General features: G+C 61.1%; 5 protein-coding genes across 7 annotated transcripts in view; 4 read left to right on the forward strand and 1 right to left on the reverse strand.

Annotated features, from left to right (window-relative positions):
- Positions 1–3,611: 3,611 nt before the first annotated feature.
- On the forward strand, positions 3,612–15,537 carry PLCD3 (phospholipase C delta 3). Its single transcript, XM_077788266.1, has 16 exons — positions 3,612–3,759; positions 5,741–5,902; positions 6,881–7,109; positions 7,194–7,323; positions 7,733–7,958; positions 9,408–9,609; positions 9,694–9,838; positions 9,920–10,072; positions 10,148–10,300; positions 10,470–10,505; positions 11,082–11,241; positions 11,982–12,098; positions 12,181–12,329; positions 12,969–13,104; positions 14,676–14,825; positions 14,904–15,537. Exons 1-16 carry the CDS (start codon positions 3,657–3,659, stop codon positions 14,990–14,992), a joined length of 2,340 nt encoding a protein of 779 aa, XP_077644392.1. The 5' UTR covers positions 3,612–3,656; the 3' UTR covers positions 14,993–15,537.
- NMT1 (N-myristoyltransferase 1) lies at positions 15,507–33,435 on the reverse strand. Its single transcript, XM_021539894.3, has 12 exons — positions 33,095–33,435; positions 27,257–27,371; positions 25,878–26,022; positions 23,691–23,809; positions 23,109–23,200; positions 22,391–22,507; positions 21,537–21,707; positions 21,099–21,207; positions 19,937–20,107; positions 19,526–19,693; positions 18,694–18,831; positions 15,507–16,975 (listed from the first exon to the last, which is right to left on the reverse strand). Exons 1-12 carry the CDS (start codon positions 33,295–33,297, stop codon positions 16,955–16,957), a joined length of 1,569 nt encoding a protein of 522 aa, XP_021395569.1. The 5' UTR covers positions 33,298–33,435; the 3' UTR covers positions 15,507–16,954.
- A 1,579-nt stretch (positions 33,436–35,014) lies between these two features.
- Positions 35,015–41,759, forward strand: DCAKD (dephospho-CoA kinase domain containing). Of its 3 annotated transcripts, none has more exons than XM_031507033.2 (5): positions 35,015–35,085; positions 36,633–36,750; positions 38,575–38,778; positions 40,566–40,653; positions 41,086–41,759. In XM_031507033.2, exons 2-5 carry the CDS (start codon positions 36,639–36,641, stop codon positions 41,369–41,371), a joined length of 690 nt encoding a protein of 229 aa, XP_031362893.1. In that variant the 5' UTR covers positions 35,015–35,085; positions 36,633–36,638; the 3' UTR covers positions 41,372–41,759. The 3 variants fall into 3 exon arrangements, with proteins under 3 accessions (XP_031362893.1, XP_021395552.1, XP_021395551.1); XM_021539877.3 differs by lacking the exon at positions 35,015–35,085 and having other exon boundaries at positions 36,435–36,750; positions 41,086–41,190; positions 41,389–41,759; XM_021539876.3 differs by lacking the exon at positions 35,015–35,085 and having other exon boundaries at positions 36,435–36,750.
- A 7,246-nt stretch (positions 41,760–49,005) lies between these two features.
- Positions 49,006–54,481, forward strand: C1QL1 (complement C1q like 1). Its single transcript, XM_021539875.2, has 2 exons — positions 49,006–49,640; positions 54,302–54,481. The coding sequence occupies exons 1-2, from the start codon at positions 49,080–49,082 to the stop codon at positions 54,479–54,481; spliced, it is 741 nt and encodes a 246-aa protein (XP_021395550.1). The 5' UTR covers positions 49,006–49,079.
- A 12,055-nt stretch (positions 54,482–66,536) lies between these two features.
- The window catches only part of FAM187A (family with sequence similarity 187 member A), a 1,245-nt gene continuing 440 nt past the window's right edge, over positions 66,537–67,341 (forward strand). The window contains exon 1 of the mRNA XM_021539864.2: positions 66,537–67,341. This exon is cut by the window's right edge and continues 440 nt beyond it. Coding sequence (XP_021395539.2) covers positions 66,537–67,341 — 805 coding nt within the window.

Consider the following 67,341-nt stretch of genomic DNA (forward strand, 5'->3'; position numbering starts at 1 on the left):
GGGCACCCTGGGACAGTGGGAGGTGTCACTGCCATGGCAGGGGTGTCACCGGGTGGGATTTAAGGTCCTTTCCAACCCAATCCATTCTGGGATTCTGTGATAATCATCCAGGATTCTGGGGCCACGCATGGGGACACTGGGGCCATGCGCTGTGGCACCAGGACAATGCAATGGGGACAGGGACAATGGAGCCAGGCACCAAAGGTGCCAGGGGAGGGAGCAGGAGGCTGGGACACTGCACTGGCAGGGCTGGGTACTGCCCTGGGGATCTGGGACACGGCACCGGGACAGTGCCACCGGGCCACCGGGCAGGAGCAGGGTCCCATTGCAGGGAGGGGACAGCTGGGTCAGGCACAGCAATTGTTAATTATTATCCAATTTTATCCACTGTTCTTTTATTCACTGCATACTCTTAACCACTGTTAATTATTATCCAACAATTAATTATGGTAGAAAGGAAGGGGCAGAATTTGGGGTCTCTGAGCCCCCCAAGTGAAGCCCCTCTGCTCCAAGGGCTTCCTTTGAGGGCAGGGAGCTGTGGGGACATGGGGACATGTGTGACCTGGCAGAACAAGGTGCCCTGGGGAGGTGGGAGGTTCTGGGGTGCTGTGGGGACCATCAGGATCCAGCCCGGCCCAGGGCTGGGTGCTGGGATTGGGATGCAGAGCACCTTTCACCATCCCTGTGCTGGCTTCATCCTTGCCTCACACTCCGTTTTTCCAACCTTAACCCCAAATCCAAGTGGGTCAACAGCCCCCTAACCCTTCTAAATCACATCCACATCGCCTGGGGAAACATTTTCTTTGCCGATTGAAGACAAATAAATAGAACAAAACAAATAATAATAATAAAATGAAATAAAAGCAGTAAACTCTTTTAAAGCTCCGGCCATTTCCGAGCTCTGACTCAGGATTCCTGCTCGGAACAGCCTCGGGCCTCGCTGGCTGCGCCTGGCGGCTCCCGGGCGCTGATTCACGGCACACGTGCTGTGCTATAAGCGGCCGGGAATGCGAGCTGCAGCTTCCCCGGGATCGCTTCCAGCCCCTGCCGGCCGGGAGAAAACAGCAGCGCCGCGGGAGGGGAGGGAGCAGCGGCGCGGGGATTCGCTGTTTTGCAGCCAGAGGCGTTTATCCTGCTCATCCCGGCGGGCCGAGGCATCTGCCGCCGAATTCCCGGGAATGCGCTCCAATGGGAGGAAGAGCACTTGGAGCAGAGCCCGGTTATGCGAGTTGCAAGCGCAGTTTTGGGGTGACTCTGGTGTCCCCCCATCCCCAGAGTACTCAGGAAGAGCTTTATCCCCCCAAACACAGCCCAGGGACTGCACAGATGTGTTCCCAGCTGTCCAGATGTTGCAGGAGTTGCCCAGGTCTTGAGCCACAGCACTAAAACACTGTCCCAGGCTGCTCAGATGCTGCCCAGTGTCTCCCTGCAGGTACAGATGTTGCTGTGGGATCAGCAGAGATTGTCCCAGGAGTTACCCAGATGTTGCTCAGGACACACAGACATCACCCACGATGCCCAGAGGTTGCCATGAGCGCCCCAATATTCCCTCAGTATATTCCAACATCCCCCAAGGTGCCCAGATGCTGCCCTCAGTGCCCAGATGTCACCCCAGGATACTCAGGTATCACGGTGCCCAGATGTTGCCCAGATGTTGCTCCAGTCTGCCCTGCTCTCACCCCAGGGGCTGGCAGCACCCCTGTGGCCCTGGCACTGGGGAAAGTCACCTCCTCTTCCTGTCCTGTAGCTCCTGGTCCCCACAGCCCAGCCAGGCTGGGATGGGCTCCCTGCTTCCCTGGACACTCTGGGTTTTTTGGAGAAACAGCCACCCACCCTTCCTGCCCCAGCACCCCCAGGGGTTGTGGGAGAATGTCAGCCAGGGCCAGAGGGAACAGCCCCAGGCTGGGCCAGGGAGGCTCAGGGTGGGCACCAGCAGGAATTTCCCCATGGAAAGGGGCTCAGGCCTTGGCAGGGGCTGCCCAGGGAGCTTTGGAGTGCCCATCCCTGGAGGTGCCCGAGGACAGTTGGATGGGGCACTCAGGGCTCTGCGCTGGTGACAAGGGGGGGTCAGGCCTGGACTTGGTGATCCTGGGGGCCTTTCCCACCCTAAACCCTTCTGGGGTCTGTGTGTGCGTGGCTGCACACTCACACACACTCACACTCACACTCACACTCACACTCACACTCACACTCACACACACATTCACACACACACACACATAGTCACACTCACATTCACACTCAAACTTATATTCACACACACAGAGATGCACACTCACACACTCACACTCACACTCACACACACACACACTCACACACACTCTCACACATTCACATTCACACACACCCACTCTCACTCACACACACTCTCACTCTCACTCTCAGTCACACTCACTCACACTCACACTCACACTCACACACACTCTCACACATTCATATTCACACACACCAACTCTCACTCACACTCACACATTCTCACTCACACTCACACTCACACACACTCACACACACCCACTCTCACTCACACACACTCTCACTCTCACTCTCAGTCACACTCACTCACACACTCACACACTCTCACTCACACTCACCCACTCTCACTCACACACTCACACACTCTCACTCACACTCTCACACTCACTCACACTCACACTCACACTCACACACACTCTCACACATTCATATTCACACACACCAACTCTCACTCACACTCACACATTCTCACTCACACTCACACTCACACACACTCACACACACCCACTCTCACTCACACACACTCTCACTCTCACTCTCAGTCACACTCACTCACACACTCACACACTCTCACTCACACTCACCCACTCTCACTCACACACTCACACTCACACACTCTCACTCACACTCTCACACTCACTCACACTCACACACTCTCACTCACACCCTCACACACGTGTTGCTCCAGTCCTGGCACCTCCCAGCTGCCGCTGCCGCCCCTCCCGGTGTCCCCCGGCGGGGACGGTCACCGGAGCTCACCCGGAGCTCACCCGGAGGTCCCGGCACCGGCCCGCGGCCCCTGCCCGGTGCCACCCAGCCCTGGGCCGGGCCAGGCTGGCACGGCGGGACTGTGACCCCACAGTCACAGGGGGTGCCCCGGGGTCCCTGCCGGTGCCCGGTGCGGTCCGGGGCCGGTGCCCGGTGCAGGCGGACCCGCGGGGGACAGCGGCGTGTCCGGGGTCGGGCCGGCCCATGGGCACAGAGCGAACACCGGGCGCACGTCGGGACCCGCCGGGTCCCGGTGCCGCGGTGCAGAGCGGGCCCCGCGTAGCTCGGCGCCATCCCGAGCGGCCCCGGTCAGCACCGGAGCCCGCTCGCCCCGGGCCGGCACAAACGGTTAACAGCGGCCGGGCTGCGGCGTGGCTCCTCCCGGTCCCTCCCGGCGGCCGGCCCCGGTCACGGCCCGGCCGCCCAGCCCCAGCCCGACCTCCGCCACCGCCCAGCCCGGTTACACCGGCCGGGGGCACCGGGCGTGCCGGGACAAACAGAACCACCGGGAGCACCGGGGGCACCTGCGGCACCCGCAGCACCACGAGCACCGCGGTCCCGGGAGCGCCGGGAGCGCCGGGAGCACCGGGAGCACCGGGAGCACCGGGAGCACCGGCGGTGCCGGGGTCCCCGTCATGATCTGCGGCAGGAGGGCGCGTCCCGCCGCCGAGCAGCTCCGCGCCCCGGCTGAAGGCGCCGGGGGCTCCCGCCGGCCCGGGAGAGCCCTGAAGAAAATGGGTGAGTCCCGGGGGAACCGGGCAGAAACTCCGTCCGGCCGGGCCAGAGGGGCCCGGAGCGATCTCCGTGCCCGGGGGGTCCCCGGGGCGGGGGGGGACCCTTGTGACGGGAATGGTCCCCAGGGCAGGGTGAGGGCCCCCAGGGCTGGGGTGGGTCCCCAGGGACGGCAGGGTCCCCCTGCTCGGGAGGGTCCCCGAGGTGGAGGGGTCCCCCCAGCAGGGAGGGCTCCCCCGGGACGGGAGGGGTCCCCGGGGCCACCCCAAAATAGCCGTGCGTGCCCCAGCCGATGGGGGACAGCGGGGTCGGGGTTTGGCCACATCACAGGTGACAGGAGCTCCCTTGCTCAGGGCTTTTACTGTCCCCAAGCTCACGTCCCATTCCCTGGGAGCCCGCCCAACACCCTGCCTCAGTTTCCCCAGCAGGGGTGCTGCCCATGGCACAGTGGGCACACGGGGCTCAGCAGTCCAGGCAGGGGCAGTGGGTGCCCGGCAAGGTCAGGGTGGGTCCCTGGGAGCGGCTGGTCCGGAGTGGGAGCGGCAGGAAGGGCACGGCTGCCCTTGTGCCCCCAGCTCTGGACACGGGGCCGTGTGCCTGGAGCTGCTGCAGCTCCGCGTGTCCGTGTGTCCCTGTGGCTGTGTGTCCTTGCACCCGTCTGTCCCTGCACCTCGACATCCACACATCCATGTGTCCATCTGTCCCTACCCCCCGGCTCCTGCATGTCCACGCCTCCCCTTGGCTGTGTCTGGGAGCACCCACCCGTGTCCACGCATGTCCATGTGTCTGACTGCCCATGCATCCCAGTGCTTGTGCACCCACGTGCCCCATGTCTGCGTGTCCTGGCAGCAGTGCATCCATGCACCTGTGGATCCATGCATCCCTGCATCCATCTGGCAGTGCATCCCCGTGTCCACGTGCCCCTGTGGCTCTGTGTGACCAAGCAGCTGTGTCCATGCACCCATATGTGCCTCATCCGTGCATCCATGCATCCATGCATCCATGCATCCATGCATCCACACACCTGTGCATGCACCTACCTGAATATCCGTGTGTTCCTCTGTCCTTGCATCAGCAGATCCATGCATCCCTGCAGCTCTATATCCATGCATCCACATCCTTGTGTCTGTGTACCACACACCACAGATCTGACATTCCATGTGCCCATCCCTGTGCCCATGGACCTATATCCACGTGTTCCTACATCCCTGCAGCCCCATGCTCGTGCAGCCATGTCCCCATGCCTGCACCCTGGGCAGGATGAGACCATGCAGGAGGTGCTGGTGGCTTCACCCCCGAGGCCACAGTGGCTCAGGATGTCCCCAGAGCCCCCAGCCACCCTTTCCCAGGCCAGGAGTGGAATCTCCATGCAGAGCAGGATGTGGCCACTGGAGATCTTAGGAATGGCTGCCAAAACATTAAAGGGAGGAAATAACCACTCCGTGAACAGATGGAAAAATCCTGGCTGAGGCGTGGGCCCGCGAGTCCCCCGAGTCCAGCCTGTCATTGTTGCAGCCTGAGCTCTGCTGCTGGCACCGTCCTGGCACTCTCCATGCAGGATCTGGGCAGCTTTGCTGGGATTTAGCAGCTGGGCTGTGTCAATGCTGTGCCCTGATCCCCTGAACATCTACACTGTGCTCCAAAGGGGGCCAGGGCAATGGCTTGTCCTGTCTGTCCTCTCCTGCCTGTCCTGTCCCATTCCAACCCATTCCTGTCCCATTCCAACCCATTCCTGTCCCATCCCGTCCTGTCCCATCCCGTCCCATCCCATCCCATCCCATCCCATCCCATCCCATCCCATCCCATCCCATCCCATCCCATCCCATCCCATCCCATCCCATCCCATCTGTCCTGTCCCATTTGTCCCGTGCCATCCGTCAGATACAGATGTGCACCCAGATGTGCACGGATCCCCCCCAGCCCGTGCCCCCCCCAGTACACCCTTGGAGCCCCCAGTGCCCCCGGTAGCCCAGGGCTGTCCCCGCAGGGCTGACGGAGGATGAGGATGTGCAGCGGATGCTGCAGGGGTCCCTGCTGTGGAAGGTGAAGGCCCGGGGGGGCTCCAGGGCGCGGCTGTTCCGCCTGCAGGAGGACGGGGTCACCGTCTGCTTCGAGGGACGCTTCCGGCGCGCCCGCTCCCCCCAGAGCTGTGAGTGCTGCGCTGCCCGTGGGGCTCGGGGACACCGAGACACAGCTGCACTGCCACAAGCTGCAGGGAGGGCAGGAGCTGGGCGGTGCCCCAGACCCACCCCTGGGCCCCCACCAGGGACCCAGACCCCAACCCAGGACCCCCACCTGGAATCCAGACCCTATCCCAGGATCTGGACCCCCACCCAGGACCCAGATCCATTCCCAGCATCCAGAAGCCCACCTGGATCCTGACCACAGCCCAGTTCCCAGACCCCCACCCAAGACCTGGATCCCCACTCAGACCCCAGACCCCACCTGAGTTCCAGACCCCAACCCAGGACCCAGATCCCCCAGCGAGAGCCAGACCCAATCCTGGGACATGGAATTCCACAATTCTGACCCTACCCAGATGGTAGGGTTTGGATTGTGCTCCAGATGCCCCCTGGGACCCAGATCCCTGCTGGATCCCCACCTGTGACTGGACCCTGATCCCCACCCAGCACCCAGACCCAATCCTGCATCCCAAGCCCTCACCTGAACTGTGAATCCAGTCCAGAACAAGGACCCCCACCCAATACCTGAACTCCAGCCCCCTTCACGCCGTGGCTCCCAGAGCCTTCCAGCCTTTCCCAGTGCCTCCCAGTACACCCCGTGCGGAGCTGTGAGAGCCCCCCCACCCCTCCCCATCCCATCAGGGTCAGCACAAGGTCCCGTCTCCATCCCGGCCAGACTCTGTCCCCCTCCCCGGCGTCACCCGGCTCTTTCCCCCCTCATCTGGGATGGGTGCCTGGAGCTGGCACCGCTCAGGGATGGCGGCTCCATCCCCTGGCAGCGTCCCCGCAGGGCCGGCGGCCGCGGCTCCCGTCTGGCCGGGGATTAGCGGCTGAGCCCGGCCCTGGGGCGCCCGTGGGCAGCCGGGGCGCCTCGCAGGATGCTGGCGGGTGGGTGCCCCGCCGAGGCAGCCCGTCCACGGTCCCCCACCCGGCGTGTCCCGCAGTCTCGGTGGCGCACATCGAGGGGCTGCGCCAGGGCCGGCAGTCGGAGGGGCTGCGCAAGCACGGAGCCGCCTTCCCCGAGCGCCACTGCTTCAGCCTGGCCCTCAAGGGCCGCCGCAAGAACCTGGACCTGGCCGCCCGCGCCGAGGAGGACGCCCGGCACTGGGTGCAGGGGCTCACCAAGCTGATGGCGCGGCTGCAGGCCATGAGCCAGATGGAGAAGCTCGACCAGTATCCTTTGAGGGCTCTGGGGGCTTGGGGACAGGGTGGGGACAGCTGCAGGTGATGCCAGGAGGTTTCCTTACCCCGCTGTAGCTGGATCCACGGGGTCCTGCAGCGAGCAGACAGGAACAAGGACAACAAGATGTCCTTCCGGGAGGTGAAGAGCATGCTGAGGATGCTCAACATCGACATGGACGATGTCTACGCCTCCAAGCTCTTCAAGGTACCCATCCTGTGCTGCACGGCTGGCCGTGCCCGCTGCCGGCTCCTTCTCTGCCCTCCCCAGCACAGAGAACTGCCAGGCTCCTCACACCAAAGCCACCAGAGGCTGGGTCCCACCAGGAGCACATGGTGGAGAGGGCTGAGGTGGGCTGAGCTGTCCCAGCCGCTGTTCCGTGTGTCCCCAAGGTGGGACAGCTGTTCCTCTGGGCATCCCTTTCCACCTAGGGAAACTGAGGCACGGAGCTCTGCTCTGCTCCATCCCAGAGCAGGGGGGTCAGAGGGTTCTGGCTGGGGGAGCAGAGGGGACAGCGGCTGAGCCCCCCAGGCTGATCCCACGCACACTGCCAGCTCCAGGGACGGGCAGAGCAGGCAGGGAGGGGACAGTCGCCGAGGCCGGGCTGTCCCCGCAGGAGTGCGACCGCTCGGGCAACGAGCGGCTGGAGGGCCGGGAGCTGGAGGAGTTCTGCCGGCGGCTGCTGCGGCGGCCCGAGCTGGAGGAGCTGTTCGGGCGGTACTCGGGCGAGGACCGGGTGCTGTCGGCCGAGGAGCTGCAGGACTTCCTGAGGGATCAGGGCGAGGAGTGCAGCCTGCGCCAGGCCCGCGCCATCATCCGCACCTACGAGCTCAACGAGAAGGGTAGGCTGAGGGTGTGACATCGTGGGGTGGGCACGGGAGCGCGTGGACGTAGGGATGGGGCTCTGATGGTGGCATCATCCCCATCAAACCAAAATGGGGCCCTCCAAGGCTTCTATCAGTGTCCTGATGATTTATTAAAAAAATATGGATATTGATCTAGTACTGATATCCAACTGTGATGGACAAAAACTCTCTAGCAGTTTAAAGTTAGAAAGTGTGTGTTTATTGTGTGTGGGATCGCTCCCAAATCCACACCACAGCTTCCAGGTGATTACAGAGCCCTTTTATCCATAGAAGTATTGAATACTCATAATAGAAATACATATTCATCATTTTGGTACATCTCATTCCCCACTTCACATGCTAATCACTCCAAAAGCCATTCAGCATGCGTAGAGTGCCCCTTGAAATGGGTCGGTGTCCCTTTCATGGGGAGGGGTCCCAAAATGAGGAAGTCAATGAAGTCTTCCTCGTTCTGACCTTTCTACCTTTTCAATGCAAATGTGACAAATGAACTCTTGGTAGAACTCCCATTCCTTGTCTTCAATTGGTTTCAGAACAGAGGAGGCCCACAACTGTCTTATGTTCCTAAAAGCAATTTGTCAGTTTGTGTATTCTTCATTATAAACCCAGCTAACTCAACATTGTGCTGACAAGCAATCAATTATTAGTTTACTACTAACTCCTAACTTCATCAAGGCCTACTTATTTATTATTATTTTAATTAACTCTAGTAAGGCTTATTTCTAACTAAAATCTTAGCTCCTTTAAAATCTCTAAATTCCTTAAAGTGTACGTTTCACTCATGCCCATTCCCAGTGTTTGCCACCCAAACATGGCCTGGCTGGCACCTGGTGGATGTGACAGGGATGTGAAGGTGGGGATGGGCAGCAGGTGGACTTCCACGTCTCATGGGTGGTGTGATGCCAGCTCTGCTATGAATGTGACACTGCCGAGGGACTTCTGTCTTCCTCAGGTCCCACCATGGCAGGTCCAGGCTGAGCACAGCGCTAGGACGGGGAACATCGTGGTGGGGATGAAGGACCTCCATGTCACAGTAGTACCCCTAAGGCAGATGTGGCACTAGGAGGATGGAGGACATCAGATGGGAGATGGGAGAAAAAAGGGACTCCCCTGAGTGCCACAGTGCCAGGTCTGGGGGGACATGGCACTGGGAGGACAGAGGGCATCAGGGTGGGGACAGGGAACCTCCACACTTCATGGGTGTCACCATGCCACATCCAGAGTGAATGTGGCACCAGCAGGATGAGTGACATCAGGGTGGAGATGGGACACTCGAGGGAACTTACACATCCCCTGGGTCCCACAGCGCCAGGTCAGGGGTGAGCATGGTGCTGCTGGGACCTCCAAGTGGGGGAAGTTCTCAGGGTGCCACCCTGCTGGCACCATGCCACCCCAGTGACACCTCTCTGCCACCGCGTCCCGCAGCCAAGCGGCAGGACCTGATGATGCTGGACGGCTTCATGATGTACCTGCTCTCGGCCGCCGGTGACATCCTCAACCAGGAGCACACCGAGGTGCACCAGGACATGAGCCAGCCCCTGAGCCACTACTTCATCTCCTCCTCCCACAACACCTACCTGACCCGCAACCAGATCGGCGGCGCCAGCAGCACCGAGGCCTATGCCAGGTGCGTGTCCCCGGTGCCGCGGAGCCCCAGAGGGTCCCGTGGCCCCAGGGTGGCAGGTACTGAGCTGGTGCCCTGTGGTGGCAGGGCGCTGAGGGCAGGGTGCCGCTGCGTGGAGCTGGACTGCTGGGAGGGCTCGGACGGGGAGCCCGTGGTGTACCACGGCCACACGCTCACCTCCAAAATCCTCTTCCGCGATGTCATCGAGAGCATCCGCGACTCCGCCTTCGAGGTGAGAGCGGCTGGCAGCCCCGGGGTGCCCGGTGCCGGTGTGGGGTGCCAGGTGCTGAGGGCTGCCCGTCCCCTTGCCCAGAAATCCCCCTACCCCGTCATCCTGTCCCTGGAGAACCACTGCGGGCTGGAGCAGCAGGCCACCATGGCCCGGCACATGAGGGCCATCCTGGGGGACAGGCTGCTGACACAGCCCCTGCAGGGGCAGGACCCCCACCACCTCCCCTCACCAGAGGTAAGGCCACCCGTGTGCCCACCGCAGCGTCCCCAGGTCCCCTCCAAACCCTGAGCTCGAACCTGCCTTCTGTAGCAGCTGAAGGAAAAGATCCTGGTGAAGGGCAAGAAGCTGCCAGAGCTGTGGCAGGAGTCACAGGCTGTCCCCTTCCTTCTGGACCCCGAGGAGGAGGAAGAGGAGGAGGAGGAAGAAGAGGAGGAGAAGGTGAAGGAGAGAAGCCCCCGGCGGGTAAGAGACTTCCCCAGGGATGTGGTTTTGGAGGACCATGGCATCCCTGTGGTCCTGATGGATCAGAGCATCCTGGTGGTGCCAGGGGCCCATGGCATCCTGGCACTGTCCCACCTGAGCACTGCCAGCTCTGCCACGGCCTCTGCAGCCCTGCTCTCGCCTCTTTCAGTCGCTGCAGTCGCTGCAGGAGATCAAACCTCTGCAGGTGGGTGATGGGCTGGAGCTGGGGGGGCTGTGGGAGCAGTGAGGGGCTGTCACTGCCTGGAAGAGGGGACAGAGCTTGGGGACCCCTCAGCTGTGCCTCCCTCTTCCTGTTGGGCTGGGTGGCCTGTGTCTGGGGTTTCCAATACTTTGATTTCTTGGCACCTCGAGTTCTCCATCGTGTTGGGCTTTCATCACATCCAGAGTGACCTGTTGCGGTCGGCATCACTTTGGGGTCTCTGTCCCCTCAAGTATTCCATCATCTCGGGGTGCCCATCACCTCAGGTTCTCCAGCACTTTGGGGTCTCCCTCATCTTGGGGTCTGTACATCTCGGGCTGTCCATCCCCTGGGGGTCTCCATGACTTCCAGTTCTCAACCTGCTTGGGCTCCCCATCAGCCCCTGGTCCATCATTCCATTGCCTCAGGTTCTGCACCACCCTGGGGTCTCCAGGGCATCAGGGTCTCCATGGCCTTGGGGGTCTCAGCACTCTGCACTAGTGGGTGGGGGTCTGCAGACCCCCGGACTGGCAGGTGGCCACCAGGGCCAGGCTGTCCCTGATGCCACGGTGGCTCCCGCAGGCCAAGGACGCGTCGCAGGTGTCCCCAGAGCTGTCGGCACTGGTGGTGTACTGCCAGGCTGTCCCCTTCCCCGGGCTGGCCCAGGCCCTGCGCCACCCCCAGCCCTGCCAGGTGTCCTCCTTCAGCGAGAGGAAGGCACGGAAGCTCATCAAGGAGGCAGGTGAGGGCCACCAGACAGGGACAGGGATGGGGACGGGGTGGCTCCGTACTTCTGAGTCACCGGGATGCAGGATGGGCTGAGTGATGGGCTCTGTCTCTAGGGGGCCCCAGGAGTGGCCAGGTTCACGCTGGCCTCACCCGGGCTGCCCTGGATGGGTGACACTGGGGGCTGGTGGCAGGACCTGCCTGGGGCCAGAGGCCGGGGTTGGGGTCACACAAGCAGGACCAGGGTCTGGGATCAGGATTTAGGATGTGGCATCTGGGTCCAGGGCCTGGGGCTGGGAATAAGGTCTGGGCCAGAGTCCAAGAACTGAGATCTGGGTAAGGGCTGGGGGTCAGGGTCAGAATTTAGGTCAGGGCCTGAGGTTAAGATCTGAGTCAGTGTTCAGGGTCTGGGGTCCAGGCTCAGTGTGTGGGGCCAGAGTCAGTGTCTGGAGTGAAGGATTGGGATCTGGGTCAGGGCATAGGCTTGGGGGTCTTGGTTTGGAGTCTGAGGTCCAGGGATCAGGGTCAAGATCTGGGGTCAGGGTCTGGGTTCCATGGTGAAGATCTGGGGTCAAGGGTCTAAAGTCAAAGTGTGGGGTCGAGATCAGGATCAGGGGTCAGAGGTCGGGGTCAGGGGTCCAAGGTCCAGGTCCAGGTTTGGGGTCTGAACCCCAGGGTCTGGGTTCAAGGTCCCATGCCACCCTGCTGGGCCCCCAGCAGCGCTCGGGGGTGCAGCTGAGCCGTGTCCCCCCACAGGCCCGGCGCTGGTCCGGTACAACGCCCGCCAGCTCAGCCGCGTGTACCCGCTGGGGCTCAAGATGAACTCCGCCAACTACAACCCCCAGGAGATGTGGAACGCTGGCTGCCAGCTGGGTGAGACCCCCGGGCCCCCCCGACCTGGCAGCCACCCCTGGAGCCGTCACCCCCCTGACAGCCCGTCCCGCCGGCCCCGCAGTGGCCCTCAACTTCCAGACGCCGGGCTACGAGATGGACCTGAACGCCGGGCGCTTCCTGCCCAACGGCCGCTGCGGCTACGTCCTGAAGCCCCTCTGCCTGCGCAGCCCCCCCGGCGAGGGGTCCCGGCGCCTGGCTCTGCACATCAGGGTGAGGACACCCCCGAGCTGTCCCCAGGCCTGGCTGGTGCCACCCACCTCCCTCCTGGGTCACACCCGTGGCATTCCAATGCCTGGCCAGGTGCCACCTGCATCTTTTGCCGGGTGACACCAACACTGTCACCAAATACAGCTGGTGTCAGCCATGTCCCTTCTCTGAGATGGCAGCAGCCACCTCCCTCCTCCCCACTCCATCCTCAGTCCCAGCCAAGTGCCACCCACGTCCCTTCTCCTGAGGACCCAGCCACATGTCCCTCATGTTCCTTCTCCTGTGTGGTACCAACCACCTCCCTCCTCTTCACCCCATCCCCACTCCCGGCTGGGTGCCATCTGCTCCCTTCTGGGGACACCACCTTGTCCCCAGCCATGTGCCACCTGTGTCCCTTCCCCTGGATGGCACCAGCCACCTCCCTCCTCCTCATCCCACCCACACTCCTCACTGTGCCACTTCTGGGTGACACCAACCCTGTCCCCAAGTCCAGCTGGTGTCAGCCAGAGTGGCATCAGCCACCTCCCTGCTTTCACCGTGTCCCCAGCCCCAGCCAGTGCCACCCACGTCCCTCCTGCTGGGGCCACCGGTCCTTTCCCCACACCCACATCTGCCGGGCCCCTGGTGGTGCCTGTGCCACAGGTGATCACAGCACAGCAGCTGCCCAAGCTCAACAGGGACAAGGGCAGCTCCATCGTGGACCCCTTCGTGCGCGTGGAGATCCACGGGATCCCGGCCGACTGCGCCAAGCAACAAACCCACCACAAGCTCAACAACGGTGAGTGCTGGCACCTGGCACCCCCGGGGACACCCCTGGGCACTATGGGGACACTGCAGGGCACCCCGACCCCCAGGCACATCCCATTACCTATTACCTCTCACAGCCCTATCACTGCCCAAATCCCAGGAATGCCCAAGGACAGCTGGGTCCCCAGGGTCCCTTGGAGCACCCTGATCCCTGCAGACACCCCAGGGAACCCGATCTCCAGGGGTGCTTCAGGACACCCAGGGTCCCTCAGGACACCTGGTCCCCAGGAACACCCCAGGGCACCCTGATCCAGGGACACCTTGATGCCAGGGGCACCCTAATGCCCGTGAGGGACAGCGCCTGGGATACCCACAGCCCAGCACTCACTGCCAGTGAACCAGCACCCAGGACACCCCAGCGCCCAGGACACCCCAGCACCCAGGACACCCCAGCGCCCAGGACACCCCAGCACCCAGGACACCCCAATACCCAGGACACCCCAGCGCCCAGGACACCCCAGCACCCAGGACACCCCAGCGCCCAGGACACCCCAGTCCCCTCCACACACCACAGTGTCCCCTCCCCAGCACAGTCAGACCCTCACCAGTGGCAGAGTCCATCATGTTCCAGTTCTCCCAGTGCTGCTCCCTTATGGTCTCCAGTACACCCAGCCCAAGCCCAGTATGATCCCCATTCCCCCAGTGGTACCCCCATTCCCCCAGTATACCCCACCACAGCCCAGTGTTACCCCCATTCTCCCAGTATGGTCCAGCCCAGTTCCAGTATAACCTCTATTCCCCCAGTACATCCCATCAGAGTCCCAGTATGATCCCATCCCTCCAGTGTACTCCATCACAGCCACTGTACAACCCCCATTCTCCCACTATAGCCCAGTCCAGTACCAGTATGGCCCCTTTTTCCCCAGTATACCCCATCATGGCTCCAGTATGACCCCTATTCCCCCAGTATGGCATCTGTTCCCCCACTACACCCCACTGCAGCCACAGCAGAACCCCTTTTCCCCAGTACACCCCATCATGGCCCCAGCATGACCCCCAGTCCCTCAGTATGACCCCCAGTCCCCCAGTACACTCCACCACAGCCCCAGTATGACCCCCTTTTTCCCAGTATACCCCATCACGGTCCCAGCATGACCCCCAGCCCCCCAGTATGGCCCCAATTCCCCCAGTACACTCCACCACAGCCCCAGTATGATCCCCAGCCCCCCAGTATGACTCCCATCCCCCAGTATGACCCCCATTTCCCCAGTATACCCCATCATGGCTCCAGTATGACCCCTATTCCCCCAGTATGGCCCCCAGTCCCCCACTATGACCCCCATTCCCCCAGTACACTCCACCACAGCCCCAGTATGACCCCCTTTTCCCCAGTACACCCCATCATGGTTCCAGCATGACCCCCAGGCCCCCAGTATGACCCCCATTTCCCCAGTACACCCCACTGTGGCCCCAGCACCCCCCAGTGCAGCACAGCAGCTCAGCCGGGGCAGGGGCAGTGCCGGGGGTCCCGCGGGTCCCTGGGGGGCGCGGGGTGGCCCCGGTGGCCGCGGTGGCCCCAGCCAGCCCCACCCGGTGCCGCAGGTTTCAACCCGCGCTGGGAGGAGACGCTGCGGTTCCAGGTGCGGGCGCCCGAGCTGGCCCTGGTGCGCTTCGTGGTGGAGGACTACGACAGCACCTCCTGCAACGACTTCGTGGGGCAGTTCACGCTGCCCCTGCCCAGCATGCGCCAAGGTGGGTGCGGGCGCCGCCCCGCTGCCCTCCGGGGACGGGGACAGCCCCTGCCACCCGCTGAGCCCCGTGTGTCCCCAGGGTACCGCCACATCCACCTGCTCTCCAGGGACGGGGCGTCCCTGTCCCCCGCCACGCTCTTCGTGCACGTTCGGTCCAAGAGCCTGTGAGGGTCGCAGGAGGGACAACCGGGGCCCGAGGTGCCCATGGGGGGACGCTGCATCTCCATGTGGGGGACAGCAGGCTCCTCCGCGGGTGGGCACCCTGCGTGGGGACAGCCCGAGGACAGCGCTCGCCTTCTGTGGTGACAGCAGGGCTGGGAGCACCCAGAGGGGCGGTGGGGGCTCCCCTCCCTGCTACCCAGTGCCACCCAGTCTGCTGGTGCCCCACTCCTCTCCTCGAGGGGACAGAGATGTTGTGACAATCAGGATGGGTTGACTGGGCCAATGACAGCCCAGCACAGCCCCACAGGGGTGACATGGGTGACAGCAACCACCAAATCTCATCAGTCTTGGCCACGCTTGATCCCAGCCCCTCTCTTGGGATGCAATGATGGTGCCATCATCACGCTGGAGTTCCTGAGGGGACCCTGCCACCACACACTCCATTGTGCTCAGGTGGGGACACATGGCCAACCTCTGCTCTGGCACCAGTGACAGTCACAGATTTACACCCCGCGATCAAGCCAGTCAAATAAAGGTTTTATTTTAACAGAGCCTGTCCCAGTGTCCCTGTCACCCTCTGGGGCCCGTCGTGGGTGGATCAGGGCTGAGCCCACCCCCAAATCAGCAGTGCCAGGGGGAGCTGCCAGGCATCCATGGAAGCTGGGGGGATTCATTGGAGCAGCCCTCAAACCTGCCATGGGGACAAGGGGGAGGGTCCCAAGGGGTGTCCCCCACCCACACCCAGCCTCCCCTAGCTCAGGACAACAGAGACACAGGAGGGGACACAGAGGTACTTGCATAGGTGACACAGGACCCCGGGCAGGGGGGATGTGATGGGCTCCTGGTCCCCACTGAGGCCCCACAGGTCCAGGCTGGGGCGGGCACAGGCTCTCAGCGTCCGTGCTGCCACGGGGTGTGACAGGGACACGCGAGGACAGGGAGGCGTGAGGGTGCATAGACGGGGTCTTGGCCTTGGTGTGCAGCTTTGGAAACCTTTGGCTGGGCGGGCAGGAGCATCTCGGAGCTCTGGGTTCAGGACGTGGCAGGAGGCTGTCCGGGCACTCCTCGATGGGATGTTGGTTTTCCATGAAAACGTTTCCTTTCTCTCGGATCCCACACGAGGCGACACTGGGGGCTGGCGCTGCAGGCACCGGGGAGGCCGAGGCCCCCGGGGCGATGCCGATGGAGTATCCAGATTTCCATGCTTCCAGAGAAAAGCAGCTGAGCAGAGAGGCTGGAGGGGTGGCAGTGGCAGCGGAGCATCCCCCGGTGCCCGCAGCCCCACGGGGGAGGCTGAGGGGAGGCAGCCCCAGGAGCCCGAGCAGAGCGGGGTGAGCCTGGCTCGCTCCAGAGCGGAACCCCCGGATCTTCGGGCACTGCTGCCCTCAGTTCAGCGTCCAGCAGGAAGGGCTGGAGTCTCCGTGGCTGGGCAGGAGGTGGGACAAGGCATCACTTGCACAAATAGCCCTTGGAAAGGAATCCTGACGTGCTCCGAGCCCGCGGGGAGGGACCGTGTTTAACGGAGGGGGCAAAGAGCCGAGCAGGGGAGAGCCTGAAGCGCCCTCGGGGCGGGCAGGAGGGTTTGGCCAGCAGCCACCACGTTGCCACAGCATCAACCTCAGTTGTCCCCACGGAGAGAAGTCCCAGTCCAGCAGCCCAGTGGCGACCTTCAGCAGCCGAATGTAACTCATGGCAGTTGGGAACAGGAAAGATTTAAAATATATATAATATATACTTTTATTATTCACCCGTTAAATCCATTATATGCCAATCATGATCTAGTGTCAGCAGTTACATTCCCTCGACCATGTCTTTAGGAGGATGCAGTTAAATCAAACGAGGAGGTGCTGACAGCAGCGGGGGTGGCTCCGGTGCCCCTCTCCCGGTGTGGGTCTGGCTTTGGCAGAAAGGATGAGGGCAGCACCTCCACAGACCCGGCTCCTCCACGCTCTGCTGGCAGGGGCTCCCTTACTGCAGCACCAATCCAACCTGGGAGCAATGGAAATTGGGGTCAGCAGCTGGCCTCTGCTCCGCTGCAGCCTTGTCAGGATGCAGCTGGGAGGGCTCGTGCTCTCTGTGTCGGTCTCCCCACTGGTTTTGGGGTATTTGGGAACAGCAAGCCCTGGGTTTGGGGCTGAACGGGCACACGGGCCCTGCCCAGCTCTGATCTGGGGAGGTGACCAATGTCTGGGGTGTGACAAGCCCCACCAGGTTATGAGACAGCCTTGATTCATGAGCCAAGGATGTTTCCCAGCTCATGATGAGTAGAGAGGGATGGAACACCTCTGCTACAAGGTGGGGTTGTTTAGCCTGGAGATGGCTGCAGGGAGCCCCTTCCAGTGCCAAAAGGGCCACCAAGAGGGACTTTGGACAAGGGCCTGGAGTGACAGGACAAGGGGGAATTCCTGCTTCCTGCTGCTAGAGGGCAGGGATAGATGGGAGATTGGGAAGAAATTCCTCCTTGTGAGGCTGGGGCTCTAGCACAGGGTGCCCAGAGCAGCTGTGGTGCCCCTGGATCCCTGGCAGTGCCCAAGGCCACGTTGGATGGGGCTTGGAGCAGCTGGGACAGTGGAAGATGTCCCTGCCATGGCAGGGGTAGAGCAAGGTACTCTTAAGGTCCCTTCCAACCCAAACAATTTCATGATTCTGTGACATGGGAGAAGCTGCTTCCCAAGAGCCTGGTCCCTGGACATGTTTCTCCGCAGGGAGCTGGCACTGCTGGGCACCCTCCAGGATGTGCTGGTGGCCTGTCATGTACTCTGACCCAGTGGACCCAGAGGCAGCCCCTCCACAGGAAACATTCCCAGCATCAGGCTCTCCCCTCCCCCAGCTCTCCTAGCAAAAGAAGGAATTGCTGACACCTCCTGGGAACCTCCTGGGGCTTCCTAGGAGGTTCAGCAGGCAAGTGAGGCTGGTAGGGCACAGGGCTTGTGCCCAGAGAAAGACCTGGCTTCACACCAGGGAACCAAAGCCCTGTGACTGCCGTCAAGGCATTAATTAGCTGTTAGGGCATTAATTAGCTGTGATGTAGCTGGGCAGATTCTGGCTCTCAAGCACCCTCCTCTGCAAGGTGGCTGTGGACTGGACAGGTGCTGAATCACAGCTCTGGTGTGGAGGGACAGCAGCAACCAGGTGCTGCCTCAGAATGGCCCAGGCAGGCAGATGGGGCTGCAGCACAGCCAGGGGGCAACAGGCTGCTGGCCCTGGGGACAAATGACATCCTGGGACTCCATGGCTCAGCCCCCTACATGTGGTGGCAGAGCTCCTTTGTCACAGGTCCTGCTCCAGCCTATCTGCTCTCTGCAGAGGGGTGGCTGCTCCTTCTACCCCACCAGGACAGACACCCAGGGCTGTGCAGTGACACCCGGGTCCCATGTGGGATCACAGGTGACTGTCACAACCCCCGGTGTCACGTCTGTCACCCTGCAGCCCTCTGCTGTCTCCTCTGTGCTCCGCCACCTCCCTTAGAGGGAAGAAGTTGGTGTGAACCTGCAGTAGTCCAGGAATAAAATTATCTTTGGAAGACGAGTGTGGAGGGGTTTTCCCCAGGGACACGCTCTGCAGGCACGGGAGATGGCAGAGGGATTCACCCATCACCGTGAGTGACGCTGCAAGGACACCAGCTGGGCTGGAGTGCTGACGTGTGGGTGACAGCACACCCCTGTCCCCAGGGCTGTGGGGACAAGGCCCCTCCTCACACCACTGACCTTCTCTGGTGCCATGCTGGGACACTTCCAATTGTATAGGTAATACTGCAGGTTCCCATCCCCAATCCCAAACTTCAGCTTCTCCAGGAAGGTTTTGTTTTCCATGAGATCCAGTGCATTGAAGACGTCAAATCCTTTCTGCACAGGGAGATATGAAGCCGTCAGTTCCTGCTTTTGTGCTGGGGAGTTCCTCCCACCTGTGAGCAGCCTGGCCCCCTTTCCTGCCTGGCTTTGAATCCCAGAAAAAGGCAAGAGCTCAGCCTTGGTGTCCTCATCCTCAATCCAACTACTACAGGACTGTTTGCTGTAGGACATGAGGAGCCACCACAAGCTGGAAGGTTCAAGATACCCCAGTATCCCTCTCCTGGGTGGCAGATCCTTTCAGATTTGGAGTTCTATAGCTCCTGGGAACAAGTCCTTCCAACAAACCCAAGGGTTGCCAGCCTGCAGTGAGCTGCCCAGTGAGTTTCCTGGTGAGTTCCTGTGAGCTGCCCAGTGTCCCACAGTGCCAGCCCATCCCTGCATCCCTCACCTGTGGGAAATGGATTTGTAGACAATTCTCAAAGCCTGACAGAAGGCTCCCATAGTAGAACTCACAAGGGGTAATTTCAGATGATTGGCTTTAAGGCATTTACAGCATGGGGTGGCAAAAGCTGATAGACAAGGAACACTCATCGTGTATTGTAATTAGGGAATAGTTGGCTTCTGATTGTGATGGCATGAATTATAACATCTCACCTTTCACATGAGACAGAAAATGGAGTAAAAGCTTTTAAAACACCTCTCAGTTGCCCCATCTCTGGGTCAGAAAAGGGCTTTGTCCAGCACTCACCGACTTGGCGAGGATGAGCGCGTCGCTCATGAGGTCGATGAGAGGCGTCTTGGTGTGGACGTTGTAGAAGGAATAAGCAGCTTTCAGGCTCTTGTGGGTCGGGTGGTTCATGATGGTGGAGGGCAGGGTGTAAAAGCTCAGGAAGTCTGTCACCTCTCCCGGGGCACTCTGGAAGGCAGAAGCGACATCACCACAGGCCAGGCTGGGACAAAGCCTGGCCAGAGCCTTAGAGGGGCTCTCCCAGTTGCAGGGATGGCTGCGGGGAGACTCAGGGTGCAGGATGAAGGCACCATCCTCCAGCACATTCCCATCCTGGAGGGGCATGGAGCTCCTCCCTCTGACCACTCCCACAGCTCCAGCAGAGGCAAAGGCCCAGGAAAACAGCCCTCCCATCCTGCTCCTGCCCCTCACCTCCACCACGAAGGTGTCGATGATGTTCTCCTGAGGTACGAACCAGTGCTCCACCTCCTCTCTGCTCATCACGGGTGTCAGGTGGAACTGCTTCAGGTACTCAGTCAAGAGCTTGTGCACAGCAGGGATGTCCTTGTGCTCCATGGGCCGCAGGCCGGGAGTCTTGGGAGTCTGCAGAAAGTGGGACAAGCTGTTTCATTGCTTGCACAGAGGTTTTCATCACCCAAGGGCTCTCCAACGAGCAGCACAGAGACACTCTTTGCTTAGATCAGCCCATTTTCAGTCCCCCAGCCCTGCGTGCCCAGCAAAGGATGGATGTGATCGGCTGTGTCACCGACGGCAAAGATCACAGAGAGCACAGCGTGTCCCAAACCTCCAAGTGCCAGGTCAGGTCCCACTGGAAGTGCTCCTACCCACTAACAACACCAACTCTGCTTCCCTCCAGGTTCCTGTTCCCACTCACAGCAGGCACAAGCTGGGAGACATGTCCCAGGCTCCACAAGATGTTATTCCCAGTTGGCCTCAATTACTAATTCAGGGCTGGGATGGCTCAGCAAGCCCAGATCTGCTCTGAGGCTGAGTTTCTGTGCAAAAACCAGTAGCTCCAGCCCAGCAACTGCTGTTTGTGTGGCTGTGGGTGGCAGGAGCTGGGAGATGCCCAGCACAAAAGCAGGATTTTCCACCCCAAAGGAGCAGCAAAGGAGCCAACAAGGTCGGGGAAGGTGGTGGCAATTTTAATGCAGTTTGCTTCTTTCTCTTCCATCTCCAGCTGGGGAACTTCCTCAGCAGGACAACTGCAGTGCCAGAACTGATCAGTGTGACTGAAGAATGAGGGACTAACTCAATTCAAGGTCACACCGAGGCTGTGTTTGGACAGATGAAGCCTGTCACATCTGCCTGCTCGTTTTACCAGGACGACAGGCTATGACTCACCAGCAAACAAAAGCTCACAGGGTCCTCTGACTGCAAGAATTTGCCCTTAAAATGCAGGTAGCCAGGCAAAAATACATAAAGATTAAATAAAGCACAACTGCTTGACAGAGTCATTTACTACACGGATCAAACCCTGGGTCTCTAGGCAGAGGACTTGACCTCGACCTCGTCTGTGTCTCTCCCCTTTTCCAGCGAGGAGCCCTGAGCTCTGCCCCTGGCTGGCACCCACCTCGGGCAGCCGGTACAGCTTCGTGGTCCGTTGCATAGTCATGTTCCTGCTCAGGTGGGAAAACTTGACCTCGATGAGCTTCCGAGGGTTCAGGGAGCGGTGCCAGTACCTGCAGAAACACACTGGCAGTGGGAGACTCGCTCTGGGGCAGCGGGGTGGCTGCAGGGACAAGTGAGAACATCAGGCCAGCAGCTCCCCACAGAGAGAAACACGGTTCTGAATGCTTGTGCTGCAAAAGCCTCCTCTCCTGTGTTACATGAGCAGCTTTAGCAAAGCTACTGCACTTAATCCTGGAAGAACAGCGTGGGAGGAGAAACCTGGACTGGGATCACTCTCCCCTCTCCTGGGGAACCCCACACTGGACACACTACTGGCCACAGAGGGGACCATGGGAAGGGAAGGTCTGCAGGCAGAAATCTTGGAGAGCCAGACACTCACCTGCAAGTCCCCACAGGCTTTGGCAGCACCACTCCCGCAGTGTAAACAGCCTGGAAGATCCCCTCTAGATGCACCCTCCGCGTGATCTCACGGATCAGAACCGGAGCCACCCGCTTGGAGCGCAGCTTTTTGTGGACACACAGGAAATTTATCTCCACCATCTTTTTCTCTCTTGGGGAAGAAACAATGCAGAGCATGAGTCAGGCCGATCAGACCAACGCCCTGGGCAATCTACCTCCAAACCCCTTCAAGGGAATGGGGAGTCAACGCCTCAGGGAAGGGGCAGGGGCTGGTTTTGGACAGCCCTCCCCTTAAGCTGTTACCCAGGGATTCCCAAGAAAAATCTGAATCTGTGTCAGGGGAGGGTCAGGTTGCATATTAGGGAAAGGTTCTTGCCCCAGAGGGTAGAGGGCACTGCCCAGGGAAATCTCCTGCCCAGGGAATGGTCACAGCCCCAGGGCTGCCAGAGCTCCAGGAGAGTTCGGACAATGTTCTCAGGCACAGGGTTGTCCTGTGCAGGGCTAGGATCTGGACTGGATGATCCTTGGAGATCTCTTGGAGCTCAGGATGTTCTATGCTTCTGCATCTCCATCTAGCCCTTGATGATTTCTGTAAGCCCATAACTTCTGTAAGTTAAGCCACCTCGTTGAGGAAAACAGACTCCACAGTGGTTAACTACAGGATGTCCCTGCCAACCCTTAACTATCCCCACCCTCCCCTCCAAGCAGCAAAACATCTCCAAAGCTGAAGGGTGCAGGTCTGGCTGTGTGCTGGGGAAGACAATGGAGACAGACTTCCTGAGCACTCCCAAAGCCCCAGGTGTCAGCAAGGGGCAGGATGAGAAGTGCACTCACGTGTCATAGATGTGGATGGTGGCTGGAATCGCGCTGATAAATCCCACCAGCTTCTTGCTGGAGACCACTCGGACCCCACAGTGCCACTGGGGCAGCCAGCCTGGAGGACGCAGTGCCCTGGGGAGGGGACACACCTCAGCAGTCACCTCCCACCCAAGGTCCCTGGTGTACCTGCTCCTGCCTCCCACCCTGCCCTGGGACACCCCAAGTCCTGCTGGCCGGCAAGAAGATGAGAGAGCGACAGTGATGTAACAAGGACTGTTGGGATCCAGGACAATTCCTGCACCCCACAGCCAGTCCTCACTAGGGACACAGGAGGAAACCTCTGTTCCTCGATTCAGAAACACCCTGAGGAAACAGCAGCTCTGCTGCAACAGGACTCCAAGGGTAAACTACTGGCAGCTGCCTTCTTCCCACAGCTCCAGGGTACTGAGGAGCCCCTCAGCTACTGGGATTTTCACAAACACTTGAGGGATCAAACCAAAGAGGAGAAAAGTCCACTTTTAAGCTCCCTTATCTCAAAGCAGCAAGAGGCAGGCAGGGCTGGGTGACAGCCCTTCTCACCGTGTCCCTGGGACACCACACACAGTGACAGATGGGGAAGAGACAACTCAGGAAGAAGAGAGATGGGATAAGCAAAGGCAGCTGCAGCCCTGTCACGGGGATCAGGCTCGTCAGCATCCCACAGGCCCTGCTCTGCACTCCTGGTGCCACTCACCACAGCAGGAACTCGGGCGAGTAATCGAACCGGAACATGTTGTCATCGTCCTCCACGTAGTTCTCGTTGAGCAGCGTGTAGAGCTCCTTCAGCTGCAGCAGCACAGAGCACGTAGGTTAAGGAGGTTACTCAGCCATCCGCTGCCCCAGCCAGGACCCTGAGCACTCAGTGTGTGGCCACAGCACCAGAGCACCATGAGCAGCCACCCCCCTGCCCCTGGCACGTGCCCCTGCTCCAGGACCAGTGCCACACAGAGCAGGGGGAGCTGCAGGACAGGGAAGCCCTGTGCCACCTCCCAGGGACGTGGGTCATGCTCTAAAGGGGGTTCCCACAGGAATACTCCTCACTTCAGGCATCCTTACATCCCCTTGAAAAAAAACAGGCCAAGCACCCCAGTGTGGGATGGGTAAAAGGAACTGCAGTGAGGTCAGGCCCATCCAAGCCCAAGGCGTGACAAAGCCACAGTGTCACCTGCTGTGCTGAAGGACACGTTTCCACCCCCAAAACCACCTCCAACAGCCCAAGCACTGAACTGCCAACCAAGACACTCCAACAGGAGTGTGCTGAGCTGCCTGTACTCACCACACCTCTATCCCCCAGGTCCAGGGCGTCCCAGGTGAAGCCCTGGGGCAGGGTGTAGGGCTCCTGGCGGATATTGTCCTTGTCCGGCTCCACCGGGCCGTGGGTGTTCACCACTTCTCCTGAAAGACAGAGCAGGGAGCATGAAGAAATGCTCTGCTGTGTGAGGCCAAGCCTCCACAACACCTCACTCTGGTCTCCAACATACCTCATGTCTCCCACCCCTGCAGTGGCAGACAGGGATTGTCCTTTCACCCACCTATTTTGGGATGTGACAATGGGCAGGGAATCAAAATTTCCAGGGCAAGGGTGGAGCCCATAGGGTGACCAGACTCAGCCACAGCTGCATCCTCCAGCTCCACACGTGATGCCTGATCCTTCCCCATCCCCACAGTCCCAGCCTGGGCCAGCACTTCCATGGGACAGTGATCTCCTGCCAGCTCTGGCCACTGCCACTTGGCAAGAGTCAGGGTTTCCTGCCCACTGTGCCTAAAGAAGAGCTGCAGTGAACAACACAACTGTTGTTGTAAAACCACTGACTCCTAAAGACCCTGATTCAGCCAGGAGATGTCAGCTCGAGCTCTGGCTGTCTCGGGGATGTCAGTCCAGCAGCATCACTTCAGTGCTGCCAAGAAAAGCGAGTTGTGCTAATTACGAATTCCCTTAAAAAGGCATTGAAAAGGTTTCCAAGCAATGGGGAGGTGATGAAAGCCCGGAGCAAGAACTTCTCCCATCACACCCACCCCAGGCAGCTTCCAGAAATGCTCACCCCTGGCTGCCCTCTCTGTTTTGAGCAGGTGCTGAACTGTTTTGAGATCTGGCCCCAAAAATCCCACAGCACTTCTGTTATCCAGCCCTAAATAGCCCCATGCCCATAGTGCCATGTGCCAGAGCATGCCAGGACCACGAGGAGCACTGGGACACAGGGCACAGCCACCAGGGAGGAACGAGCTGCTTTGTGCTTCCCACTCCCCAGGAGACACCTTCCACCCTTTCCCAGGGTTTTCCCAAGCCGAAATTATGTTTCCATGCCTAGTATCCTTGGAAAAAAGGGTAAATGCAAGACTCTGCTGTCTCACATGACCACCTGCCATCTCACTGTGATTTTCCCAACTTAAAGCTGAGATTCTTGCTCCCAGGAAAGTTTATAAGACCCAAAAAGGCCTCATAGTGGTGTGGACAACATGGAATGAGAATCACACACTGCATCTGCAGCAAAAGGGACACAAACCCATGAAGGGAAATACTGAAGAGCAGCAAATCTGATGCCATGACAAGTTTTGGATAAATCTAGAGACTGTGGGCTTGGACTCACTCTCTTGTTCTCCTGAGTTCTGGGGGATGCAGATGAGGAGAGACTAAAGTAAAGTTATCCCAGGCAGCCCAATAGGCCTGGGAATGAGTGCCTTCCAGACAGAGCTCTCCTGGCACATCTGCTCTGAGAGCTCCTGCCATGGTGTCAGGGGCAGATCACTGCCACAGGCTGCCAGGAGCAAGAGAAGGGCTGGAGCAAGGCCCAGAGCTGGGAAGCACCACTGGGATGTCCACAGAGGGAAGAGGGGACCAAGAGATGGGGCTCCCCATCCTCAGATGCTCATGGCAGCTTGGAGTGGAGCAGCTTTGATGTTTGTGCTCCCCCTGTCTGCCTGTGCCAGAGAGGAGTGTGAGCCCAGCAGAACAAGGATGTGGCAGCTCAGCACTGGACCTGCTCCCAGAGCTGCTCCCTGCCCCACCTCACCCTGACTTACCTTCCCCACCAAGGATCCCTGGCTGGGAAGCTCCAGCCTCCAGAAGGGGAGAGCTGGACAGCTCTGAGTCCAGCTCAGGATGTGGCAACACCACACACAAAACCTGGGTACAGAGGGCTGGGGAGACCCAACTCCAGGGCTAAGGATGGGGATTATGGGATGCACAAATGCAGGAGGCATCAGGTCAGATGTCTGAAGGGGTTCCTTGTCCTTCTGTGCACCCTGAAGTGCTTGCACAGCTCTTCAGACCCTCCCCATCCACCTAGCTCACGTTGCTGAACGATGGAGAATTGGTTTTGTTGCCTTTGAAGCCCAGGCCAGGCAGGGACTCACTTGAGGGTCACAGATTAGCATCCCCAGGCTTCTCTGAGGCTTCCTCAGAAGCCTACAGGTCATCAATGCCTCCCCCAGGGCCCACAGGTCACCAAGGGGCTACACATACCTAGCTTGGGCACTGGCTGTGTGTCCCAGAACTGGTAGCTTCTCTTGCTGGCTTCCTCCATGGTTTTGGCAGGGCCCTGACCTACAGAGAAGAGCTCAATGGCTTTTTGAATCTCCTGGATCCTCTCAGCAGGTAAAGAGTTCACCTGAGGGCACAGAAGGAGGTGGAAAGACAAAATGAGTAAGCTGAGCCACCAGGTCTGTATGTGGGTTCCTCAGTAGGGGAATCTGAAGCTGATCCTGTCACAGGATGCTGCCAGGAAAGGGAGAGCAGGCAGGAACCTCCCTCCCCATCCTCAAGTCCTTGACAGGATGCATGAACCAGCACCAGCCACCTCACCTAGACCTGGTTTCTAGGCATTCCTAGGGCAAAGGGGATGGAAGAATTTTCTGAAAATGCTGTAAGATTCAGTTAAGTGGGTGCTGTGAGCCCCAGGAGCAAACCTCCCCACTTGACATCCTGCAGAGACAGATGGATCAACCCACACCCAGCACTTGAGATTCTTTCAGTGGCTTTTCTCTCACTATTCAGCCTCCTCCCTCTAAGCTGGACCTGTATCCACAAACTGCAGCTTCCAGAGGAGTCCCTGGACACCAGGGACTGGGCAAGGCAGAGAGGTTGAGTCAAGATGAAAGACACTTTCATCCTCCTCTTTCTCAGGGTGGATGGCTCTGCACTGAATTCCAAACCCCAGCTCCTCTCTGATCCCTGAGGAATTTAGTTTGAAAAACACAAAGCCCCACTTTAAAGCTCTACTGTGTCAGATGGACAAAATATTCAAAATGTTTGGACAGGTACTGGGCATCAGACAGAAAACAGCCTCTGCTGAAGTGTGTCCTCTGCCACGGGACCAGAGGGGACAAGAGGGCCAGGAGGGTCAAACCCTGTGTGTCCCATGCTGCCCCCTGAATCACTGGCTGCTGGAGAGGATCAGGCAAAGCCCAGAGGGATAAGACAGACCCTGCTCTCCTCAGCTGCTGTTCTTGTGATCATCCAGCAAAAATCAACACCAGCAGATGTCACCCCCGTGCTGCTGCAGGCAGGACTCGGAGCTGGCAGGTGGCAGCTCCTGCCTGTGACAGGCAGCTGGTGTCTGGGGAGAGGAACCTGGAGGTGCTAGTCTGACCCTGAACTGGCTGGGATCTCCAGCCAAGGACTGCATTATCCCTGGAGTGCTCTGCAAACACCTTCTGCACCAACAGGAACTCTCACACACAGAGCCAGGCTGGGCAGTCACTCTAAACCTGAAGTTTTCTGAGCAACCAAGTGCCTAAAACCAGGGCTGGGAACTCTGTCTGTGGCCTAAGGAACAGTGGGGAGGTTTGGGATGGGACTGGCTGTTGTGGGGGGGGGCAGGATTCCGGGAAGGGGCTGGTCACCTTCACTGGCTGGTCCTGAGCCTGGTCAGGCTGGTCTCCTCCTCCTTTCTCTTTCTTCCGTTTGGGTTTCTTTTTCTTCTTTTTGGCTCCGCTGTCATTTGCTGGACTCAGGCCCCTGGGGAACAAAAGAAACATCATTGGAGCCTTGGGGTTTTCTTTTGAGAGAACATTTGTTTGGTTTCTGAGGCACTCTAAAGAAAATGCAGGCTCCTGCTGAGTCCAAGTCTCCAGGAAGGGAAATACTCCGTGCACAGAGGGTGCAGCCAAGCACCCACCCCACAGCACAGAACTCCCTGGGAGCTCCCAAAAAGGGACCAGCACTAACACCTCCCACCCCACAGGTGTGCTGGGCAGTGGGGACTGTGCCCTGTGCTGCAGGTGACCACATCCCTGCTCTGCCACCCCTGCCCAAATCCACCCTGTGGAGTGGTGGGATGCTCAGCTTTGGCTTTTTCCTCTTTTCCAAGCCCAAGGATAGATGTGGAAGCAGAAAACACGGGTCCAGCCCCAGGGATAAGGCCCCACAGCAGGCTCAGGCACCACAGAGAGGTCACTGGCCAAGGACACTGTGCCAAGTGTCACCTCCCTGCAGATATGATGCTTTAGGGAGATGAGGCTGTTTATTGGAAAATTATTATATTGTTATGCTGGAGCTGGAAAATTGAGAGTGAGGAGCAAATCCCTGGAAGTGCCTAGACCAGGGCACAGCTCCTCCTTCCACAGCTGCAGGGCAGCCCTGGACATCCAGATCATGATCATCCCCAAAGAGCTGCTGGTGTGAAACCCCTCCCTGAGCCTGGCCTTTGCTCCAGCAGCATCCAAAGACAGGAGAGGTGCCTGCCCCCAGCATGGCAGATGGCAGCTCGTGGTGATGATCTCCTGATCCTGCATGGGGTGACCTGGCACAGGACAGCCAACGTTATGGGGGAGCTGGGAGCTGGCTCCAGCCTCTGACACAGGCAGGGCTTGGGGGGAAATCTGGTCCTGGGAGGCTGGAGCAGGTCTGAGCAGAGGGATGAGAGGGAAAAGGGAGGGACACGTCCAGGAGAGCTCTGCCAGCTGCCAGCTCGTGGCTCAGCTCTGTCCTGTCCCAGTGCATTTGTACTCTACAGCACAGGTGTCCCCTTCCTTGCACCCCAAAACAACTCCCACAGCAGGGACAATCCCTCAGATCTGATCTGCATCAGCCTGGAATCCCTCCACAAAAGCACTGCTCACTTCTGGAGCAATTTAATGTCTTTACCAAACACAAAATAGTGGTGAAGAGAGTGGAGAAGGAAAAAAAAAAAAAAGAAATGTGTTGGTAAATATGTTGCAACAGCATCCAACTATTTAATTCAGCAAGGCCAGAAGAAGGAGTTGGGAGAAAACAGAGCTTGGAAGGTGGAAGGTGTCCCTGCCCAAGGCAGGGGTGTGGAACTGGATGATCTTCAAGGTCCCTTCCAACTCAACCACTCTATGAAATTCCTGGGCTGAGCAGCAAGAGGTTATGAAACTAGGGAAAAGTGGATGGGGAAATGATTCTGGAGGGATGAAGCTGGGAGATGCCTGTGGATGTGGAATAGAAAGCCAACACGATGGGAGCAGAGAAGGATGCTTTGCAGGACATGGAGCTGCTGGCTGGGGAAGCTTTTCCTCTGCACAAACCCTGACCAGCAGCAGAGACTCTGCAGGCAGCACATGCTGGGGAAGAGGATCCCCACCTATCAGCAGGGCCTGTGGGGGACACCAGGAGCTGGGAAACATTCCTGGCGTGGGAACAAGCAGTGGTTCAGGGCAAGGTGCTCCACAAGAGGGGGTGAACAGAACCCCTCTCTTCTCCAGGAGAACATGAAGGGAGAGGAGGAGGAGCAAAGCCACAGCTCTGAGGAGCAGCAGCTCTAAGGAGCAGCATCCCGTGGTGCTGCTGCACCATCCTTGGGGGGAGTCCCACCTTCCCTCCCACTGCCAGGAAAGGGCTTTGCCTCCACCCGGGAGATGCTGCTTGGACATGACAGCACCAGCAATGCCAGCACAGCGCTGCTGACACCACTATTGATTTTAGTGACAAATGTGTGATGGCTTTTTTAACTCTCTGGGGAGGAGCACAGCCAAATCCCGGCCACACTGAAGTCCTGGGATGAGCAAAGCCACCTTGGAGCTGCAATAAACACATCCAAACCGTTTCCTGTCAATTTAACAGCACAAACTGACAGCAGCAGAATTCTTGAGCACACCCCAAGGGCTGACATTGGCAGTTGCCCCTTCCAAAGGGGAGGGACACATGTTCCCAGCTCACCTGCACATTGGGATGCTGCAGGTGCCAGTTGTGACAGACAAAATGTTCCCCTCATTCTCTGTCAGCATTGCTTTGCTTCATAAATCAGAGCTGCCAACTCCCAGCTTGGTGCTAATGAGCTCAGCCCAACCACGCCGGGCTCACAGGTGAAAGCACTGAGAAAATTCCTCCCTGATTTATGAGCAAAGCTGTCGTGACCTGGAAGAAATCAGGGTGGCAGAAGGTGGGATGAAGTTTTGCATTCCAGGTGGCATGGCCTGGGGAAGGGCCCTGCTGCAGCCAGGAGATGAAAGCCAACCTGGCAGAGGAGTCACCAGCATGTGGGAAAAAGTTGGAAAACTGGAAAGTCCCACTCACTACACCCAGAGAAGCAACAATTACAGGCATTTCCTATTTTAAATCTATTTAGGAAAGCAAGTATCTTCTTTCCCCAGGGTAGCTCCACCCCCCCAGATACTCCCCAAATTAATGACAATGCCCCACCAGCGTCCTGGGACAAGCCACCACCATCCAAAATCTCAGCTACTGCAGCTGGCCTGAGCCAGGAAGCCAAGAGGGCTGGAGCAGTTTCATCCCCGGGAAGGGGGAGCTGCCAGCCCAGCCCAGCTCACATCCAGCAGCCCACAGCCTTCCCAGCTGCACTTGAGGCCTTTTCCCTCCCAGATCCCTTTGCATTCTGAGGTGCATTGAGGGATGAAGTAGCTGGACAAAGGCACCTTGGCTGCACTGTGCAAACATCTCCCTGTGAGATCACTGAGGTCTCTTTTCTGGCGAAGGAAAACACTTTTCCCTTCTCCTAAGAAAGGCACCCCCACCACCATGGCCATAACTCAGCACTCTAATCCCTCCTTCCCCATTTCCAGGTGCCTCTCTGAGTTGAAGGCAAAGGCTCCAGCTCCAGCCACTGCCCAGAGCACAGCCCCTGTAACCCGAATGATCTTGAAAATAGATTTTTGGAAGCACTTAAAGACAGCAACCGGGCTTGTTCAGGGTGAGACCTGCTGAGACTGGCTCTGCTCCATCAGCTCAGCCCCTTCAGAGGCTGGAAAACACCAGACTCATGCAGTGACAAACTGCAGCTCAGCACCCACTTATCTACCCCTGGATCCAAGGGTGTTCCCAAACCTGAGCAAGGAAGCACAGGGGGAACAACTCCAGCTGTGGGCAGCTCCCTCAGCCTGGAGGGAGCTGCAAGTGTCAGATGAGAAGGAGTAGATCCCTGCTCCGTATTTAGGTGCTGGGAAATCCTTCTGCCATGCCAGGGGCTAATCAGGCTGTAATCTCTGTGATCTCGTTAGGGGCTGTGGCAGGGAGGGAGGGAGATCTCCAGATGGCAGAGCTCAGCTCCCAGAGCCCAGCGAGCTCCCCACACCCACAGCTGCATCCCAGCTGCTGGAGCTCAGTGCCTGTCCCAGGAACCTCCTCATGGCAGGGACTGCCAAACCCACAGCTGCCCCTCTGGGAAAGCCCCTCTGCCCCCTCACTCCCCATCCAGCACCAACCCAGCTGTGCCACAGGGCACTCCCAAACCCTTCCTGCCGGGAACAGCTTCCCCAGGTGGTTCTACAACAATGGAACCGTTTCAGGGGACTGGGACACTCCCATCCTTGCTGTCACTGTGAGGTGACAAACCCCACCAGGCTGAGCCCATGCAATGCTCCTGCCTCTCCAGAACCAGGGAATAAATCCTGCACAGCCACCAGGGACACAGCAGAAGCTCCCTCCACACAAAAGGAAATATGAAAAATAACCAAGTGGGATTATTTTCTTTGGAAAATCAGCTTGGACAGCCACAGCAGAGAGCAGTGCAGTCACTTCCCCATGCTGACACAGGGCTGAGGCTGAGGAAACTCAATTCCTCCTTCCTGTCCTTAAAAGGAAAGGAAGTATTGCTTTCACTAAGGAATACTTTTATGTTTTAAACCTCAGTGCCAAGATCCAGTGACTCCCAGCAGCACAAACTGGCACGGGCAGGGCTCTGAGAGTGGCTCTATAAACCCTGGCAGGTCAAAGCCCTTCCCTTGGCCTGTTTTTGGGATGGTGTCAGTGGCGTGACAGGAAACACTCCCACACCCCACTGCAATGGGATGCATGGTATGGAATCAACAGAATTAATGGCTGTGCATCCAGAGAGAAAACCATCCTCCTTCCCACCCCTTGGTCTCTCCCTGGTGGCTTCTGGGGGCTTCCCAGAGAGCTCCAAAGCCTCCCTGCCTCATGCTCCTTATGGCTGTGCCCACCAGCCACGCTTTTGGTGTTATTTCCAAACGATTTCCTCCTGGATATTCCCCAGGCTGCTTGTGGTATTCCAGCTCCTCGAGGTGGCCAGAGTGATGGCCAGGAGGCCTCCAGAACACACCTTTTCCTGGCAAAGGGCAGGAGGAACCGCTGGGCTGGGGAGCAGCAGTGATTGAGCACCACATCTCCTCTGCTCGGCTCTGGCTTCCACAAACCTAATCATGTCAGAGGGAAAGAAAATAAAAATCTCCCCAAGCTCGGCTAAACCGATTAAACTGAGACACGGTGCCACACCCGGGAGGCAAATGAAATATAAATGGGCAGCTGTGCTGTCATAAAAAAAGCCTCTGTGATATTTCTTGAGTGACCTTTTATTCGCTTCGGTTCCTGGGCAGGCAGGATTGCCAATGGAAAGCTGCTGGTGGAGGGAGAAAGGCTCTCCCAGCCCGTGGTCTCTGCTCTGCAGGGCTGGGGAAGCAGCACCAGAAGAGCAGGAGGAGCCCAGGGAAGCTCAGGTGCAGGAAAAACAAAGTGCAAAACCCCCGGAAGGCTCTGGAAAGCCACAGGCTGCTGTTCCCATTCCCAGCAGGAACGAGGACCGAGCCTCTCCCGCACATCCCAGGCACGGCGAGGCAGCTCTGCGCCCTATTAATTAAGGCAATGAGTAATGAGGGTGCTACGTTAAGCATTCCAGCTCTTCCCTGCTGAGATAAGGACCTGCCTCGCTGCCTGTGCTCGCTCCCTGCCTTGTTGTTATTCCACCATTCCATATCCCTGGGGGCTGCGCTCCTCCAAGGAGACAATGTAGGCAGAGCTCCGCAAAACCCTGGGCTGTGTTTAGGCTAACGACGGGATGAGTGTGCAGAAATCCGGGATAATTCCAGGGCACGGAGATGCCACACGCTCCGGAGAGCAGCATCACGCCGGGAACCGCGCCACCGCCCTGGGTGTCACCGCGGGGACGTGACACGAGTGGGCTGAGGCGCGTGCGGGAGGGCAGAGGGAATGCGGGGGGACACACCCTAACGCAAGGCCAGGAAGAGCTGCTAACCGGGCTCGTTTCCGCCCGAAAAAGGCGCTCGCGGCCGCATCCCGGCCCGCGGGCACCGCGCCCGGCCCCGCCGCGCTCCCGCAGCGGCGTGAATGGGCAGCGGCGCCGCCCCCCCGCCAGACTGACCGCCGCCTCGACCAATCGCTGCCCGGGATGCTGCCCACCGACCAATCAGCGCACGCCAGGGGCGGGGCGCCTCTCACTTCCCGGCCGTTCCTCGCCTCAATGGGCCCGGCCGCCGCCGTGGCACGCGGTCCCGGCCGCCGCTCACCCCCGGTTAGAGCCATGCTCCGCCTCGTTCTCGCAGTCGCTGCAATGCTCGTGGTCGTTCTCCTCCGCCGCCGGCCGCGAAGGCCTCGCCGGTGGCCGCCTCACTGCTGTCTCACTGTCGTCCGCCATCTTGAACGGAGCCTCCGCGCGTGCCGCACCCCCGCAACAAAGCGCGCCACGATTGGCCGGCGGGCCGCGAGGCATGCCGGGAGTAGTAGTTTGCGTGGGTTTGCGCGGGCCGAGCTGCGCCGGGGCCGGGACTACAATTCCCGTCGGTCCCTGGGGGCTGTCCAGGGGCGGGGCGCCGGTGGCGGGAGCGCTCCCTCACAGCGGGCAGCCGCGTGGATGCCGCGGCGGACGGAGGGCCGCGGCCCGTTGCCCCGCTCGCCCGTTCCCCGCCGCGGCCGCGCTGCTCGTGTCTCCGCCCGTTTCCTGCTTGAGGGATAGTTCGAGTCTAATGAGGGCGGCGCCGATTGGCTGGGGGGACGCCCCCGCTTCCCGCCAGCCAATAGGCGCGCGGGACACTGCGGCGCGTGTGAAGCCGGGCGGAGGGTGAGTGGTGAGGGCGGCGGCCATGGCGGCCCCGCGGGGTCGGGTGAGGTGTTTGTGGTGGCGGCGGCTCCTTCCCCGCCAGTTAACGATGGCTCCGTGATTCTTCCCTTTGGCTGCAGCCTCCTCAGCCAAACACCAGCGCTCTCAGCCCCAGCACAGAGAGGAGGCCGGGTGAGGATGGTGCTGGAGGACACGGTCCGGCTTCATCCCCTGTCCCTGTTCTTGCCTGATGGATGGATGGAGGCTGGCAGCTCCTGCTGTGCTCCAAACCCCCAGGAATTGAGACACGGGAATTTTTGGGCACTTAATTATTTGAAAAACGTTTCCTCAGTGCCTTGGGTGTATCTCCCCATTCCTCACTGCAGGAACAGAGCCTGACCAGCTTCTGTGGCTTGTGTTCTCTTTTTTCCCCCCATGTCTGCTTTAGTTGGAACAGGCCAAATATATCGCCCCAAAATTACCTATTTTGGGGAAAACTGTTTTTGGCTCCTGCCAGTAACATCTGCAGGAGCGGGCTGCCCTCTCCCCTCGTGTGCAGTTCAAACCAGAGCTTGTTAAATATTGATGCCTGAGATCTGTGCAGGCCCTTGGACAGCACAAGTGTTCAGATCCCTGGCTGGCCCTGGTTTCCAGCATAACCCTTCCAAGGGCTGCTTTCCCCCTGCAGTAATTCCTGTGCTGGGGGCATGCAAAGGAGGGACAGAAATAGCAGGGTTTTGGGAGCAAGTCCCAGCTGAGGCTGGAGGCCAGAATGCTGGGCTTACTGCAGTTAAAGCCCTGTGTTTACAAGGGCAGGAGGGTTTGCAGTGTATTTTCACAAATTGTATTTCTTTCCGTGTATTTTTACAAAGCAGGAGCCTCCACTGCCGTGATCCAGCTCCTCCAGTGTTGCCCCTCACAGGCTGCAGCAGTGGGAGTATAAAGTCCTGGTGGGAGGGCAGGATTTTAACCTGCTGGGGTAAATAAAAAACTCCTATGTCACTCCAAGCCCCCCGTGACATCAGAGAGGCTCCCCATGGGGGCCAGGTCCTGCTGGGATTACAGCAGCCTCCCCAGTCACTGCTGGTTGTTATTAACATTTTGGTCCTCTCTGATTCCTTTGGATCCCCCTTGTTGCTGCTGGAGCTATCCCCATCTGTTGTGCTGGGGTCCGGAAAAGGGAAGGAGCACTGCTGCTGCTGCCTGAGCTGCTGCTTCTGCTCCAGCTCTGCCCCTTCCCTGTGCTGAGCTGCCTCCAGCTGCCCCAGAACTTGCCCACCCAGCTGTGCCTTTGGGTCCTGTTTGCAGGACTGAATTGTGGCTGAAGTGTGGTTTTTTTGTTGTTGTTCTCTAGCCCAAGGGTTGCAGTGCTGAGTTTGCAGCCACCCTCAGCCCTCCTGCAGCCCCGTGTGCCCACCTGCTGTCCTGGGGTGCCACTCACGGGGGCTCTGTGGGCAGCAGGTACCTGGTCCTTTATGTGCAGAGGTTTTGGGGGGCTGGGGATGTCTGGAGGGGGGGTGGAGATCAGAGCGATGGTGGCAGAGATTGTTGGGGCTGGGAGCAGGATCTGGGCAAGGCAAAGCTGAAGAGTGACTACCAGCAGTCACCAAGTTGGTGGAGCCAGTTCCTTCTCAGCTGTGACAGCCACAGGCTGGGCTGTGGGGGGTTCAGCCCCTCACCATGGTGTCACCCTGGATGAGGTGACAGCAGAGGCAGAGCTGCTGTCCCTGGGGGTTTGCAGGACTCAGCTGCTCCGGGCTGGGCTGCAGGAGGGACACTGGGGTTGCATCCAGCCTGCTGGGCTGGTGGATTTTTGGGATGCAGATACTCATAGTCCCCTCAGCTCTCCGTGAGGCTGAATCTTTTGGTTTTGAGAGCACACAAGCAGGATTTAGAGGATTGCAGGGTCTGGATTGAGCAGGGAGATGTCTGTGCAGGAGCTGTGGGAGCCAGGTTACCAACCCCCTCCCGGCCTGGAGGCCAAGGGCAAGCAGAGATGTGTGCTCAGGGCCCTGTTTGACAGCTCACAGACAGCAGTTTGCTGCTCAGAACTGTGAGGTCCCTGTCCTTGGGGCTGCCAGTGGTGTAGGAATGGGGTTCACTGAGTGTCTGGTGGTGTCAGAGGTGGCTGAGCTCCAGTACCTGGCTGCAGGGATTGAGCAGGGCTCTCCTTCTCGGGCTCCTGTGTCCCAGTCCTGGCTCAGACATTGTCTGAATTCTGCCCCTTTTTCACTGCTCCTGGGTCACCCTCAACAAAGCTGCCAGAAATTCCCTGATTTCTCTGGGCAGGTCCAGAGGAGGCCATGGAGCTGCTCTGGGGGCTGGAGCCCCTCTGGAGCCAGGCTGGGACAGCTGGGGGTGTTCACCTGGAGAGGAGGAGGATCCAAGGAGAACTCAGAGCCCCTTGCAGGGCCTAAAGGGGCTCCAGGAGGGACTTTGGACAAGCGCCTGGAGTGACAAGACAAGGGGAAATGGCTTCCCATTGCCAGATGGAATATTGGGCAGGAATTCCTCCTGTGATTGTGGGGAGGCCCTGGCACAGAGCAGCTGTGGCTGCCCCATCCCTGAAAGTGTTCCAGGCCAGGCTGGACAGGGCTCGGAGCACCCTGGGACAGTGGAAGATGTCCCTGCCCATACCAGGAGGTGGAGTTGGATGGGCTTTAAGGTTTCTTCCAATCCAAACAATTCCATGATTCCATGGCTCAGGTGCTGTCCATGGGACTCTGGTTTGATGAGTGGAGATGCTAAAGGGAAACGAGTGCTGGAGCTGCAGATAAACCAGCTGGAGGAACTTAGGGCTGCCTCAAGAGGCACAACCACCAGGGAAGCACTGTTCAATCCAGCTCAGAGAGTGCCAAAATCCTGCTGATGTCTCAGTGACACCCTGAGAAAGTAGGAAAATGAGCTTTGAATGAAGTTGCCTGTTTGGGACTAAATATTTGATGTGCTCAGCATGGAGAGAACGCCCCGTGCTGGCATGTTTTCCAGCTCTCCTCTTTCCCCTGCAGAGCACGATGTTCCTGGTGGGACTGTCGGGTGGCATCGCGTCTGGGAAGAGCACGGTGGTGGCCGTGCTGCGGGAGCTGGGCTGTGCCGTGATCGATGCCGATGTTATTGCCAGGCAGGGTGAGTTTTCCTGAGCTCCCCGAGGTTCCCCTGACAACCGGGCTCGCTGCCGGGCTCGCTGACGGCAGAGGGTGCTCTGGACACATCGGAGAAGGTTTCCCTCCCGCTCCCCAGTCCGCGGGGCTGCGGGGGAATTGGAGCCGGGATATATTTTTAATAAAGAAAAAAAAGAAGATCATGACCTAATAAACACCGTGGGGAAATTGTACTCGGAGTTTCCATCCCCTGGCGTGTGATGCTTCCCAGCTTTGAAAGCCAGCTCTGGGCAAAAATAAATGTGGTTCCCTGGAAAGTGGGATCCCTTGGCTAGTCCAACATGCCCCCTGAGCCCCAGGACACCCGTCCTGTCACTCAGTTATGTTGGTGGCTGAAAGGGAATGTCCCTCTGTGCTGGATGTTGTTTTTCTGGTGATACTGAGAGATCAGACCTCAAATCATTGTGCTCAAAAAAAAAAAAAAAAAAAAAAGGCTTGGGCTGGAGAAAAACCTCAGAATCTCAGATCTGTTGACTCAGCAGGACCAGAGCAGGGCTTGTTTTCCCTGATTACCTGTGAGGTGTTAATCCCTTACCACACCAGGATAACCAGGAGAGCCCAGAGCATCCCTGGCAGTGTCCACGGTCAGGCTGGATGGGGCTTGGAGCAACCTGGGACAGTGGAAAGTGTCCCTGCCCAGGGCAGGGGGTGGGACTGGGTGAGCTTCTCCCCCAGATTAGTCTGGGTTTTGAGGGCTGTAGATCCTGCATGCAGCAGGTTTGGGGTCTGCTGCTGAGCAATGGTGCAATGGTGTCATTTAGAAGTGCCTGAGCTTTTCTGTTTGGTAAAGAACTTACTGTGTAGCCACTCAAAGCTGTGATGCTTTAACATTTTATTGCACTGTAATTCCCCTGGAGGTGCAGGAAATTTGCTGGAGGTGCTAAAAGCCCTCAGAGATGGTAGGAAAACACTACAGATACTCTGTGAAAGTTTTCTGCCAATCACTTTATTTTACACCAATTCCTTTTTTATATGTGTTTGTTTACTATATAGATTTCACCCATCCTGAAACTGCCTCCATGTGATATTCCATGGCAGAAAAAAAATTGGTCTTAAAGACTTTTATGAGGTTGGCCTGAGGTTACAACCTGTGGCAATGTTGCTGGATTTGGGAGAGATGATTATCTGCGGTCTGTCCTTCGCTGTGGTTACCCTCAGCTGGAGCTTAATTATGGTTTTATTGCTTCATCCCTTTTGTTGGTGGCTTTAAAGTTATACACTCCTGTAACGTCAGAGCCCCTGCAAGGGCTGACTGGGGATTGAGCTTTTAGAAGATTTTTCTGTTCATTTTCCTGAAGGATTTAGTGACTGATGTGAAAGACAGTAAAAAAAAAACACCTCTGCAGCATCCAGAGCCAAGTTACAGCAGTGAGTATCCACACAGTGCTGAAGTTTTCAGCTGCTGCTGGTTCCTTTAGGATCTTCCTGCTCGATCCCTGGTGGGAATTGGCTCAGGCCAGCTGCTCCCCCAGCCTTGGCGTGGGGCCATCACTGTGTCCTGCCCGCCCTGCTGACTGGTCCCCCTGAGCAGCAGCACGTGCCAGAAGGGTTGTGGTGCTGGCTTAATGTCTGCAGGACTTCCAGGTGTCAGCCCTCAAAGGGACCTTGGGCTGGCAGGGCTGTTCTGGCAGGAGCTGCTGGGCTGTGCAGATGTGGTGCCAGGACAGATGTGCTGGAGGCAGATGTGCTCCGTTAGTGAATGGGCAAACCCCATCTGAGGGTGGTTGCTGATGCAAACACTGGCTGTGCTGTAAAACTGGCTCTCACCCCGGCTGTTTGATGTTCTCAGTGGTGCAGCCCCACTCCAAGGCCCATCAGCAGATCCTGCAGCACTTTGGCCCCGAGATCCTCCTGGAGAACGGCGAGATAAATCGCGAGGCTCTCGGAAGCATTGTCTTCTCCCAGCCAGAGAAACGGCGGCTGCTGAACTCCATCACCCACCCTGAGATCCTGAAGGAGATGCTGAAGCAGGTCCTGAAGTACTTTGTACTCGGTAAGAGGCCTCGTTCAGCCTGCCAGGACTGCTGCTTGGGCAGAAGCCATCCCTGCTCCCTCTGCCTTTGGTTTGAATGTGGGGAGAGGGGCAGGGATGACAGAGATAGGGAAGGGACATTGAGTGACAGCCTTTGTGCTCTGCCTGCAGTGGCCTTTGGTGTCAGTGTTTGGAGGATTCATTCCCGAATCACTCCTGCCTTTCACTGCTGCCCTTCACCGCTTTCCTCTGTGCTTTAAAGTGTATCTGTAGGGCCTGGGAGCAGCTTTGCCGAGATTACCCACCAGATAATGCCACACTCCTGAAACTGCCAAATATCCCTCCCTGCCCCCAGCCTGCTCCAGCTTCACTGCAAGCTGTGGAGCCCTCTGAGTGTCGATAAGGTGAGGAATGGGCTGACAGCTGTGGCTTCCAAAGTCCCGCGCTCCCCCGATAAATGGAACAAATGCAGCTGTCAGGCTGGGCTGGAGAAATGCCAGATAAGATCACCAGCTGTTCTCCGTACAGACAGACAGATGCCATAATAGAGTCAGTCTGGATTCGTGGTGCTTATCAGACCTGAGCTCTGTGAGAGCTGAACAGGCCGGGGCACCACGGGGCCGAGCTCTGCTGCAGGCTGAGGAGGGGGAAGCACAAAGGAAGCAACAGGCAGGAATGCCAGGAGCCAGAGATGGAGCCTTGAACCCGGGGCTGCAGGCTGAGGAGGCGGATGCTGTCCTGGCCCTGGGCGAGAGCGCTGTGTGGCTTCAGCAGGCTGCTTTGTCCTCATTAGTCAGGATTTAATGATTTGGGATAGCTGGATGTTGTCTCTGAGGATCGCTGTGTAAGGAAAGCTCAGATCGATCAAAGCAGAGGGCAGCCAGAAGCCTCTCAGGGCAGAATGTGGATGCTGGTGGAATGGTGGCTCCTTGGATGATGATGTCTTTGTCAAGACTTTACTTGCTGTGGGCAACTCCATTTTAGGGGGCTTATAAAGAGGGGGCATCAACAAAACCTGAGATGTCCCCATGACACACAGGAGAGTGAAGTCTTGAGTTAGAGCTTTGCCCTCCCCTCACCCTCTCCCTGAAACTCAGCAGGGCATTTTTCACCTCCCCAAATGTTGGCCAAGGGCAGAGGCATGGGGAGAGAACCAGGGGGACAGTGGTTGACTGTGAGAAGCTCTGCTCCCTGTGGTGTCAGGTTTTATACTCAGCCAGTTTTGGTGAGAGTTCAGCCCTTGGGCTGTGCCTGGAGGTTCCCCCCACATTTCACTGTCACAGCTGCAGGAGGTCTGCAGGGATTTCCTTGCTCTCCTTGGAAAAATTGAGCTGTTTAGCCAAAGCTTTTCATAAAGGGAGGAAAGCTGAGCTTGAAAATGTTGGCTCAGATGGCTGCAGCCTGGTGAAGTCTTGGACAAGAGAAGGAGTGGAGAGCAGATCCTGCTGTGGGCACTGCTTCCCGGGAGAGGCCAGCACAGTGTACAGCTGCTGCTCTTGCCAGCCAGGCACTGCTGCTCTCATTTCAGCTCCTCTTTTCAGCTCCTCATTATATTTCTGCAGTTTCACCTTTGGTCTGAAGCAGCCAGGTTAGGGTTGATTTTTTTTTCCCTCTGGAAACTTGGAATGAAACCATTTCCTCCCTATGAGAGGGAGGAGGGCCAGCAGGCTCTGCTTGGCTGTGATCGTGGAGCTGTAGAGCTCCTGCTTGCTTTGCTTCTCCTGGCCATGGTGTGTGTGCAGCACAAGGGATTTGGGAATGGGGGTTAACACTGTTCCCTTTTTTGGGGAATGTTGCCATTTCCACAGGCTACCGCTACGTGATCCTTGACATCCCTCTGCTCTTCGAGACCCGTGGATTGACCAGGTTTATGAAATACACAGTGCTGGTTTATTGGTAAGTGTTCTGGGAACCACGAGGACAGGGACAAAGCCACCTCTCTCAGAGGGGACCGTCATGTGCCTCCACTCTTGGTGAAGGTTCAGCCTCAGCCCTGGTGCAAAGCCTGTTGAGAGAAGCAATACCTGCCTTTATAGTGCATGAGGGCCTTCCTGAGCTTTCCCTGGAACCATCATAGAGGGGAATTCAGTGCCTTGGGGCCCTCCACAACCCATGCTCTATCAGGGCAGGATCTGGGGCACTGTTACAGGCTGTGTGAATGCTGAGAACAGCCCAGGCAATGGTGGCTCTGCTGATCCAAGTGCAGGCTGGCTGTGTCAGAAATGCCACGGGGACACCTCTCTCATTCCCCCTTTTTCCCGGTGACTGCCCGAGGAAGGCAGATCCCCGTTCCCTCCCGGCCCAGCTCACCCGTGCTCTGCCCGGCAGTGACCCCCCGACGCAGCTGGCGCGGCTGATGAAGAGGAGCGGGCTGGGCGCGGCCGAGGCCGAAGCTCGGATCAGCTGCCAGCTGCCCCTGGAGGAGAAGCGCAGGTGGGCGACCCACGTCATCGACAACTCCGGGGACTGGGAGGGCACGCGCCGGCAGGTCCTGCAGCTGCACACCCGCCTCGAGGATTCCCTGGATTTCCTCTGGGCACGGCTGGCGGTGGGCGCGGCTGCTGCCGGGCTCGGGGGGCTGCTGTTCCTCCTCATCCGGCATTTCATCTCTTAATTCACCTTTTCTCTTAGTCAGGGAAGGGGCCTGAATTTCCCCGTTTGAAAAGGGCAGTGAAAGGCCACCTCTGTTAATGAGCTTCGCCGGCTGAATGCAGACAGAGGCATGAGGCTCTCCTTGCACACTTCCCAAGGTGAACGCAGCCAGAGTTTTTTTCAGGCACATTCTCCCTGCTCAGGTTCTCACCCACCAGCCGTGCCTGTGGGATGACACCCTTGTCCCCGTGTGGGTCTCTGTTGTGGGACTTTGGTGAGCTGAGGCACTTTAATCTGGGACGATCTCACTTTAATCTGGGAGGATCTCACTTTAATTGGATACAATCTCACTTCAATGTCTTCCAGGACAATCTCAATACAGCTGGGTGCCTTCTCAGGCCGTTATTGCCTCCAGTGTCTCTTGGGTGATTCCTCATAGCTCCTAATCCAAATTTAGATTTGGGATTTCCCGTTTTTCATGTTGATTTAATGGAAACTTGTTAAATCAGTGAGGGGGAGGGCAGCACCTCATTCACATGGATCGGGTATTCAGCTGGCTGCTCCTCCCCCCTGCCCTCTGCGTCCATCACTCGTGGATCATCCTTGGCTTTGGATCCAAGGCTCTGATCCACCCTGGAGCAGGCTGAGACCTGGGCTCTGCCTCATTCAAACTCATTTCCTGCTGTTTGAGCTTCCTTTGGCAGCAGTTCCCGGTGGGAGAGCCGAGCCTGGGCGAGGCGGGTGCTGGCTCTTCACTTTTGTTTTAATAAAACACTGAACAGCAGCTGCTCCGTGTCCCGCAGCTCTTCCCAGGCTGTTCCTATGCTGGGGCACGGCTGCGCTCTGTAAAGTTCAGCACACGCAGGAAGAGCTGCTGGCCGCTCCTGCTTTTCCCAGTAAACATCCCTGAGCTGCTCCAGGAGCTGCTTGGAGCATCAGCCCTGCCAGGCCTTCCTTGGGGGGGCCGTGGCTCAGTGTTGGCTCTGGGCATTCCACGGGATGGATCTGGCTTGCAGGGATGTGATCCTGGACCTGCTGTGGTTCTCTGTGACCAGCACATTCCCTCTGGGGTACCCCTGTCCCCACACTTTGAGAAAGGTGGGTGCTGCCAGCCCCTGGCCACCTCCCTGCACATGGTGATCCCTGAGATCCTCCAGGGTGTTCCCACCCTCCTGCGTGTGAGGCAATGTCCTGCCTGTCCCCTGTGCCATCCTTTAGGCACAGACACCTTCCCAGGGTGTCCCCAGCCAGCACGTGCCCCTTTTCTGGGCCAGGCATTCTTCCACCTCCATCCTCCCCTGAACCCCAGTGTGCACCAGCAGGTCCCATGTCTCACCCACCTGGAGAGACCTGTGGGTGGTCCCTGTGCAGCCCCAGGGAGCCTCCCTGAGCTGGACTGCCCACCTGGCTACCCCGGCTCTTACAGCTGTACTCGAGCGCTGACCCCTCCGTGCTCTAAATGCTCCGTAATTGTGCGGTGCCGCTGGAGTCCCTCGCAGCCAGCCATAAATCAGGGCCGGAGCGGGATTTCTCAGCAGAGATAAGAGCCAGTTCCGCCTCCCTCCCGCCCGCCTCCGCGATAAACGGGGCCGGGGTGGAAGGATGGAGCGAGACGGGGAATAATCGCATTTGGCGCTTCGCTCCCGCCCGGCTGACGTTCGCCCGCCTCTAACGAGTTTAGCGGGGCCGAGGGAGCGAGTGGGTCTGGGCCATGGTGAGGCACAAGGCTGCCCACGGCGCTGGCACGGCTGGGGGGGTCCTGGGCTGACCTAGGGGCTGAGCCCCCTGCGTGGGCTGCGGGCCCGGGCGTTGGCACCCACGGGAGAAGGGCTGTGGAGCTTGGATACGGAGTTGTGACCATGGGAGCTGTGTGGTGTCCATCCGTGGGAGCGGCCCCAGGATTGCCTCAGCACCACCACTCCCACTCCTTCCCATCCCACACCCCAGCCGAACCTCTCGGTGACAAGCCCATGGCCAGCTGTGGCCATGGCCGTGGCCGTGTGGCCAAGCCTCAGCCGTTCCCTGTCGGTGGCAGATGGCTCAGCTCCCTGGAGCGGGTGCTATCGGCGGTCAGTGGCCATGGAGGGGACCTGGAGGACACCCTGGCTAAGCCCCTGTGCTCGTGGCACAGCTTCTGCCCCCTGAGCGGGCTCCACGTGGGCTCCCAAGGCCCGTGGGTGCTGATGGAGGCTCGCGGGTGCTGCACCCCAGCCCAGCCCGGGCACAGCCCCGTGCTCAGGCCGCCCCAGCTCGCCGCACGCCCCGCCACCGGTCGCGGAGCAGCCGCCGCCGTCACCGCGGCCCGCGCCACCGGGGCGGCTCGAGCAGAGCCGGCCCCGCGCCGAAAAGCCAAATATTTGACTGTGCAAATTGGCGGCTGGATCGATTGTGCTGCGGCTGGCGGGGGCTCGTGACAGTCAGACCCTCCTGCTGCTGCGCCCCTGCTCCTGCACCCCCTTCCGAACCGGAGCAGCCCCCACCTGGGGCACTTCCTTCCCCAGTGCACCCCTTCACAGGGCACCCCCTCTCCTCGGAGCATCATCCCCTTCCCCACTCCTGAAACCTCCCTTTCTTGGAGCTCCATCCCTGGAGCACCCCTCCCTGGGGTACCCCATTCCTTCCCTCCCTTCCTTCCTCAGAGCACCCCTTCCCTGGTGTACCCCATTCCTGGAGCCCCCCTTCCCTGGCGCACCCACCATGGCACGCTCGCTGGGGCAGAGGGTGGGGTCAGATGTCCCCTCACGAAGCTGCAGGTACAGTGTGGTGTCCCCCCACGGGGCATGTCCCCAGGTGGGAACTGGGTGGGCGCCTCCATACCCACAAGGGAGAACAAGCCGGGGGTCTGAGTGTGGTGTCACTACATGGCACTGGTGTCACCGCTGTCACTGCACGGCATCTGTTGTCACAGGTGTCACTGCACGGCCCCCGGGGTGTGGCACAGTGTCAGTGTCACTGCGCGCCTCCCTGGGGTGTCGCATAGTGTCACCACGGCTGCACAGCCCCACTCGTGTCTCACGGAGCCGCTGCGCAGCCCTGCGGTGTTGCACAGCTTCACTGTTGCTCCCCGGAGTGTCACATGGTGTCACTGTCACCGCGCAGTGCACAGAGTGTCACTGTCACTGTGGGGCCGCCGGGTGCCACGCAGTGTCACTGCAGCTCCCGTGGATTGTCACACAGAGTCACCGTCAGTGCCTGGTGCTGGGGCTGTCACACAATGCTATGTCAGTGCATGGCCCACGGGGTGTCACCCACTGTCACCGTCACTGCCGGCCCACAGTGTATCACCCAGTGTCACTGTCACTGCATGGCCCACGGGGTGTTACCCACTGTCACCGTCACTGCACAGCCTGGGGTGCCACATACCGTCGCCGTGCAGGACACTCCCCGGTGCCACCCCCTGCAGACCCCATCGCTGGCACCCACTTGTCACTGCGCCCCCCTCCCTGTCACACCGCCCCCAGGGCCGTGGGGCACCCCCGCGACAGCACAGCTGGGCCCAGCCGCCCAAATCCCGGCTACTCCCACCGCATGGCCCCGGGGGACACGTCCCCGAGCCCGTCCCCTCCGCCAGCCCTGCGGCCGCCGCCTCCCAGCACTCACGGCCGGCGCTAATTAACCGCCGGTGCTGGCAGCCCTTAATTGCCGCGCGGCGGGAGGGTGACGGGCCCCGCCGCGTCCGTAATGAGGCAGCGCGACGGGGACAGGGACGGGGGATGTGCCACCCACACCTTGCCCTCCCCTGCCCGCGGCAGGGCTCCGCCCGCTGGGAGGGGGACAGTGCCCGGAGCTGGGCTGGGACGTGCCGGGATGTTGCTGGCCCCGGGGCCGGGGCTGCCCTGGCCAGCTAGCCAGCCCCGGGGTCAGCTGGCTGGCCACCAGCCAGCGGCTCAGCTAGCCAGACAAGCGGACGGACATCTGGACAGGCAGCCTGACTGGTGGTCTACTGGCCAGCCAGCCTATCAGCCATCTAGCCAAACACCCAGCCAGGCAAGCAACCCGCCAGCCAGCCAGCCCAACCCCAGCCACCGACCCATCCAGCGAGCGGCTGGGTGTCCCACGAGCCCACTCACTGCCTGGGAGCCAGCTGGCCACCGACCACCCAGCTCACCAACCAGCCCTCCACTTCTTCCAGGCCAGCAGACAGTTGGCCCTCCCTGCCACAGCTGAATGTCCCCCTCCCATGGCCCCTTCCGGAGCCCATCCTGAAGACACAGTTGGAATTTGGGGACAGCAGCCAAACTCATCGGGGCCTGCAAATGGCCACTCCCTCCCCAGGCTCATCATTGCGGGCCGACATTGGGCTCATCGGTTGTGTCCAGCTCTGTCTTAATTCCAGCTGAGACACGCCTGGGCTGAGCCACGGTGGCAGGGCCAGGTGGCAGGTCCCTGTCCCTGTCCCCCTGGCCAAGCGTGGCCCTATGGGCAGTGTCTGCCACAATGCCAGGAGGGGAAACTGAGGCACGGCACAGTGCCGGCCCCACGAGCCCCCTGCCCTGGCCCGACCACCCTTGCCCTTCCCCGAATCCTCCTCCATGAGTTCCACAGCAAGGGGAGGTGGTGGGCGCAGCCACCCCCGGCCAAACCTGGAGCATTGATTGTCCCCGTCCCCGCTGCCGGCGTCCCCAGCACGGCCCACCCGCCCCCGCGCCGCGCTGCCAAAGCAAACAGCCGAGGGCTCGGCCGGCATCGATTCTGCGGGAGCCGCTGTTTGCTTAACCTTTGCAGAGGAGCGGCGGGCGTCGAGCGGAGCCGCAGCCACCGCCACCGCCGCAGCCACCGCCGCGACAGCTGCAGCCACTGCTGTCACCACAGACACCACTGCCACTGCTGTCACCACAGCCACCGCTGCACCACAGCCACCGCTGCCACCGCTGCCACTGCTGTCACCACAGCCACCGCTGCACCACAGCCACCGCTGCCACCGCTGTCACCACAGCCACCGCTGCCACTGCTGTCACCACAGCCACCGCTGCACCACAGCCACCGCTGCACCACAGCCACCGCTGCCACCGCTGCACCACAGCCACCGCTGCACCACAGCCACCGCTGCCACTGCTGTCACCACAGCCACCGCTGCCACCGCTGCCACCACTGCCACCACAGCCACCGCTGCCACCGCTGCACCACAGCCACCGCTGCACCACAGCCACCGCTGCCACCACAGCCACCGCTGCCACCGCTGCACCACAGCCACCGCTGCCACTGCTGCCACCACAGCCACTGCTGCCACCACAGCCACCGCTGCCACTGCTGTCACCACAGACACCGCTGCCACCACAGCCACCACAGCCACCACAGCCACTGCTGCCACCACAGCCACCACAGCCACTGCTGCCACCACAGCCACCGCTGCCACTGCTGTCACCACAGACACCGCTGCCACCACAGCCACCACAGCCACCGCTGCCACTGCTGTCACCACAGCCACCGCTGCACCACTGCCACTGCTGTCACCACAGCCACCGCTGCCACCACAGCCACCGCTGCCACTGCTGTCACCACAGCCACCGCTGCCACCACAGCCCTACAGGCACCACAGCCACTACTGCCACCACCATCACTGTAGGCACCACCGCAACCACTGCAGCTGTGACATCCACTGTTGTCACCGCTGCACTCACCACTGCAATAGCCACCACTGCAGCCACCACTGCCATCACAGCCACTGTGGCCACCACCACTACCACTGGAGTCACTGCTGTCACTGCTGCCATCGCTGCCGTCACAGCCACTGCTGCTGCCACCTCCCGCCTTTGTCCCTTTCCCAGCTCCTGCACTCCCAAATGTGCAGTTCAGAGCTGTGCCCAGGTGGATGGAGATGGTTTGAGGGGCTGTCTGCCCCCCCTCCCCATGAAGGGAGCACCTGAGGGGCTCCAGTCAGTGTCACCCGGGGTGTTGTACCCCCCATTCAGGGCTGCTCTTCCACGGCACTGCTGAGGCTGTCCTGGCTCTGCACCTGGCTGTAGGGCCACAGCCTGAGGACATGGTGGCCAAGGGCGGTGGCCTTGCCATGAGGACAGGGTGGTCCAGAGCGATGCGGTGGCCTGGGGTGGTGGCTATGCCAAGGGGACACAATGTCCTGTGGCAACGAGGTGGCCTGGGGCTGTGTCCCCACCATGAGGATGCAGTAGCCAGGACCGGGGATGTCCCCTGACCCTCCAGGTGAGGCGAGTGCCCTGATGCAACCAGCGTGGGCCTGTCCTCTGTGTCCCTGCCACCCTGTCCCCACACAGAGCCCCTTGCCCACCCGGGCCACCCCGTCCCTGTGCTGATGGTGACTCACGCAGCCCGTGACCTCGCGAGGCGTATTTTTAGGCACTTGTTAAAACAGAAAGATAATGAGGAATAGGGGGGTGTGGAGAGGAGGGTAGCAAAAATGATGGAGGAAAGAACCAGGGAAACAGCTGGTGACATAATGGTATCAAACTTTGAGGGGGGATACGGTGCTAGCAGCACCCCCACCCCAAAATACTCTCCCACCTCCCCAGCCTTGTAAAGACCCCAGGAATAATTGCCTCCTTAAAGGTAGCTAATTGATTTCTGCTCGCTGATTAAAGCCTCTGCGGGAGCCGGGGGACATGCGGGGGCGATCGATGGCTGTCAAAAGTCTCCTTGGCCCTCCCCTCTTTTGGGGCGGGGGTGGGGCTTGTCCCCCGCGTGTCCCCTGGGGTTTGGGGCCATTGCATAGGCGTGAAGGGGATGAGGGGATGCACCCCCAGGGTTTTTTTAGGGGCAGGGGAGATGATGACCCTCTGGACCTCACAAGTGCCACTGAGGCTGATGCCACCTCGGTGTTGTCACCGAACCGCGGTGGCAGGCGGCACCGGGAGCGGCCCCGGGCCGCTCTGTGCCTGTGTGTCCGTGTCGCCCTCCCCCATCCCCGCGTCCTTCGCTCACCCCCGGCGCTGGCGGCGCCTGTCACTTGCCATCGCGTCCTGCTGTCCCCGCCGAGGCTGATGGAGATGGCAGGCGACGGAGCGGGCGCAGCCGCGTGTCCCCGTGCCGTGAGCCCGCCGGTGCTCGGCCCCGGGCGCGGCTCTTTCGCGCAGCCCGGCGGTGGCACCTGCGGGTGCCCCGTTGTCACTGTGGCCTTTGCCACCAGCGGTGACATCCCATCCCACGGACCCACGGCTGACCGCGATGGGTGCTTGGCCGCGTGGGTCTCACCTGGGCTATCCCAAAGTGTGGTCCCCCGTGGGAGGGGAAACTGAGGCAGCGAGTAGCGGCGGGCCCTGGGGACCATCCCACGTGGGTGCTCCTCTGTGGGGACACTGGTGACGGGTTCCAGGGTTGTCCCCAGCTCCACGGGGACTCTCGGAGTGCTCGGGGTCTGGCGCGGCGACAGGGGCCGGGGTCACCGAGGGATTGGAGGAGGGGGTCAGTGGAGCAGCCGGGGCCGAGCCCCCGCTCCCTGCCTCAGTTTCCCTCCCTCGGAGAGGATGGGGGGCGTTCCCGTGGGCGTGGTTACACGCACGGAGGCGTGTCTCGGGTGGGCGGGCGGGGCCGGGGGCGTGTCCCGGTGGGTGGGCGTGGCCCGTGCGGCGCGGGGCGCACCGGAGCCAGCGGAGCGCAGCGGAGCCGCCGCCGCCGCCAGCCCGAGCCCCCCCGCCGCCGCCGCCCTGCTCCCCCCCGCCGGCACCATTCCCTCCCCCGGGCGCCAGCGCGCCCCGGCCGGGCGGCGGCTCAGCCTGGGCCGCAAAACTTTGCTGGCGGCCGCGGCGGGGGTGGTGATGGTTCTGGTGCTGGTGGTGCTCATCCCGGTGCTGGTGAGCTCCGCCGGTACCGACGGCCGGTACGAGATGCTGGGTACTTGCCGGATGGTCTGCGAGCCCTACGGCCCCGCCGCCCCCCCGCAACCGGCCGAACGCGGCCCCCTCCCGCCGCCCTCCACCCTGGTGCAAGGTCCCCAAGGCAAACCGGGAAGACCGGGGAAACCGGGACCGCCGGGACCGCCCGGAGAACCGGGACCGCCGGGGCCGGTGGGGGCGCGGGGTGAAGCAGGAAGGCCGGGACCCCCGGGATTACCGGGACCGGGGGCTACGGGCGCGGTGAGCGCGGCCACCTACAGCACGGTGCCGCGGGTCGCCTTCTACGCCGGCCTCAAGAACCCCCACGAGGGCTACGAGGTCCTCAAGTTCGACGACGTGGTCACCAACCTGGGCAACAGCTACGACGCCGCCTCGGGCAAGTTCACCTGCGCCATCCCCGGCACCTACTTCTTCACCTACCACGTCCTCATGCGCGGCGGCGACGGCACCAGCATGTGGGCCGACCTCTGCAAGAACGGGCAGGTAAGGGCTGCCCACCCCGGCTCCCTCCGCGGGACCGGGAGCTCTGCTGTCCCCACGCACGGGAGAAGGGCTATGGGTGCTTCCTCGGGGTGCCCCGTCCTTTTCCTGGCCTCAGCGACGCGCCCTCTGGCTGTTCCGTCCTTGTCCCGGCCCCAGGAATGCCCCCCCAGGTTGTCACATCCTCTTGGTGCTGCTGATGGAGCGCGGGCGCTCCCCCAGGGCCCCGTCCTTTTGCCGCCCCAGCCGTGCACTCCTGGGTGCTCCATCCTTCTCCTGGCCCCAGGGATGCGCCCCCAGGGTGCCACATCCCTCTCCCAGAGCTGATTACGGGCTCTGGGTGCTTCCCCAGGGGCCCCATCGTTTTCCCAGCCCCAGAGATGCATCCCCGGGGTGTCACATCCTTTTCCCAGTGGCAATGATGGGCTCTGGGTTCATCCCTGGCACGCCACATCCTTCTCCCAGACACTGACATGCACCCCTGGGGTGCTTTATCTTTCTCTAAGTGGTGATGATGGGCTCTGTGTACACCCCCAGAATGCCCTATTCTTTTCCTATCCCTCGGGATGTACCCCCAGGATGTTCTGTGCCTCTCTCGGTGACAATAATGGGATTTGGGTGCATTTCCAAGGTGCCACATCCCTTTCCTGAGCACAGAGGTGTAACCCCAGGGTGCCCCGTTCTCCTCACGGTGACATGATGGACTCGGGGTGCACCCCCGAGGGGCTCTGTCCTGCTGCCATCTCTGGAGCCGCATCCCCAGGATGCTCCATCCTTCTCCCAGTGACAATGATGGGCTCTGGATGCGGCCCCAGGGTGCTCCATCCTGCTCCCCGCCCTGAAGTAGCACCTCTGGGTGCCCTGTCCTTCTCCCAGGGACAGTGCAGGGTGTCCCATCCTCCTCCTCCTCCCGTTCCCAGACGCTGCCCTGTCCCTCTCCCAGCGCTGGGGACAGTCACCACCCACCCTGGCATTTCCCCGGGCGTTCCCTCAGCTCTTTCCTCGGCCACGGAGTTGTTCTTTGGGGTGCCTTGTGATTTCTCGTGGTGCCTTGGGGCACCCGCACAGCGTCCCCGGGGTGCCCCCCCGCCCATGCCATTGTCCCCGCTGAGGTCCCTGCGGGGACAGGGCAGGGACAGTGTCCGCGGTGGCCTCGGGGGGAGCAGTGCCTGCCCCGCTTTTGGGGGGCTGCACGCCCAGCCCGGAGCCGCCTCCGCTGCTGCCGCTGGGTCAGGAGAGACGCGGGGACACCGCGGGGGACACACACCCCGAGGGTGGCTCCATCCTTCCTCCCCTCTCCCGCATCCCCGCGACCTCATCCCGCTGGAACCCGCAATGCCAGGGCTCAGCTCGCCATCCACAGGAATTTCGGGTGCCCCTTTCCCACGCCATGTCCCCTCCCGCCACGCGAGGGACACGATGTTTGTGACCGCCGGGATGCCAGCCGAGCTCAGTTCCCCTGGATGCCACGGCAGCCGGCATTCCCGCGGGATCCATCCACGCTGCTCTCGCTTCCCAGCGTTTCCTCCGACATCACAGCCCGCGGTGCATCCTTGTTCCGAGGATGCAGGACCCCGAATTAACCCAAAACGGAGTTTCCACCGCAGAAACAGCCGGGGCGTGAGCAGGAGCGGGAGCCTTGCCACGGCCACCGCGCCTCGGCTCCGAGCTCTTCCGAGCGGGGGAGCACAGCGGGAGCCGCTCGGCAGCTTTTTCTCCATCCAAACAGTTCGAATTTCCTTTTATTTGGATTTTTATTGTCCTCCTCTGCCCTCCAACCTTGAATTTTGGGGGATGCCAGCGCCGCTTGGCACTTCTGCCTCTTTCTCCCAAGCAGCATCCGTGTAACTCTGCACTGAGCACCCCAAAACTCACCTCAATCCTTTTGCCTCCCCCAAAATCTTTTTGGGGACCACCCCAAACCTTCCTGCCCCCCCAGCTCTGCCGAGCATCGCCATTCCTGGATGAATTTCCAGAAGCTATGGAGCCCCTTGTCAAGAGAAGCTGCGCTCGGGCGGGCGATGCAACTTAATTAAGAGCTTGTTAATTACTAACAAGGCATCGCCGCATCGATATCTATAAAGAAGATCCCCCTCAATGGCTCAAATAATTTAAAAATGGGGTTGTTTAGGGGGTTGCTGCCAAAAATCCCCCGTCCCTGGCATGGCGTGGGGTTCCTGGCAGGTAAAGGTCGATCCTGTTATATTCAGAGCGAGTCAGAAGTTGGGGGGGGGGCCCTCTGGCCCCCAAAAATCCCCTGGGTGCTGCTGATTTGGGGGGCTGCCGATCACCGTTGGGTCGGGGCTGGAGTTAATGAGAGCCAGGGGAGCTGCTGCTGGTGGTTAATTAGCATTAATTATTATTTGTATTAGCCCGTAGCTGAGGTGAGGGCAGTGGGAGGTGGACGGACAGAGGGACAGATGGATGGACGGACAGGGCTGGTACTGGGTGATTTTGGGGTCACCATGCTGTAGAAGGTTCATCCACAGCTCAGGGAGGGTCACAGCCCCAGGGGACTGTTGGGGACAGTCCCCAAGGACATGCTGGGGGTCCTGGGGGCTCCCACTGGCCTGTCTGGGGGTCTGGGGGGGAGGGGGGCATCTGCTGATGCACCCAAGGGCTCTGGGGGGCACCTGCTGCTCTGCCCAGGGGGGTCTGAGGGGGGGCACCCCCGCTGTGCCCAGGGGTGCTGGGAGGGCACCCAGAGCTGTGCCCGAGCACCCTGAGGAGCTGCTGCGTTTCTGCCACGCCTCGGGGGTGCTGGGCCGTGGTGGCACGTGGGGCACGCGGTGTCCCCGAGGTGTCACTGCGTGTGGCAGCACCCACTGCCCCCTGTCTGCCTGAAAGCTCCTGGGTGCAGCCACCTTGGGGACCACTCCAGAGTGTCCCCAGCACTGGGGACGCCCCCAGCTTTGGGGTCAGGGAGAGCAGCTGCAGCAGAGCCCAGGCTGAGGCCATGCCACCCCCACGGCTCCCAGCTGTGCCGTGGGGAAACTGAGGCACAGAACAGGAGAAGGGGGTGAGGCCATGGCGGGGGCCGTGGCGGCAGCCTCCCTGCTGTGCCGCTGCGGTGCCGGGAGCGGCTGAGCCCGGGCCCAGCGCTGCCATTTATCTTCCCTGCTTAGCGAGGGCTGGCGGCCGCGCCGTGATGAGGCGGCTCCCTAACGAGGGAAGACGGATGGCACCGGGCAGCTCCGGCGGTGGCGGGGGGGACGATGGAGGGAGCCAAATGGCTTTTCCCGGCTCTCCTTCCTCACGGCTTCTCCCTTCACTCCTGCTCCTCAGCAGGACTGCCCAGGACAGGCAGCGTCCCCTGGAGATTGGGGCGCTGTGACTGGCTGGGATTCAGGGTCCCCTACTGGAATGGGGACCCTCGCGGTGGCAGGGTAGACACAAGGGTGACTTTGAACAGGGTGAGAGTTGCTGGTGGCATGAGGGACGCGGCTGCGTGGGCAAATCCTATGGGATCACCAGCCTGGCCGTCGGTAGGTGCCAGAATTAACAGCGTCCGACCCCAGCACCGCAGGCTGCCGCTGGGCTCGGGGAGGTGCAGCTGGGCAGGACTGGTCCCCTGGGGACCACTGTCCTGGGGGCGAAGGACAGCACTGCGTGGGGACAGCCGTGCTTCTCCCGGCGCTCCGGGACACCGCAGCCGCTCGCCGGTGCCTGCCCGCCCCGCGCGAGCCAATTAAGAGCCGATTCTCGTCGGTTGTAATTAGCGGCACCTTCTCCAGGCGCAGCGCTTCTGCATTTCACTTGGGATTTCACCAGCCGCCTTGTCACTGTCACCCAGCGCCGCGATCTCCCCGCGAGGCGCCGGCAGAGATTTGATTACCCAAAGAATTCTGCAGCGGCAGCGGGCTCCAGCCGCGGAACCGCTTCCCCGGCCGCTGACGGCTCCTCTGGCTCTGCCGCACCCAGGAAACCTTTGTGGGGGAGCATCCTGCCCCGCAGCGGGTGCGGGTCCGTGTGACGGGGCTGTGAGCTCGGCCCTCGCCACACGCTCACGGTCCCTGTGCAGCTCCCCTGTAGGGGAAGAGCTGGGGGTGCGCTGGGTTCCGTGGTTCGGTTTGGGACTGGGCTGGGAGATGGGGTCCTGTGTCCCAGGCACGGTCCTGTACCAGACCCAGAGATGGGGTCCTGTGTCTGAGCTGGGGTCCTGCATCCAAATCCGGAGTCAGGGTCCTGTGGAAGAGCCGTAGTGGAGCTGTGGTCCCGTGTCTGACCCACGGTCCTGTATCCAAACCTGGGTTTGGGGTTCCGTGTCAGACCTGTGGTCCTGTATCAGAGCCGGTCCTGTGTCTGGGCTGTAGAACTGCACCTGAACCCAGAGCCGCGGTGCCGTGTCCGTGCCACGGTGCCCATCAAACCCAGAGCCGCGGTGCCGTGTCCGTGCCACGGTGCCCATCAAACCCAGAGCCGCGGTGCCGTGTCCGTGCCACGGTGCCCGTCAAACCCAGAGCCGCGGTGCCGTGTCTGGCCCGCCGGGTCGGGAGGGGCTCTGCGCGGTGCTCGGCGGAGCCGCCTCCACCCGGGGCCCGCTCACCCACGGCGGGGGACCCGGGGCACCCCACGCTACCCCGGGGCGGGTGGATCTGATGTGTCCCGTGGGCTCCGCGGGCCGAGGCGTGCCCTGAGCCGGTCCCGCGGTGTCCCCTGGGCAGGTCCGGGCCAGCGCCATCGCGCAGGACGCCGACCAGAACTACGACTACGCCAGCAACAGCGTCATCCTGCACCTGGACGCGGGGGACGAGGTCTTCATCAAGCTGGACGGGGGCAAAGCCCACGGCGGCAACAACAACAAGTACAGCACCTTCTCCGGCTTCATCATCTACTCGGACTGAGCCCGGAGCGCGGCGCCGCCCCCGGCACCCCCGCATCCGCCCAGCCCCGCGGCAGCGCCCCGGCACCCCCGCACTGAGCCCCCGGCCCCACGGCACCCCTGGGCCGTGGTTCTGTTCCCTGCTGCCTCCCAGCTCCCCTCGCTCCTGCCCGGCCCCACGGCACCCCCGCCGCGGTCCAGCCCACGGATCCCCCCTCCCCGCGCTCCCGGCTGCCCTCGGTGCCCCGAGCCCCCCTTTCGCAGCTCACACGAAGGCTGCCAACCGAGGGCTTGGGGCGGCAGAAGCTTGGGGGCGGCAAGAGGCTGGGGGTGCCCCCCGCGCTGCCCCACGGCCCCCCCATCCCCCTTGCCCCCTTGTGCCGCCCCTGCTCTCTGCCCGCCCTGGGGCGATGCCGGGGGTCTCGGGAGGCTCCGGCTGTACAGACGCGCGGTGTCCGCACGGCCCCGGCCCGGGGGCTGTGTTGGGGCGGGGGAGCCGCCGTCCTGCCCCCCGCCGGGTGACAACATGGTAAAGCAGAGCTGTGATCTCTCCCCGTCTGCTGTGTGTGTCCCCGATGTCCCCAGCCTGGGGACGGGGTCTTTCTGCCCCACCACCTCCCACGCCGACGCCGCTTGCTTTTATCAAATCAGCGCAGCCGTGAGAATCAGCGCTGTGCCCGCAGCGGGGCCGCTCGGAGCGGCACCCGGACACGGGCCGGTCCCCGGAGCCCAGGCGGCCCACGGGGGTGTCCCCTGAGGGACACGGCATTGCCACCGCTCGGGGAGGGACACGCTCAGGCCACACAGCGCCACTGGGAGCCTCGGGCACACGCGGCCGTCACCGCTGCCTCGGCGCGGGCAGGACCGGCCCAATTCGAGGTGACAGCGGTGCCCGGGGCCAGCGGCCGCCCCCGGAGCGGCTGCGGTGGCATCAGAGAACGGGAGCCCTGGGGACACGGGCTGGCCTTGCGGACAGGACGGGGCCGGGTGTGCTCCTGCCCGTATGTGTGTGTCCTGAGTGTGCGTGTGTCCCCAAGAATGAGTGTTCATGTTCCCAGGCGTGTGTCTGTGTCCCGGGGCTGTGTGTCCCTGAGGTGTGTGTGTGTGTATGCCAAGTGTGTGTGTGTGCCAGGTGTGTGTGTGTATGCCAGGTGTGTGTGTGTACCAGGTGTGTGTGTGTGTGCCAGGTGTGCTTCCTCCCCCAGCTCTGTGTGTGTCTCAAGCCCCGGCGGGTCCCGGCACTGTTCCCCAGCACCGATCCCGGCTGGAGGAGGCGGCGGGGCTGGGCTCGCAACCCCGAGCAGAAAGTCCCCGAGAACGGTGCGGCTGAAGCGCTGTCCCGGGACCCTCCTGGACCATCCGGAACTCTCGGGGATCTCCCAAGACCCCTCCGGGATCCCTCGAGACCCCCGAATCCCCTGGGACCCCCGAGACCCTCCGAAAACTCCCGGGACCCTCCGAGACCCCCGGGACCTCCCGGGACCCTCCGGGACCCCCCACGCTCCGCCGCCCGCCGGGGCTCCGAGCTGTTGCTGCTGCTGCCCGCCGGCAGGGGGCGCAGGCGGGGACGAGCCTGCAGCTCCCATGGCGCATGGCGCGGGGCTGAGGACTACAACCCCCATGAGGCATCACGCGGCACGCAGCCAATGGGAGCCGGAAAGAGGGGCGAAGCCAATCAGAGGTCAGGGCGGGGTTTCGCGGGCAATTTAAAGGCGGCGCGGGGCCAGGAACCCGCCCAGAGCGGCGGGGCCGGGGCCGGGGCTCGGGGCTCGGGGCTCGGGGCTCGGGGCTCGGGGCTCGGGGCCGGGGCGATACGCAGTACCGTGTCCGGAATTCAGAGCCTGTGCGAGGGGTTCTGGGAGCCCAGAGGAGGCGCGGGCACAGCGGGGAGGTGTGAGGGGCTGGGCGGGCCGGAGGGGACGGTGTTTGCGGAGGTGTGAAGTTCCAGGGCCGGCTCGGAGCCGAGCCGCCTCTCCCTGCGGAGCGCCCCGGGCCCCGTCCCGCGGGCTCCGTGACGCTGCCGGCATTCCCGAGGGAGCCGCTCCCTGCCGGGATTCTGCCAGCACAGCACGGGCAGCCCGGGAGCTGCGCCGGAGGTCCTGCCTGGAGGTGCCTCGGAGAGGAATCACCGAGCACAAAGCACAGGACCAGCTCACGGTACAGCCGCGATTGTAATCATTTCCCACTGCATCCTTCAAAATGCTTCAAGGGCTCTGGGCTCGCTCTGCTCCTGTCCGGCTCAGAGCCTGCAGGACCCGCAGCAGGTGCAGGCACAGCCCCGTGCTCGATCCGCTGCAGAAATTGCACCAAAATGCTGCACAACGGAGAGACTCAAACCCACACTTAGAACCCACGTGCAATTTTAATACTCTGCCTTTGTTTGCTCCCTGCTGCAAGGATCCCAGGTGAACTCGTCCGGCAGAAGCAGTTGGATGTTTGGAGAAGGAAGGTGGGCTGGGGTCCCACATGGGCCAGCAATTCCTCAGGAACTTTCTGGCCACCCATCCCAGAGCCCCTCTGGCAGTCTCATTCCTACTGCTCCAGATTGGCACTGCTGGGACTGAAGCCCCTTCAGAGCAACAACAGCTCCAGAGATACTTCAACAGCAATTCCTACCTTGACTTTAACAGGACATTCCTGCTAATATACTCAAAGGAAAAGTTTCAAGGGGTTTAACACTGCCCTGATACACATTATTATTGCAGGTACCAAACAACAAAATTAAGGCCAACAGAGTTGCCATAGGCCAGAAAGTATTATCAATATAAATTCACTAAAAAGGTTCATCATTCCCTACCTATTGACATACTGGGTCAGTCACCTGGTGCTGGCAGTTGGATGTTTGGAGAAGGAAGGTGACCTGAGGTCCCATCTGGGTCAGAAACTCTTCAGGAAACTTCCCTGTCATCCATCCTGGAGCTGCTCAGGCAGCTGCACTCCCACCCCAGACTGGCACTGGTGGGGCCGAGGCCATCAGCAGTGCCCTGAGGGGCCCTGTTGGCTCCCCCACACCCCATCCCACAGTTGCTCCTGATTTCCTCTCCAGCCCAGCCCCAGGGCTCCCAGAGAGCAGTCCCAGGCTCTGCTTCCTTTAAGGAATTTTATAGAGCTGCAGCACTGACCTGCCTGGCACTGCAGGGCCCTGTGCCCTTCGGGTCAGTGCCAGGTCCTTGCCGGGGGCTTTGCTGATTTTCCCCACAGAGCTCACCCTGCAGCTCCCAGGGCACTGCCCTGCAAGCCTTCTGCACTAAATGTGGTCCTCAACACGAGGGACCCTCATTACACACCCCAAACTGTGACAGAGCAACATCCCCAGACACCCTAATCCACAGCTGCAGCCGCTGGCTGGACCTTCCTTCATCCCCTTCAAAAACCCAGCACACGGTCCCACGGGACATCTCATCCCTGAGCTGGAGGGACACGGTGGCTGTGGGGGTGAGGAGCTGGCTGGACGCAGCCGCAGGGCTGGGGGCAGTGGCCCCTGTGCTGTGGTGACCAGGGTGTCCCGAGGGCTCTGGGTGGCACCGGGGCTCTGCAGTCCCTCACTGGCACGGGCGTGGCTCGAGCCCACCCTCAGCGTGTCCACAAAGGTGACACGAAGCTGCGGTGCAGGTGACACCCAGGGGGACCTGGACAAGCTCGAGAAGTGGGACCAGGAGAACACGACGGAGCTCAATAAAGCCAAGGGAAGGGGCTGCACCTGCGCAGGGACAGCCCCAGGCACCAACACAGAGCAAAATAAGAGCCCAGAGCTGCCCTGAGAGAAGGACTTGGGGGTTCCGGGGAGGAAAAGCTGCACCCGAGCCACCAGCGAGCACTGGCAGCACCAAACGCAGCCTCGGCTGCAGCAGGAGTGGCCAGGGGAGGGTGAGGGAGGGATGCTGCCCCTCCGCCCTGCGGAGCCGTAACGAGATCATCTCTTAGGGTCCCGCCGGTGACCCGCGGTTCCGCGGTAATGAGTCCTTGGGGATGCCGTTGGTCCCAGCACAGCCCCATGGCCACCAGCGGCACGAGTGACAACGTTCCAGGGCTGCCGGGCACCGGTGGAACGCCGAGCGTCTGTGACAACGGGCTCGGTCCGTTCCTCCCGGCGCGTCCGGCCGCGCTCCGCTCGCTGCTCCGCTGCCGGCGCTGCAGGCGGAGGCGTTTGCCAAAGCCATTCCCGGTGACCGAGGCTGTGCCTCGTCCCTCGCATGGCAATACCGACCCCACGCATGGGTTCTGCCGTCCCCGCGGGGGACGCGGTCGCAGGGTCAGTCCTGCTGAGGGAGGGGCGGAACAGGGACACGGGACCGGCAGGGGAGGGAGGCCGGGCTGTGGGAGGGGGCTCTGAGGGGACCAAAGGAGTGACAGGGTCGTGACAGAAACTCTGGGGGCCAAAACTGGGAGAGGCTGAGTGGGCTGGAAGGGAATGTTGGGGTCCTCGGGGAGGCTGTGGGAGGGGGCTGTGTCTCAAAGGGATTTAGGGTCTTTGGGGAGGGTCCAGGGGAGCAGTAGGAACATGAAGGGGTTTGTAGAGTTGTTTGGGATCCAGAGAGACCCGAAGAGAGGCCAGGGTTTTGGGAGCCTGAGGAGGGCTGTGGGAGCCTGAAGGGGGTTCAGGCTCATGGGGAGCTCCAAAGGGACACTGGGCAGGATTGGCACAGGGAGGGGGTGTGCGCAGAACCCGGGGACGGGGGAAGGCTCGGAGACCTCGCCCAGCCTGGGGATATCTCTCCCGCACTGCATCCTCCAGCCAAACCTATCCCCCCCAGACCACATGAGGACCCAGATCATTGGACTGAGCAGCCCGGTGCCCCAGCCGGAGGTGCCTGGTGTGGGGCAGAGCCCCCGCCCCAGGAGGGCTCCGTGGCCGTGGTGCTGCGTGTGAGGCCCCCCAGCCCCCGGGAGCGAGGTGCACCCACTGTCCTGCACGTCCTGAACCAGCACACGGTGCTGCTCAGCGCCGAGGAGCCGGGCGGCACCGGCGGCACCGGCGGCACCACGCCGCCCGCCCGCTGCCCCGGGCGCCCCCGCAAAAACCTCCAATTTGAGTTCGACCACGTTTTTGACGAGAAGGCCACGCAGGAGGAGGTGTTCCAGCACACCACGCTCCCTCTGCTGGAAACCCTCCTCGCTGGCTACAACTGCTCCGGTAAGTCTCGGCTCACACCCCGATCCTTGCAGGGGCTCCTGGCCCATCCGCTCCCAGGTTGGTGGGCTCAGCAGAGCCCTGAATTTAATTTGAATGCCCCCATGCATCTCTGGGAATGAGGTGGCACAACAGCATCCCAAAGCCACACAGCCTGAAGCGTGCTGGTTCCAGCAGTGCTCGGCACTGGGAGATGGGGTGCAGAGGATGGATGTGGGCGTTGGGGTAGATGTGAGGCTGGGCAGGAGCTGTCGAGGCATCTTGAGGAACAAGGATTACTTGCTCTTCTCTGTCCTGGGTCAGGAACGATGGGAAGACCTGTGGTGGATGCATGGGGAAAGAGCCCCTTGGCTTTGGCATCCCTTTCCAGGAGAATGGCTCCATAGAGCCGGGTCTGACAGGTCCTGGACAGGTCCTGGAGAGCTCCTGCAGCCCCTCGCTGCTGCTGCTGCAGCCCCCGAGCCGTTCCCAGCTGTTGGCAGCCTTTGCATGTCACAGGAGCATTCCTGGCAGGAGCCCAGCACTCCCCAGGCTCGCCCTGCACCAGCTGCTCCGACCAGGGGATGCTCTTCCAGCTCTCGGTGCTTCCTGAGAGCCACTGAAGGGCTGCCCCTGTCCCCAGGCCCCAGCACTGAGTGCTGCCCTCGGGAGGAGGGCTGAGGCTCCAGGTCAGTGTGTCCCACCCTGCTGGGGAGCTTCAAAGGAGGTGCTGGAAGATGGGGGTAAAAGAGAGGAACCAGAAATGCCTCATGGAGAGAGGGTCAGAGGTAACCTGAGCATGGGAGCAGCGCTCGTCTGGAGATCATTTCTGTCCCTGCTGCATTAGAGAGGCTGAAACCAGGGAGGAAAATTGCCTTGATTAGTGGGAAAACTTATGAGTTTTACCTCGTGTCTTATCTGTGTGGGAAGCTGCTCTGCTCTGCTCTGCTCTCCTGCCAGGACCCAACCTTGTGCTGTGCCAGGTGAGTACTGACAGATCATTTCACCACCCACCCCTTCTCCTTCCAGTGTTTGCCTACGGTGCTTCGGGAGTGGGGAAAACCCACACCATGATGGGCTCCATGACCACTCCTGGCATCGTGCACCTGGCCACGGTGGAGCTCTACAAGAGACTCGAGGCCATGAAGGACAAGAGCTGTGAGGTCCTCGTCTCCTACCAGCAGGTTTGCTGTGGCCCAGCATGTCCCCTCCTGCCTCAGGGTCCCCAGGGAAGAGATCTGGGGTTGATCCAGAGCCACACTCATGGTACCTGCAGTGTCCCCTGCTGTGCCTGGGGTTGGCAGGGCAGCCTGACTGGATCAACCACCCGGTGGAGTGAAATTCTGCTGCTGCTTTCTGCCAGCTGGAGCTGGGGGCTTTTCTCTCCTTGCTGTGCTGCGCAGAGCAGTGAGGTTTTCCTGGCTGGAAGGGCTGGACAGGAGCAGGGCTGGGGGAAGTGCCCAGCAAAGCTCTGGGAGCTGGCCCTGCCTTCTGAGCCCCATCAGCTGCTCCCGGTGGAATGAGGTCCCAGAGGTGGGGTCAGGGGCACCCAGCTCTTCTCCCAGCTCACTCCCAGAGAGTAAAACCTCGGCCTGACCTCGTTTTCCTGCTCCAGGTGTACAAAGAACGTGTCTACGACCTGCTGGAGCCCCAGGGCCCGCTGAATGTCTGGGAGAAACCTGGGAAAGGAGCCGTGGTACAGGGTCTCTCCTTCCACCAGGTCTGGGCACAAGAAAGGGACAAGGGCTGGGACAAACTCATCTGCACCAGTGCTGAGAGAGGCTGGGAGCCCTGGGGACACGGGGTGGGGAGGTCTCAGGAGCCTCCTGGCTCCTGGCTGGCAGCAGAGGTGGCCTCGAGCTGCCCGGGGCCCGCAGAGCTGCCCGGGGCTGCTCGGCCTCGGGGTGCCTGGCTGCCCTGCCCAGGTGCTGATCCGGCCCCTGCCCGTTCTCCCCCAGCCCACGACACCAGAGCAGCTCCTGGACATGTTGGCCAAAGGCAATAAAAACCGAGCACAGCGTCCCACCAAGGCCAACGCCTCCTCCTCCCGCTCCCACGCCATCTTCCAGGTGAGGGCTGCCGGCTCTGGGGCAGGAAACACACCTGCACACCTGGGCCAGCACCAACGTCTCCGGGCTGTCCCCTCGGCCCGAGCTGGCAGTGCTGCTCCCCAGGGGCTCTGTTCATGTGCTCTCTGCTGTCTGGGTGCAAAGCTGCCAGTGGATTTCAGCTCCAGCCAGGCCCTTGCCCGAATTCTCAGGGCTGTCAGGGCTGCCTGGGCAGACGCAGGCTCTGGCTGTCACTTCAGCCTGGCCCCTGGCTGCTCTCGGGGGAGCAGCCCAGGTGTCTGCAGGATTTTCCAGTCCCTCTGAGGATCTGCCCAGCCATACCCCTCTCTGTCATCAAGTGTGGGAGATGCTGATTGTTCCCATAGCTGTCCCTCCCTGCCAGATCCCTTCCTGGCTCTGTTCCTCACGTCATCACCAGGTGTTTGGCTCACCCTGCCAACATGCCATGTTCCTCTCCTCCTGCCTCGTCTCACCACACCATTCCCTGGCTCTTGCCCTGAAAGCACAGAGCCCTGCTCCCCAGAGCACCTGTGTGGAGCCAGTGTCAGCCCCCTCTGTCCTCACAGATCCAGGTGAAGCTTCGTGACCCCACTGGCGGCCCCGCCGGGGGCCCACGCGTGGCCAAGCTGAGCTTCATCGACCTGGCGGGCTCGGAGCGAGCCTGGGACAGCACGGGCCGCGGAGAGGGGCTGTGGGAGGGCACCAGCATCAACCGCTCGCTGCTGGCCCTCAAAAGCGTCATCCGTGCTCTGGCGGGAGCCAAGGTGAGTCCCGGGCCCGGCCGGACTCTCTGGGCAGCTCCGGAGGGTGCCCGCAGCGCCCGGAGCTGAGCTCGGTGTCTCGGCAGGGCGGGCAGAGCCATGTGCCGTTCCGGGACAGCAAACTGACGCTGCTGCTGAAGGACTCGCTGGGCGGCAGCTGCCGCACCGCCGTGATCGCGGCCGTGAGCGCCGCGGCGCCCGCCGGCCGCGACACCTACAGCACGCTGCGCTTCGCCAGCCGCGCCCGGCGCGCCCCGCCGCCGCTGAGCGCCGCCGGGGCTGCCGCGGCCCGGGGGCTGCCGGCCGGGGCTGCCGCGGGCGTGCTGCCTGCACTGGTGGGTGCCTCCCGTATCCCGTGGGAATCTCCCAGCCCGGGGGTGCCGCTGCGGCCAGGGGCTGCCGATGGAGCTTCAGCAGCGTCAGCGTGCTCTGCTGCTAAAGCTGCTGAAGCTGCCCAGCCCAGGTGCCGCCCATGGCAGCACAGGTCGTGTCCCTCTCTGGGCACAGATCGTGTCCCCTGCGGCCACCCGGGGGCCCTGGAGTCTGGAGGGGGCTGAGGACCAGCCCTGCTCCAGCCCTGGAGATGGGTCTGTGCTGCCCCATCGTGTTTCAACCACTGCCTCATCCCAATTGCTGCAGGGCACCGGGATGTCTCCCTGCACCTCCAGAGCAGCCTCCCTGCCCAATCTGCAGTGCCAGGCGAGGACACCAAGTCCCTTTCTGCAGGACCTGCAGGACCAGGAAGAAAAGTGAGTGTGTTTCTGTCCTCCCCACGTCACGCTGCCTCTTCTCAGCCTGGGCAGACTGGGTTGTCGATGGTCTGGATGGATGTGGGACCAGGGCTGTGCCTGGGGGTGCTGGCCTGTCCTGGGCCCCTTGTCACCCACAGGTGCACACACACCTCACAGCTCAGGCTCTCCAGGAAGAGATTTACAGCTTGGGAATGTCCCATGTTCCAAGTTTGACTGTCTAACCCCAAAACTCTACCCACAGCCTCTGCCCTGATGAAATTACTGCAAAGACAAAGGAAGTGAAGCTCCTGGAGGAGTCCACAGGACTGGAGGAGTCCACAGAGCTGGAGGAGTTCACAGGGCTGGAGGAGTCCACAGAGCTGGAGGAGTTCACAGGGCTGGAGGAGTCCACAGAGCTGGAGGAGTCCACAGGACTGGAGGAGTCCACAGGATTGGAGGAGTCCACAGGACTGGAGGTTTCCACAGGGCTGGAGGAGTCCACAGGATTGGAGGAGTCCACAGGGCTGGAGGAGTCCACAGGATTGGAGGAGTCCACAGGGCTGGAGGTTTCCACAGGGCTGGAGGAGTCCACAGGACTGGAGGAGTCCACAGGGCTGGAGGTTTCCACAGGGCTGGAGGAGTTCATAGGATTGGAGGAGTCCACAGGGCTGGAGATTTCCACAGGGCTGGAGGAGTCCACAGGGCTGGAGATTTCCACAGGGCTGGAGGAGTCCACAGGGCTGGAGGAGTTAATAGGATTGGAAGAGTTCACAGGGCTGGAGGAGTCCAGAGGGCTGGAGGAGTCCACAGGGCTGGAGATTTCCACAGGGCTGGAGGAGTCCACAGGGCTGGAGGAGTCCACAGGATTGGAGGAGTCCACAGGGCTGGAGATTTCCACAGGGCTGGAGGAGTCCACAGGGCTGGAGGAGTTCATAGGATTGGAAGAGTCCACAGGGCTGGAGGAGTCCACAGGCCTGGAGGAGTCCACAGGCCTGGAGGAGTCCACAGGCCTGGAGGAAGCTGCACCTCCCTGTAGCCCCGCAGAGCCCAGCGAGGCTGCCCCAGCCCCAGGAATGCAGCTGAGCTGTACCGGTGAGGGTCTGGGATGGGGACAGTGGGGATTGTCCCCTCTTCTGTGTCTCGATGGGACACAGCTCCCGGCCGCGGTGGGCACGGGGCAGAGGAACGGGCGTGTCCCCACGTGTCCCCAAGCGGGTCGTGCCCGGCGTGGCTCCGGCCTCGCTGTGCAGAGCGATCCGAGCTCGGCAGCACCTCGGGCAGGAGCCGGGAGCAGCCCTGGGCTCCGGGGGGAGCTCAGCTCGTGTGTGCGAGGCAGGCCCCCGGGAGGGATGTCCCCGGCCCAGGAGCCCAAAGCAGCAGCTCTGAGCCGCCTTTCTCCCGTCTCCGTTACTCCTCCCCGGCTCCCTTGCCCGAGCCAGCCGGGATGGAGCCTCAGCCGGCAGCCGGCTCTGAGCAGGGCTGAGCTCTGCCTCCTCACCCTCCGTGCCCGGGCGCGATGCTGGCAGCGGAGCTGCGGCTCTGCAGGGGCTGTTTGCCGGGCCACGCGGGCATTGCCCGGGGCGCAGGCTGCGGCTCCTGTGCCGCCTCTTCTCCTCGGGCTGGACGCGCTTTGGTGCAGCAGCCGCTGGCAAAGGGCTGCTCCGGGGCTCGGAGGGCAGAGCTACCCCGGGCTGGGGGCACGGGGGCTGCTCCGGGGCTCGGAGGGCAGAACTGCCCCGGGCTGGGGGCACGGGGGCTGCTCCGGGGCTGGGAGGGCAGAACTGCCCCGGGCTGGGGACACGGGGGATGGGAGCGCTCCCGACCTGCAGACAGGGAGGTGACTCTGTTTCTTCTCTGCTCTTTTAGCCGAGGCTGCTGTCACCATGCCAGATCCCCCTGTGCCCAGCACCGACCCGGAATGCTCCCAGGAGCTCTCTCCGTCCTCCAGCCCCGGGCCGATGTCTCTCGGGCCGGTTAAGAGGAGGCTCGAGTGGAGCAGCGATTCCCAATCAGGAAATTCCCGCGGCTCCCGAGCGCGGAAGAAGCGCCGGCAGTGCCGCGGGAAGGCGGCCGAGGCTCCGCGGGCAGCGCAGAGCTGCCCTGAGCCCCCGGGGCCGCGCTGTGCCAGCCGCCAGCCCTGCCAAAGCCCTGGCACCCCGCCTCCAGCGGCTGCCCGGAGCCCCAGCCCCCTGCCCGGGCCGGCTCCAGAGCTGCTTCCCCCAAGCGCTGAGCAGCAGCAGCAGCAGCCAGAGCCCCGGGCAGCCCTCCCGCCTCCACCCCCCAGCGCCTCTCGCAGCGTCCAAGCTCCGAACGCCTCCAGCTCCGCTCTGCCCCATTTTCCCTGCAGCCCCCCGAGCATCCCCTCCTGGCCCGTGGTGCCCTTCTGGCCGTGGTTCCAGCTGCGAACCCGCGTTTGTGCCCCCTCTGTTGGCTCAGTCCTGTATGTGTGTCTGCAGGTTATGGGTGGGTTTAGGAAATAAGTTACTGTGTTTTTAATAAATTGTTCTGTCCCAAATCCAAGGGCTAACACGTGGATATTCTCTCCTGCCCCCCTCTCGTGTGGGGAGCCTGGAAAAAGCTCTTGCTCTGGCCTTGGGCTCCATCCCTTTCTCCATCATCCTGTGGGTGGCCTGGGCTCTCTGCCGAGTGTCCCAGAGTGTAGGTGAGGGCTGTGGGGGGACACATGGCCATGGCCATCCATGACAACATCCATGACAACAGTCAGGTGAGCTGTCACTGTGTCACTGTCATTGCAGTGGGATCATGGCCCTGCCTCTGCACATTCACATGTCTAGTTCTTGTTTATTCCCCATGCTGTGACTCTTTGTGTCCAGGCACTTCAGAGAGGGATCAAGAAACCGTGTGGGGTGTGAGAGGTTTCGCCACAGCCACACACAGCGCTGATGGTGTTTGCCCTGTGATTCTCAGCTCAAGCCAAGGACATCAGGCTCTGTGGGCCGGCCTGGTCTCCTCCCAGGAGGAAGCAATGGCACAAACATTGCCCCTTTGGAACACACTCCCAGGCCTTTCCATTTAAAGCCCCTCTCATCACATTGGCCAGTCCATGGTCGAAGGGTCTCTTGCCCTCCCTAACAGGCCCCAGTCATTAAAGCACTCTGCCCCAAAAGCCAATACCCTCCCAATGACACAGCCAAAAAGGTGTCAATCTGCCCTAGAGATCCTTCCTAAGTTCCCATCCAGCTCAAACCATGATGAGATGTTGGGGGTTCCACGGATCCAGCCCAGCTCCGTTGTTGCCAGGCACACGGGTGACAACGCTGCAGAGCTGCTGGGGACAGGCGGCTCCAGAGATGGTGACAGAGGCGGGGCTGCTTCAGGGCAGAATGCTCGCAGCAGATCCCTGGCTGGGCTGTGAGTTCTGCTGGGCCAGAGAGCACCTGGAGTGATGGGGATGAAGCTGCTGGGAGCCACCATACTCCTCTCCCTGGTGGATGTTCTCCAGGCCTTTGCCATTGAGAAGAAAGGGGATGTGTTCAAGAAGACGGCGTGTCCCGCCTTCCTGATATTCGAGAACGTCGCCTACTTGGCGGACATGACCTTCGAGCTGCCCTGCAAGTGCAAGCCCGAGGAGGCCTCCTCTGTTGTCTGGTACTTCCAGAAGAACCTGCACAGCCACGAAACCACGGTGCTGACAGACTTCAACGGCACCGTGATTGTGGACTCCAGCCACGTCCGCGCGGGCAGCGACCTCCTGAAGCGCTTCAGCATCCGCTTGTTCAGTCTGATCGTGTTCCGAGCCCAGCTCAGGGACTCGGGCCATTACCTGTGTGGCACCAAGGAAGGGCTTTTCTTCTACGGCTATGACGTGGACGTGCAGCCCACCGGGCAGATCACTGTGGCTTTTCTGGATAACGACCAGCACGTCCAAGAGGACTACGCAGGGAAGGAGTTCACCCTCTTCACCACCTTCTGGGACTGGAGCGGCTGTGACCGCTGCGGGGTGCGGGGCGAGCAGCGGCGCATCGGGCTCTGCTACGTGCAGAGCGCCCGGCTGAAGCCCCGGTACCGCACAGCGCTGCCCAACGTCACCTCCTGCGGCTCCCGGGCCGTGCCCGCGCGCTTCCAGCGCCTCATCCGCCTCCGGAGCCCCGAGGTGGCCGTCCGGAGCTGCCTGGCCCCTTGCCCGGAGAAGCGAGTCCCCGAGGAGGGCGTGCAGTCCATCTCCAACATCATTTACAAGCTGGGCGAGA

This window comes from Lonchura striata, chromosome 25 (assembly GCF_046129695.1).
Source record: "Lonchura striata isolate bLonStr1 chromosome 25, bLonStr1.mat, whole genome shotgun sequence".
NCBI lineage: Eukaryota > Metazoa > Chordata > Aves > Passeriformes > Estrildidae > Lonchura > Lonchura striata.

Bases quoted from the DNA above. Each gene is read 5' to 3' on its own strand.
- NMT1 (XM_021539894.3), bottom strand. From the start codon at position 33,297: ATGCCTCGCGGCCCGCCGGCCAATCGTGGCGCGCTTTGTTGCGGGGGT. The intron at 27,372-33,094 runs GTGAGCGGCGGC...TTTGTTCCCCAG, and splicing joins GAGCATGGCTCTAACCGGGG to GGGCCTGAGTCCAGCAAATG. The intron at 23,201-23,690 runs GTGAGTACAGGC...GTGCTGCTGCAG, and splicing joins ACCTGGGGGATAGAGGTGTG to CTGAAGGAGCTCTACACGCT.
- PLCD3 (XM_077788266.1), top strand. From the start codon at position 3,657: ATGATCTGCGGCAGGAGGGCGCGTCCCGCCGCCGAGCAGCTCCGCGCC. The intron at 9,839-9,919 runs GTGAGAGCGGCT...CCCCTTGCCCAG, and splicing joins TCCGCGACTCCGCCTTCGAG to AAATCCCCCTACCCCGTCAT. The intron at 10,506-11,081 runs GTGGGTGATGGG...TGGCTCCCGCAG, and splicing joins AGGAGATCAAACCTCTGCAG to GCCAAGGACGCGTCGCAGGT.
- DCAKD (XM_021539876.3), top strand. From the start codon at position 36,567: ATGTGCTCAGCATGGAGAGAACGCCCCGTGCTGGCATGTTTTCCAGCT. The intron at 36,751-38,574 runs GTGAGTTTTCCT...TGATGTTCTCAG, and splicing joins CGATGTTATTGCCAGGCAGG to TGGTGCAGCCCCACTCCAAG. The intron at 40,654-41,085 runs GTAAGTGTTCTG...TCTGCCCGGCAG, and splicing joins TACACAGTGCTGGTTTATTG to TGACCCCCCGACGCAGCTGG.
- C1QL1 (XM_021539875.2), top strand. From the start codon at position 49,080: ATGGTTCTGGTGCTGGTGGTGCTCATCCCGGTGCTGGTGAGCTCCGCC. The intron at 49,641-54,301 runs GTAAGGGCTGCC...TCCCCTGGGCAG, and splicing joins ACCTCTGCAAGAACGGGCAG to GTCCGGGCCAGCGCCATCGC.